Source organism: Lygodium microphyllum, chromosome 25 (genome assembly GCF_053477565.2).
Source record: "Lygodium microphyllum isolate KBCC chromosome 25, Lygodium_microphyllum_v1.1.10, whole genome shotgun sequence".
Classification (NCBI taxonomy): domain Eukaryota; kingdom Viridiplantae; phylum Streptophyta; class Polypodiopsida; order Schizaeales; family Lygodiaceae; genus Lygodium; species Lygodium microphyllum.
In genome coordinates, this window is record NC_141159.1 from 83,850,518 (window position 1) to 83,922,606 (window position 72,089).

The window sequence follows — 72,089 nt, forward strand, 5'->3', positions numbered from 1 at the left end:
GGGCTTAAGAAGCCCCCCCCTTAGAAGCTTCTTTAGAGAAGCTTCTAGGAGCTTCTGACTGCGACGTGCAACGTGGAGGGAGTCGTGTGGCAGCGGACTGGGCGACTGGCGGCAGCGTGGCGGCAGCGTGGATGGCGTCAGCAAGGCGGCCTGGCGGACTGGCGAATCTGGGCGGCGGCCTAGTCTCCTCCATCTCCTTCTTCACGGCCTCTCCTCCCTCTCCTCTCACAGCCTCCTCCTTATCGCAGCACGGCTTCCCTTCTCTCTAGTACGGCTTCCCTTCTGTCCACGGGCCTTTTCTTCATCACGGCCCTCCTTCTCACGCCCCGACAGCACCCACCTTCAGCCCACGGCCGTCTCCTCACTCATAGTACCTCCCTCTCCAACCCCCCAAGAGGGGGTTCTTATAGGACAAGGAGGGGAGAGGGACTGCCCACGTGGTCGGATGCATGTCCTTCTCCCTTCACCTCCTCATGCTCCACTAGCCCATCCCTTTCCCCCCCCCCCCAGCCACACATCGGCTGGGGGAATAAAAAAAAATTTGCAATAATCTTACCTTTATCCTCTTGACCTCTTCCCAAGAGGCTGTTTTCCCACGGTTATGCGGTTTGAATCCCCCGGCCCTATTCTCGTAAGGTAGAGTGTCTCTATTTCCCGCGTGTGGCTATGGATCAACTGCTGGCACTAGTGATAATCCTTGCACGAAATTTACACGACGTGCGGCAAGTTAATATTTACCGTAAACGGTACGCGGAAATATTACATTCTCTCCCCCTTAGAAGAATTGAGATGTCCTCATCTCGAGGTAAACTGGGGATATTGAAGATTGAGAGAGCTTCCATCCATCCAGGTAGCATCCTCCTTAGGATGATCTTTCCACTGGACGAGGCATTCTCTCAAGGTTCTGGATCTCAGTTGTCTCACCCTAGCATCCAAAATCTTGTCCGGCCTTAGTTCAAGGATTCCTTGACTAGGCATTACAATTTGTTGGTCATCAAGTACATGATTAGGACTAGGTACATACTTCATCATTCAATAGACTGTTATGGAATACTTTATGAACCTTTAGGTTTTCAGGGAGTTGCAGTCTATAAACATTAGGTCTTAAACACTTGAGGATTCTGTTATGGTCCACAATACCTTGGACTTAGCTTCCTGCAATCTCCTAAGGATAGAGAACTCATCTCTGGGCATACGTGAATGAAGACCATGTCTCCTTCCTCAATTATTCTATCTTGACACTTCAAATCCATGTATTATTCTTCGCATCTTTGATGTCCCATGAAAGTGAAATTATGAGCTTCGCACAATATCTTCCATTTAAATAACGGGCTTGCTCGTATACATACCCTCATCCTATAGCAGACAAGTCCATTACTGATAGAGAATTCACAATACTTAGCCTCTAGCTTATGTTCCTGGTCTTTGATAGAAATTTTTCCTTGGCTTCCTTTGATAGGCTAGATCATGGCATCCTTCTTCTCTAGCTATTGATAGATTTTTGCAAGGTTAGTGAATTAAGGAATGCCTGGCGATTGAGTGCATCAACACTACATTCTCCTTTCCAGGTCGGTACTTTGATCTTAAAAATCATATTTCTCCAATACTTCCATCCATTTACGTTGCCTCATGTTGAGCTCGTTCTGGGAAAAATCCATTTGAGCCTCGTATGATCGGTTACTAGAGTAGACTTGTTACCCAACAGATAGTGTCTCCAAAACTTTAGAGTATGGATGACAGCTAATAACTCCAGATCATGAGTAGCGTAATTATTTTCATGACTCTTCAATTTCCTTGAGGAATATGCTACTGGATGATTTTCCTACATGAGCACATATCTTTAAGGCAAGCATGCTAGTATCAGTTACTACCCCTACTCCTTACTGTGGTCTAGAAGTTTTAGGATCGGTGCTGATACCAAACTTTGCTTCAACCTATCGAAGCTAGTTTATTCGTCAGTTGACCAAGCAATGAGCGTTTGCTTCCTCAATAATTCTGTCAAAGGTGCTGCAATCAAAGCATAGTTTTCTTGATGAAGACCCCATACCATCCTGTCAAACCAAGAAAACTACGTATCTCTTTGACAGATACTGGTATTGGCCATTCAAGCATATCTCTGACTTTGGCTGGATCCACTGAAATTCCTCCTAGATATTTAATCTGACGCTTGAAGAATGCACACTTCTTCATTTTTGCATACAACTTATGGAACCTCATTGTCTCCAACACAATTCGTAGTTGGGCCTCATGATCTTCTTCCTGTTTAGAATAGACTAAAATGTCGTCGAAGAAGACAAGCACGAAGTCATCAAGATATGGCCTAAAAATATCCTGCATTAATCTATTGAAAGTGGCAGGTGCATTTGTAAGTCCAAATGACATAACCAAGAATTCAAAGTGCCCATATCTTGTATTGAAGGCCGTTTTTGGAATATTCTCATCCTTGATCCTGATTTGATAGTAGCCTGACCTGAGATCAATTTTGGAGAAGATCTTTGCACCTTGAAGGCGATCGAGAAGCTCATCTATTCTAGGAATAGGGTACTTGTTCTTGTCTGTTGATTAAAAAGTTTTATTCCATTCATATCAACATAGCCCTTTCGTGGTACAATTATTTCTTGGGCCGATGGAACAAGTTAATACATTAATTCGAGGAGAATAAGATATTATTGCATTCAGCTACAGGAACTGAGTAGTAGTACGGATTGGGGTCATTGATCTTCAGGAATCGATAGTTCATTGGAAGATTAGGGTATCTCTTCCTTCGATATCCATTCTTCTCACGACGCCCCAAAACCTTGATTCAGTCGGCAGGGATTCTTTGAATCACTTCCCCGTACACATACTTATTCTGGTTAACCCTTCGACCTCCGACCTGTAGGGTCGCGTTTGCGTGAGCCTCAATAAAGACGAACAGCTTTACGATCTTCAAATCCTCCATCCACTTGATTCTCTTCAAGTTAATTTGAAGGTACGCAGGTTGATAGGCAGTTATGTAATAGACCCCTATAACACCCATCCATCTCCATTCCACGTACACAGGTGATGGATTGTAAATGCGGTCTAGGATGTTCATCATTTCAATTCTCTGCCTATAATGCGGAGAGTGCATTGCAGTCATAAACATGATCCGGAACACCAAAAACTTGTTCCACGCCTCGTAATTCTGCAAGACAGCATTCAAAGTAAGGAAATGTTTGGGACACAACATTTGCTTTACTTCTTCTTATTAAAATTTTCTAAAAACAAATCCTTTGTTGGTTTGCTCTGATACCAACTGTAACGTGTCCACTAGAACCTTTCCGGACACGTCTTAGCAGTCCATCGGGAAGGATGTCTAGAAAGCTCCGCCCGGCACTCCCATGGAATGTTACGGGTTTTGCAATCTAGGTCTTCCCGAGTCTGCCACGTAGCGGAAGTATCCTGGCCATTCCCACTTAGGATCGACCTGAATTTGGGTTTCCCTGTTTGGTCATTAACTATCAACAACTAGCGTCGGACCTGAGCGAACTACTTTACGCAGAAGCGCCTGGACCGAAGCGGATTCGCGCGGCACTTGGTTCAAGGAGAATGGGAAACGAGAGGGATGCAAAGCTCGACCTCTCTGCCACAAGGCATAGTCCCATTCCGTTCCCCTAAAACAGCGTAAATCGGTTAATAGTTAATTCTAAGTCATCGTTCTTGTTACTTGTTTCGATGATGACGATCATCCTCTGTTCGTCGAAGACTTTGAGAAAAGTTCCCGGCTAACCGGGACCACCCATCCGTAGGACGGACCCATGGTCCATTCTCCGCACTTTCCTCGGTTTGTTTTAGTTATGTAATTACCTACCACATTAGTTTGACATATACAAACAGCTTCCTTGATTAACCCTGTTAAGCACTAGTTCCTTCACGTAATCTTATCACAGGACATAATGAAGACAATGCCAAACAACTCCTTTATTATCATTATATCCTTTTATCTTTGAAATACAAGGAGTTCCCGCCCGTAGGCGCATTCATAATCCACCCGAAGGCTATCCAGTAATCCTTCAGTGATTACTATTCCAAGTTTCCGCCCGTAGACTAGTATGCGGGCCTCGAGATCCAATCCCGAGTCACGTTAGTCTCTTGTGCAGGACCCGGAAGGCGAGGGATTTACAGCCAGAGCCCCCCCTGGCACCCAAGCGTCCTCCTGCTCCAAGCAGAACTCAACGGAGAGACCTCTCACGGCGGGTTCGGTCCACGTTCCCGGCGCGGTTCACAACCCCCTTGGCTAGGGTTAGGCAGGCAGTCGGGGGTAACTGAAGCTGCCTCTCCCTTCGGGCTTCAACCTGAAGTATTTAGATATGTTTTCCTCCTTTAGTTCATTGAGCAAACAATGCAAACAGTGCTTTCTAACTTTTACAAACACAATCAAATTTCAATGGCCGTTTGGCTGGCAAACTGTCAAGGAGTAACTCCTTTTTCCTCCGAATGCAACCCGCATTCGATTCGGAATCAATTGCAACTTGGCAAGATTCCTATCATTCTTAGGGTCAGGGTCATACCCTTCCAATACATTAGGTTTGTTGTGGCAGGATCCAGCGACCATGTCGCTTTAGTTTATAGTCTGGTCATTTGCTTCAAGGCAAATACTTAACTTTCCTTTTCCTTGGCAATTTTTCCCCAAGAAAAGTGAGTAACAGGATGATTAGCCATCCTCTTGTAAGTTAAATTCTTTCAATAACTTGCCAACCTCATTTCGAGAGACGATAAAGCTCTCTTGTGGACAAATCTCAAGTCTATACAATGTTGCAGCTTTTTGCTCATGTTTTGCATCTATTCCATGGGATCATTCTACCCATTGCTTAGCGTTCCTCGATCACGGAGTTTACCTCCATCGAGTAACAGGGTTTTATTGGGTATCTTCCAAATCAATCCTAATTAGGTTGGCCCATGGTTCTAGACTCCCTTGTGGTTTATGTGATGTAGACAACACAATATATTTGTCTTACGACAAGGATGAACCTTTCCCAAAGGTAATAAACTAGATCAATAGTTACAACTACACCAATACATGCGATCCACTGTTCTACGCATCACATGGTTCACAATAACCCTATCCTTTCTTGGCAAAGTAAAGATGCCTGATAATCTGGACACTAACTTTCCTAGGTCCCACTAAGACTTACCCCAAATAATCATGCCACTTGCAAGTCTTAGATCATGTTTGTGCCCTTCTATTCCTCTTCGAATAACATCTTATGGTGTTAACTTCCCTCATGAATCATTACACGGAAGATCTATCTAAAAATGGGACATGCCAATAATCTTTCCATGCCTAGTATAAAGGTGTACCTTAATAAGTTCAACCTTGTAATGATGCAACAGTTGTCCTCGGCTCGTCACTTTAGAATGCACAAAAGAAAACTTATTAATAAGGTCTGCAAATGCATAGACACCTTATGCTCTTTCATTAACTCCATGATCAATTCCCATATCTTAAGCTATTTCTAATAATGTTCATATAGCCAATTCATTTTCCAATTGCATTTACTTGACTAGTTGCATTTGACATGCATGAGTGCCTCCTAGTCCATGAAGTTATCGTGAATAATTCAATACTTTTGTGTGGAATCCAAATAGATCAAACCTGGACTTGCGGACTCCGGAAAATATCCACGTATGCTCGGGTTGAGCCTTCCGCGGTCGCACCTTGTGATCTTCCTAGAGACCATCGCGAATTCGATCTCCAGCTAGCCTTTGTGGACTTCAACTTTTTGCCTTGGCTTGCAATCTTATGACCTTGGCTCGCCTCCTTTGTATGCGCAACTCTCTTTGTTATATGGCTTCCTTGACCGAAGTTCCGATTTGCGGAATTTGCCTTGGCGGCCCTTAGGGTTCTTATGAGATCCCTTGCACAGGAGAGCTTTAATCCACCTTGAAATTCCGGATTTTAGGAAGGATTTTGTGGGTCTTATGATGATGTCCGCGGAAAAAGGGCTCTTGCGAATGGGCCTTGCAAGAGTGGGCTTTAGAATTCTTCTTCTTCAAAAAATCCAAGGACCCGCCTTGTAAGTGATTAGTGGGAAGGCCTTTATGGGCTTCCTCTCCGAAACCCGAGGATTAAAGATATTGGGGAAAGGCTTTTAAGGACCCCTCTTCTTCTCTACAAGATCTTGGGCAAGAGGCTTATGGAAAAATCGGTGAGAGGGTTCGTCGCCTCCTCTTCCTTCAAGTTCCGGGGTGTGTGTGGATAGACCGATGGGCAATGTAGTGGGAAGGACTTTTGTCACCTCCTATTCTTCAAATCCCGGAATAAATGGGCTTATGAAAGCTTCCCGTGACGCCTCTTTCCCTTCAAAGTCCCCGGGGTAAAAATAATGGGCTTAACGAGGCCTCCCCGTGTCACCTCCTACTCTTCTGAATTCCCGGGGTGTGGAAAGACTCATGGGGGAAAAAGTAGTGGGAAGGGGGCTTAAGAAGCCCCCCCCTTAGAAGCTTCTTTAGAGAAGCTTCTAGGAGCTTCTGACTGCGACGTGCAACGTGGAGGGAGTCGTGTGGCAGCGGACTGGGCGACTGGCGGCAGCGTGGCGGCAGCGTGGATGGCGTCAGCAAGGCGGCCTGGCGGACTGGCGAATCTGGGCGGCGGCCTAGTCTCCTCCAGCTCCTTCTTCACGGCCTCTCCTCCCTCTCCTCTCACAGCCTCCTCCTTATCGCAGCACGGCTTCCCTTCTCTCTAGTACGGCTTCCCTTCTGTCCACGGGCCTTTTCTTCATCACGGCCCTCCTTCTCACGCCCCGACAGCACCCACCTTCAGCCCACGGCCGTCTCCTCACTCATAGTACCTCCCTCTCCAACCCCCCAAGAGGGGGTTCTTATAGGACAAGGAGGGGAGAGGGACTGCCCACGTGGTCGGATGCATGTCCTTCTCCCTTCACCTCCTCATGCTCCACTAGCCCATCCCTTTCCCCCCCCCCAGCCACACATCGGCTGGGGGAATAAAAAAAAATTTGCAATAATCTTACCTTTATCCTCTTGACCTCTTCCCAAGAGGCTGTTTTCCCGCGGTTATGCGGTTTGAATCCCCCGGCCCTATTCTCGTAAGGTAGAGTGTCTCTATTTCCCGCGTGTGGCTATGGATCAACTGCTGGCACTAGTGATAATCCTTGCACGAAATTTACACGACGTGCGGCAAGTTAATATTTACCGTAAACGGTACGCGGAAATATTACAGCATGGAGGGAAGGATGGCTAAGATCTAGGCCTTGAAAAAGCCAACATAGCCAGGGTTGGATAAGGGGGGATTGACTAGGGCTTTTGCGCATAGAGAGAGGACCAACCATGTTGAGTACAAGGACGATTGCTAGAGATACATAGGCTCCTCCTTGCATACATCCTACTCCCACATGCACCCACTCTTATTCCCATGTGCACACCCTTACTTTCCCGCACTCCCTACTCCCACACACTCCCTACTTCCACACTAACACACACACACCCTTAGTCTCATATAAATTTAGCTTACTCCCACACACCTGACTCCTACATGCATACTCCTAATCCCACACTTACTCACTCACTTACTCCCCTAACACCACTACCTCCATATACACTAGTTCACCCCCACAACTTACACCCACTCTAATTCACTCCCACACACTACCCACATGCTCTACTCTAGTTCCCTCTTGCACTTGTCCACTCCCACACACTCCAGTTCACTCCAATAGTCCAGTCACTCTCACAAACTACCCACATGCTCTACTCTAGTTCTCTCTTGCACTTCTTCACTCTCATACACACTCTCATTCACTCCCACTAGTCCAATCACACACACTCACCACTTACACACACACAGACCCATTCATCCACACACTCGACTTATTCCATACATATACTCCTACACACACATAGAATCACACATAGGTTTACTTCTACATGCACTTTCACTCTCACATATGTACTTCCATGCACATTCCACAATTATGTGAAAGGTGAGAAGGATCAAAGCTTGCTTGGAAGAGCTATGGCGCGAGAGCAAGAGCAAGAAAGAGAGAAAGGCCAAATGGGAACTCCAATAGTCACAATGTGTGATCGGGCCTTCCTTTGTCCAAATTGTCACTAAGACAATAAAGAATAAAGTGATGGTGACCAGCGCCCGTTACCTATAGTATGCAATGGTGAGTACTGCCAGTGTAGTAATACATGGGTAGCTAGGCAGAGGCGCCTTTACCCCCAACAATCTCCCACTTAAAGGTGAATCTATCCCAATGAGGAGTGAAAACAAAAAATAAAAAAAGACAGTACAATGTACACATGTACAACAAGATGAGGAAAATTTTCATCTCATCCAACACCCATCAATCTCCTGAGGAAGGCAAAGTGCTCAATAGTGAGGCTTTTCATGAGTAGATCTGTACGATTTTTGTTAGTGGAGATCTTGACAAGGTCAACAAACCTATCCTCCACAACCCCACATATGAAGTGATACCTCACCTCAATGTGTTTTGTCTTCGCATGGAAGACTGACTAGCTAAATAGCACTCATAGAATCCGAATGCAGTGAGGTATAGCATCAATCTGAATGTACTCCCTCTAGGAGAGGTAGAGTAGTACCTGATGCATGTCGTGCTTAATGTGCATACCAAGAATGTGAGAGGCCTATCCCAAATCCTTCATCTCAAAGCTCTTCAATGGAGATTCAAGAGTATCCAGCTCATCATGAGCTTTTCCTACTATTAGCATATCATCCACATAAAGTACCAAAATAAGCAATGATCCATCATGTGCTTTCTTTGTGTAAAGACACAGATCCATAGCACTCGTGTTGTAGCCTTGTGATTGCATAAAGGCATCAAACTTATGATACCTGTAGAGACAAGCTCAAGCTCAATCGCCAAGACCCACGGACCGCTTATTGTTTCAAGCATTCCAAGCCGAGCACTAATGGCTACCTCTCACATAGCTTGCGCACTATCCATCTCTACGAGTGTAGCGAGCTTACCTCCATGCTCGATCGAGTTGCCTCCTCTTAGCACTCCGGTAGCTCCACAATCTAAGTGCAAGCTTCAAGAAAGCTCCATCCTCAAGCTCCACACTCCAAGCTCCATTACTATGAGCAAGATAAGAGAAGAGAAGAGAAGAGAAGAAGAGAGGAGAAGATGAAGAGCTTCTCCACCGCGGTCCCTCACCCTCACACACTCACTCCCTCACACTCTCACACTCCCTCTCTCAAGCACCAGCTCAAGCAAGCAAGAACAAGAAGAAGAAAAAGAAAAAGAAGAGAGCTATTTTTGGCTACACACAAGAATGAGCTTCTCATTCACTTTTCAACTTCATATACAAACCCTAAATCCATTTTGGGCAGTCATCCCCTTATCCCCTTTTTTACATGGCCGGCCATAGCCTATGCCATTTTTCCCATTGTCCTCCTATCTTCCTAGCTTCCTTCCTATCGCCAATCTACCTTTACAATTTGCACAGCTCTCTAAAAATAGATCATGATGCGCCTTGCGCTCCTTTATAAAAGTATTGACTTGCACTTTTTCTTGTGCGCCTTTCTCCTTGATTTAGGACTTTTTTTCACTTCTTGTATTTTCATATTTTTCTTGGCACGCCTTCGTCTTCCGTTTCACTTTTGCCTTGGCCTTGTCTTTCGCTTTATATTTTCCACCACCTTGTTTGTCTGAGGGTTAACAATACCACTCCCTAGGTGTCTGCTTCAAGCCATAAAGACTTTTCTTCAACTTGCACACTAGGTGCTCCCTCCCAGGTTCTGCAAAGCCCTTAGATTGCTCCATGTAAATCTCATCATGAAAATCCCTTTGCAAGAATGCAGTCTTGACATCCATTTGATACATGTCCAAGTCAAGCTATGCAACTAAGGCCAAAACCAAGTGTAGGGTAGTCATCTTGACCACAAGAGAAAAGACTTCATCAAAGTCAACTCCATGCTCCTATTTAAAACCCTTAGCAACAAGTCTTTCCTTATAAGCTGGCTTGGGGTGTCCAGGGGTACTTTTCAACTTCTTATACACCCATTTGTATGGCAGAGTCTTCTTGCTAGCAGGTAAGGAAACCAAATCCGAATTCATATTCTTATGCAAGGAGTCTATCTCAGACTGCATAGCCCTCTCCTAGGAGTAAATGTCACCCCTGCACATAGCCTCATCATAGGTGAGAGGCTCTCTTGCATCTGTAACCAATACATAATGCATCAAGGACTCAAATCTATCAAGTGGACGTCTATCTCTAATAGACCATCTCATGGTAGGCTCTTCTACCTATCCAACACCCTGGCCATGTGTACCAACTGCTGCTATATGTTGCTGACCATCTAGTTGTGCAGGTTGTACTAGAGCATGGGACTCCTCCTAGATTATAACCCTGTGTATCTCTACCACCTTCTCAGGCTTCCTATGCATCTTGTCTTCATGGAAGACTACATCATGGTTGCGAATGACTTTCCATGCATGTGGATCCCAGAGATGGTAACCCATCTCGCTTGCAGCTCCATAGCCAAGGAAAATGCATTTGACACTCTTAGGATCCATCTTACTATGCTTATCTTTGGGTACATGGCAGAATGCCTCATATCCAAAGACACATAGATGCGCATAAGACAGAGGTTTCCAATCCATACCTCCTTTACAACCTGGAAATCCAAACCATTCGAAGGTGATCTATTTATGATATGCATAGCTATACTGACTGCCTCAACCCAAAATCTCTGTGGTAGGCTTGCATGGCTTAGCATACTACGTACACACTCCTAGATGGTTCTATTTATTTTCTCAGCCAAACCATTCTGGGGTGGAGTATAGGGGTGCTCAACTGATGCTTAATACCCCTATCATCATATAGTTTCTTAAAGACACGTGACACATACTCTCCCCCATTTTCAATCCAAAGGGTCTGGTTCTCAACCAATGCAAGCCATCTCTAAAGCACAACCAAGACATCTAACTTAAGCTTAATGGCATAAGCCCAAACTTTATGCAAAAAAACATCAATAAATGTCACAAAATACTTTGCACCACCCATAGACTGACAAGGCATGGGCCCAATAGACATCCGAATGTACCAATGCCAAGGGCTCACCCATGCGTGTCCTACCAGACTTCTTATGTGTATTCCTAGTCTGTCTGCCATAAAGACAATGCTTGTATGAATCAAAACATGAATAGTTAAGGGGTGGTAAGTACTACGAAACCAAAAAGCATTTTCATTCCCTTCAGACATATGGCCTAAACGGGCATTCCAAAGAGATACATATGGGATGGAACCCACTTACAAAATATGGTCAACAAAGGACCAATCAGCTACAAGAGGATAGAGGCTGCCAGCCTTGGCACCTCTAGCAAGCACAAGTCTACCACATGTGATCTTCCACCCAGAATCCCCAAAAGAGACATGAAACCTATCATCATTAAGCTGACATGTAGACATAAGACTACATGTAAGCACAGGTACATGGCGTACATCCTATAATAGAAAAGTAATGTCAATAGAAAACTGCAGCCGTACATCCCTAATGCCAACAATAGCAAGTGACATGTCATCACCCAAGCAAACTAAACCAGAGATAGTGTGGTAGGAATGGAACCACTCATGGCATGGTGTAACATGAAATGAAGCACCAGAATCCAAAAGCCAGCACTGCGCATACATAGAGTGAACCTCGGTCAATGGCATAGCATCACAAGTATGTACTCCCCATCGGAGTCATCAGTCTACATGACGTTTATCTCCTCGATTTTCACATTGGATTTTACAAGCATAATGCTGTGATTAGAGGACTTTTCATGTACTTTGTCTCTTCCCTTCTCTTTGCACTTCTCATTGTACAACTCGTGACACAATGGGCATATATGACCCTTCTTGCTGCAATGATGGCATGTCACATTAGCATTTCTCCCAGAGACTTGCTACATGACTTACCACGCGACTTAGACCTAGACTTCTGTGAGTCTCTGCCACGTCCATACCCACAATCATTCTTTCTAGTACCATCTCTACCTCTAACAGTCAAAGCATGCGACACACAAGAGGCATCCAAGTTCTTGCGGTTGATCTCTTCCTATAGAAGAGCACTCTCTACATCATGCAAACTCAAAATAGTAGTAGGAGCACATAAGGTAGTGCGGAATACATCCCATGATTCACTCAAAGTCCCAAGAAAAAACAATGGAGTAACCTCATCATTGAAAGTAATGCTTTGTGAAGTCAAGTTCTTGAGGATAGCATGGAATTGGCTCAAATGAGTAGGCATCATTATATTCTCCTTCATGCGCAAATCCATAAGTTGCTTCAACTAATACATCTGACTTGCTAGACTTTTCTTTTCATAGAGGTTCTTGATCTTATCCCAAAGCTGCCAAGCACTCTGTGCTTCCTCAACCACATTGTAATACATCTGTTCAGTGAGAGACAAGATGAGGGTGGACTTGCATAACTCATCAAGATCCATCCATCAATCATGGTTTCAGGCTTGTCTCCATACAACCTTAGTGGTTTTATCTGCAATTTCTGCACCAATACCTACCAAAATTGGCTCTTCTAATAGGCATAATTCATACCATCAAGCTTAGTGATGTTGAAGATAGCAGTATCAGTGGAAGAAGATGCCATATTGCAAGCTAAAACAGTGCAAACAGTTCAAAACTGCATGTTGTTTTCTACTGTAAACAACCAAAATACCACCAAAAACCAAGGCAAAATGACCATGGAACTGATAGCTAATGATGTTTCCCACCAAGTACCATCAAAAGTATATAAAATTAGGATGATTTAGCATGACAATTCCACTTCAATCCATGCATAACTGCTTGCTGTAATAAATTACAGCCAAGTACAATGAGAGCAAACTGTAGGCAAAATGAATGCATCAAGTCAACCATTGAGTGTCAAAGCATAATCATCATCAAGCGGGCATAAATTAGCATGTGACAGTCATACGAGCATTGAGCAAATACCCAAGCATGTCAAATGAATCTGTCAGTAAGCCAGCACACCCCCTGTGTAATAGGGCAAAGTGTACACAACAATGGTAAGACTTGACATAAATAAGTGTATGCTCAGGAAGTGCAAAGCCCAAATCATCCCAAGTACATCTGTGAGGACCACGACATATCAACCATGCAACATCAAGGTGAAGATCCCAAAGCGTATCAAGACACTCCCACTGGCACAAAATCCATAAATGTCAAGCAAGAAAGCTCAAACAAAGCATGTAAGAGTGAACCAATGACAAGTATCTAAGATCAATCATCAGTGAGACATCCGAGCATATAGGCTTCGTAGCATCCATAGACATCAAGTACATCCAAATTGTAACTCTGACAAGCCAAGAAATAGCCAAAGTAAGCTTCAGGAAATCAAAGCTCAAAAGCCAAAGCAAGGCTCAGTAGCATCCAACTCCAGACAATGTAACGGGCATGTAGCAGTGGCATAGGCCAAGCATGTCAAGACTAGTCAGACATAAGCGAAGTACATGTCATAAGTACATCAAAGATGGAGATCCAAATGCTATGAAAATTAAGCTCAAGCTCAACCAATGATCCAAAGCAATATCAAGCTCAAAGTCGATCCATGATGATCACATCTCCAAAGCATGTCCTAATTCCAAGAGGCATAGGCAAACATGAAGTAATAGGCTTCAGCCCATTGTTGTACAACAATGATTCACTGTTCAAAACTAAGATTTTTCAGTCAAAAAATCAATCCAAGATCATGGCAATACATATGCCTTGCATCCACCAACAATCTATCATCAATAGGTACCAAACCGCTTAACTAGGAAGCACTAAAACAAGCATAAGCATCAACTACTAGTGTAGCACTGACATTTAATGTCAATAAGCTGCTATAAACTGGTTCAAAACATGTCAAGAATCAATGCCCAGGGGTCCCGCACTAATTAGAGGTATGACATGGTCATCAGCAAGTTGAAGAGGAGACGTCCAAGAGGGGCTACAAGAAACCGGCTCAAATTCGCACTAATTTGCTAATGTCTTCTACTACTCCTGTTGAGGCTATACCAAGTGGAAGAGGGTTCAACCTTGAGCCAACAAAGGCCTAGTGTAATCCCAAGATAGCTACAAAGGCTTCAAGCAGGATATGGTGGGAACAAGCTTCAATGGTGGGAGCTATGGCTATCGGTGATCTTGCAAACCCTGTTGTACCTGTGAACATCAATGAAACCCTAAAGCAAGTGAATGAATACCTTTGTTGGAATGCCCTGAGGATGCCCAAGGGGGCCCAGAAGGTGCTCAAGAAGCTGGGGGAGTGATGAGAGCTCGAGAGAGTCAGCTATAGCTGCCCCTTTCACCTCACAGTAGTTCATGCCCTTACTTATTCACACTCGTACATTCACTAGCTAGCTCACACACCTTTCTCATGCCCTCTTGTGCACACTCACCTTCCACTTGTGCACTACACTCCCTCATGCATGCTCATACTTCACCTACTAGCGCACACACTTGTCATAATACACCCATTCACTACATTCAACACAGTATTCTTTGTGTTCGTGACCGCTATCACACTCAATAGTCACAAACATCACATAGATACAACACATAGACACATTAGCCACATACACTAGGTTAGTCGCACATCGTATAGATTAGAATACACTTAGGTTAGTTGCTCACCCTTAGGTTAGTAATTCATGAAAAGTGACTAAGAGTAGTCACTTTCTTATGTTAGTCATGTTGGTTATAAAGGCGTATCCGCCTAGCCGCCCGTGTATTACTACACTGACAATACCCGCCACTGCACACTACAAGTGGCGGGCGCCCATCACAGTCACTTATTCTTTATTCTTTTAGTGACAATTTGAATAAAGGAAGGCCCGGCCACACATTGTGGTTGTTGGAGTTCCCACTTTGAGTTTCACTCTCACTCTTGCTCTTGCTCTCCATCCGCCATAGCTCTCACCGCCAAGCTTCTTCCTCCTGGGTTCCACTTCCCTTTCAACTGGTATTAGAGCAAAGGCATTGGAGCTTGCCCGGCATTCTCTTCAGCCCAGATTTGAAGAGCTTCAACCCGAGCTTCAATGGCAGCCATGGCACCTTCATTTGCAAGTATGTTTTGATCTCTCGTCTCCTCCCCGAGCTTCCACTCCTTCATTGGCTTCTTCCAGGGCTGCATTGGAGCCCCCTCGACATTGCCAAGTCTCCCCGAGCACTGTTGAAGACCCCCCAGCCCCCAAGAACAGCCAGCACAAATTGCGACACATTTTTAGGGGGTTGGGCTGACCTGCTCCTAGCATTTCCCTGCTCTTCCTCGGCTTCTCGGCACTCTTGGCAACCTTCCCCGATCATTGTTGGACTCCCCGGCATTAGTGATTGGCTCCCGATGATCGATTCGAGTGCTTTCCCCTTTATCCCTTGCTGTATACACAGTCACAGGACTGTCAAAATAGGGCAGCACTTGACATTTACTGTTTGATGCTTCTTGGCATTGCCCGTTTGATGCCTATTGATGCCCGGTGATGCCCGAATGTTATGGGATGTTATGTCTATGATTTGGGACTGATTTGGAGCATATTTGAGCACCATTTAAGCTTCATTTAATAGTAAATTACTTGATGTAATACAGTGGGCTGAAGCCCATTTACTTGGTGTATGCATTGGTTCTTGGATACGGGGTGCTTATTGGAGGTTTGAATGATCATACCGACATATTTGGAGATTATCAAATGCTTCTTTTTGGTTCGGCAATGCTTTTGATCTTGGATTAGGCTCCGACTTGGTCATCCTTCACTAGCATTTGGCTTTAGTTGGCATGCTTTAGAGCGGTCTATGTCTATTGTCACTGCTTGGCATTTAGGCTTCTTGCATTTATGCTTTGGTCAAATATGGATGCCACTTGGTTTGCCCATGCTTGACAGTTACTTGGAGCTTCGTCTTCAGATGCATTTAAGCATTTTGGATCTACTGGGTATTACATTTGGTTGTCAGTTACATGCTCTTTGAATTCTTTCAAGCTTATGCTTTACGGGTTTGAGATAGCTTGGGATTTATACTCCGAATGTATCCTTCTGGGATTTGGCATGTCTGATGCTATGTACCCCATGTATTAGAGCGTTGCTTGCTCTATTTTCATCTGAATTTACTTCTAATGGGAGCCGCTTGGTATATTCTAATTTACACAGAGTCTTACTTACACTTGAGCTTGAGCTTGTGGGACAGTTACATGCATTTGCTCTCTTGAGAGCTTTATGTCTGCAGTTAGTCTATAGTGGGCTGATTTGATACGCCTACTGGGGCATGCACCTATCTCCATCATAGGTTTGTCAGTTTTGTATGCATCTTGAATGGTTATGCATTGAGCTTCTTGCTCTATCAGTTGTGCTTGTGCTTGGTCTCTTCTCTTACCCCGAGACCCATTACATGCATGACTTCTAGACCTATGAGATGTCTCGTGCCTGACAGGTGATTGGTTTGACAATTCTTGGTACCTTCTTGCCCCTTGACACTCACTGTTGGATGTATCTTGCTACCTGGCAATTGCAGTGACATATGTATCAGTGATTGCTTCATTTTGGGACAGTTTTACATATTGCTGTCATTTATTATAGCAAGTTGAAATCTGCAGATTTTGAGCACTTTTATAAGGGTAATGCTTACTATTTGATGTTATCTTGGTCATATTTGGTGGATAGGTACTTCTCTTGGTGTGATATCCACTCTTTCAGCCAGTTTTAGCAATGGTTTTAGTGCATTTTTTGCTAATTATAGCAACCTGTAATTTTGCTTTTTTGCTTTGATTTGGGACAGTATGGCTAGTCATCTGAAAGACACATCTCTCTTTAACATTGCCAAGTTGGATGGTACCAACTATGGGTATTGGAAGTCCCAAATATGGCATGTTTCAATGAAGAAGTTGCAAATTAAACCCTTGCGTTTCAAGGGTGTTAAACCTGAGGATGTGGATGATGATGTTTGGCTGGAAGTCTACCATTATTTTGTCACTCTCAGAAGAGGTCCATTATAATGTTGTTGAAGATGAGAATCGGAGTGTATGGAATTTATGGGAGAAGATTCAGGAGATCTATGCGCAGTAGAGTCCTATGTCACAAATGTATTGGCTGAAGCAGTTAATGGACCTTTGCATGAAGGAGGGGACCTCCCTACCATCTCATTTCAGTCAGTTTCATACTATTATGAAGATTCTATTATCACAGGGTATTGATTTCAAAGACAACTTGCACCCGTTGTTTCTGCTTGACACCTTGCCTAAATCATGGGATGTCTTCCATACTGCCATATGCACAAACAAGCTTGATCGGCTAAAAATCAAAGATGTTGAGAGTGCTTTATTGACTGAGGAAATCAACAAGAGAAACAATGATGCTTCCCACTCTTCACATGTATTGACCGTTAAAGGTGACAGACATGGCATGCATGATAATGATCATAAAACTAGGGACTCTCAAAAGTCCAAGTCCAAGTCATGTGGTCGTAGTAAGTCCCGTGGACAGAAGTCTGATCTTACCTGTCATTATTGTGGGAAAGCAAGACATATTAGGCCGCAGTGCCATAAAATGTGCGATGATAAGTGCAAGGAAAAGGGAAAAGAGAAAGTGCAAGAAAAGTCTTCTGAGTGCAACATTGTACCTGCAAAGTCTAGTGTGAAGATAGAAGAGGTTAATGTCATGCAGGCCACTGATTTCGATGAAGATTACAACATACTTGCAGCTTATTCATGTGATGCCTTACAGGCTTCTGCGATACATTCTATGGATGCACAGTGTTGGCTTTTGGATTCGGGTGCGTCATTTCATGTGACACCCTATAGAAATTGGTTTCATACCTACTGTACCATCTCTGGTTCTGTGCATCTTGGTGATGACAAGTCTCTTGACATTGTGGGCATTGGAGATGTTAGGCTGTAGTTTCCTTTTGGCCGTTCTTTTGTTTTGCATGATGTATGTCATTGACATGCATTGACTCGCAGCCTTATATCAGTTGGACAGCCTGATGATGTAGGGTATTTTGTGCCTTTTGGAGACTCTGCATGGAAGATTACTCGTGGTAAGCTTTTTCTTGAAAGAGGTGCCAAGTATGGCAGCCTCTATCCCTTACTTGTATTTGGAGCTACATTGGATCATGTTTTGGCTGTGGGTTCTATTCCCCATGTATCCCTTTGGCATGCTCGTTTGGGGCATATGTCCCTTAAAGGTATGAAAATGCTTCGTGCTTTGCAGTATCTTCTGCCTTTTGACTCTTCGCATTTTGATTCTTGTGATCATTGTTTGTATGGCATGCAGACTAGAAATACGCATAAAAAGTCTGGTAAGAAACACATGGGTGAGTCCTTGGCTCTTGTGCACTCAGATGTATGTAGACCCATGCCCTGTCAGTCACTCAGTGGAGCAAAGTACTTTGTTACTTTCATAGATGATTACTCACATAAGGTTTGGGCTTATCCCATAAAGAGAAAATCCGATGTCTTAAACACATTTTAGCATTGGCTTGCATTGGCAAAGAAGTCTAGGAAAATGCTAAAATATCTAAGGTCAAATAATGGGAGTGAGTATATATCGCATGCTTTTGAGTAGTTTTGTGATGAGCGGGGTATTAAGCGTCAATTGACCCAACCCTTACACCCCTCCTCAGAATGGTATGGTTGAATGCATGAATAGGACCATTCAGGAAAGGGTCCGTAGCATGCTTAGCCAGGCTGGCTTACCGTAGCACTTTTGGGCTGAGGTAGTTACTACTGCAATGCATCTCATTAACATGTCGCCTAGCAGTGGCATTGGCTTTCAAGTTGCAAAGGAGGTATGGGCAGGCAAGCCCCCCTCTTATGATCATTTGCGTGTCTTTGGATGTGAGGCATTCTACCATGTGCCCAAGGATAAACACAATAAGCTCGATCCTAAAAGTGTAAAATGCATTTTCATTGGCTATGGAGATACAGGAGAGATGGGTTACCATCTATGGGATCCGCATGCGCGAAAAGTGATCCGAAGTCATGATGTCATCTTTCATGAGGACAAAATGCATATGTAGTCTAAGAAAGTGGTTGAGGTACGTAGAGTTATCTTTCGAGAGGAGCCACCTGCTCCCGTTCAGCCTGCTCCACTGCCACCTAGATAGCGCACAGCATCACCTGATGCTCATGGCCCAGATGTTAGACATGCTGATGTTAGATAGGATGTCAGTCAGGCAGTAGAGCCTAGGTTGAGGCGCTCTACTAGAGATAGACGACCTCCTGACCGTTTTGCACCCTCTATGGATTATGTACTAGTTATAGATGCAGGAGAGCCTCTCACTTATGATGAGGCTATGCATAGGGGTGATTGTCACTCTTGAGAGAGGGCTATGTAGTCTGAGCTTGACTCATTGCATAAGAATCAGACTTGGGATTTGGTTTCCTTACCTCAGGGTAAGAAGGCTTTGCCATGCAAGTGGGTGTACAAGCTGAAAAGTACCTCTGGACACCCCAAGCTAGCATACAAGGCTCGATTGGTTGCTAAGGTTTTAAGCAAGAGCATGGTGTTGACTTTGATGAAGTCTTTTCTCATGTGGTCAAGATGACCATCCTATCTTAGTCTTGGCCTTGGTTGCACAACTTGAACTGGACTTGTACTAGATGGATGTCAAGACGGCTTTTTTACATGGGGACTTGCATGCTGAGATTTACATAGAGCAACCTAAGGGCTTTGCAAACCCTGGCAAGGAACACCTAGTGTACAAGCTAAAGAAGAGTCTATATGGCTTGAAGCAGGCACCTAGAGAATGGTACCATAAGTTTGATGCATTCATGAAGTCACAGGGCTACAGCCGTAGTGCTATGGATCCATGCTTGTACACGAAGAAAGCCCGTGATGGTTCTTTACTGATTTTGGTACTCTATATGGATGACATATTTTTAGCAGGGATAGTTCATGAGGAGCTAGATGCTCTTAAGGCTCACCTCAAGAAGAATTTTGAGATGAAAGATCTGGGACATGCCTCTTATATACTTGGTATGTGCATTACGTGTGATTGATCTCAGAGACTACTCTATCTGTTAGAGAGGGAGTACATTCATAAAGTCCTTGAGCGCTTTCGCATGCAGGATGTTAAGCTTATTGGTTGTCCATTACCTTCTCATGTGAAGGTTTCACAAGCTGATTTTCTATAGACTGATGAGCAGAGGGCCGAGATGGCCAAGATTCCCTATGCATCAGCTGTGGACAGTCTTATGTATGCCATGATAGCCACCCATCCAGATATAGCTTTTGCAGATGGGGTTGTGGCACGCTATATGGCTATACCTGGCAAGAAACTTTGGGATGCCATGAAGGGTATCATGAGATACATGAAGGGTACATCAGATATGTATATTTTCTATGGCAGCTAGGATATAGAAGTCGTGGGGTACACTGACTCTGATTATGCAGGACATACAGATAGTAGAAAGTCTACTTTTGGCTATGTGTTCACTTATGTTGGAGGGGCTATCTCTTGGATGTCCAGGGCACAGAGGCTTTCTACTATAGAGGCCGAGTATATTGCAGCCACAGAGGCTTGCAAGGAGGCTATCTAGTTAGGCCGTTTGATTGCAGAACTTGGTATAATAGATGCTATGCCTACATTGCATTTAGATTCTACGAGTGCCATTCAATTGGCCAAGAATCCAGTCTTCCATGCGAAGACGAAATATATTGAGGTGAGGTATCACTTCATTCGCGAGGTCATTGAGGATAGGTCTGTTGACCTTGTCAAGATTCCGACTGAGCAGAATCCTGCAGACTTGTTCAGAAGAGTTTCACTACAGAGCGCTTTGCCTTCCTTAGGAGATTGATGGGCATTAGATGAGATGACGTCTTTTTCCTCATCCTGTTATACATGTGTACATGTTGTACTATCTTTTCTTTTTTCTCTCACTAGGGCAGATTCGCCTTTAAGTGGGAGGTTGTTGGGGGTAAAGGCGTATCCGCCTAGCCGCCCGTGTATTACTACACTGACAATACCCACCACTACACACTGCAGGTGGCGGGTGCCCATCACAATCACTTATTCTTTATTCTTTTAGTGATGGTTTAAATAAAAGAAGGCCCGACTACACATTGTGGTTATTGGAGTTCCCACTTTGAGTTTCACTCTCACTCTTGCTCTTGCTCTCCATCCGCCATAGCTCTCACCGCCAAGCTTCTTCCTCTTGGGTTCCACTTCCCTTTCAAGTCACACACTGAGGCTAGTTACACAAGTACTCTAGTTAGTCACACTTGTTAGGGGTAAAGGCACATGTGCCTATACCATTCGTGTATTCACTACACGGATAGTATCTGCACACCTTTACACTACAGGTGGTAGGTGCCCATCATTGTCACTTTATTCTTTATTTTTTTAGTGACTAATGAATAAGGAAAGGCATGTCACACATTGTGATTGTTAGAGTTCCCACATCTTGAGTCTCTCTCTCTCTCTTGTTCTCTTGCTCCATCCACCATAGCTTGCACCTCCCTTACTTCCGCTTGCGTGTGCTCCCACTCTAGGAGCATACACAACTTGTGACAACTCACACTATTGCAGCAAACTTGAATGCTAGTATGGATGAAGCAAATGGCCACTATAGAGCACTCACATATAGTCAATGCAACCTCTTTAATCCCTAAAGAAAGCTCTTGTAAGCTAGAAGAGAGCTGAAGGTCAATGCATACCTCGAGGAGTTGAAACAATAGCTATCATGAATCTTGAGATGTAGGTCTTCATAGTCTCAATCAAAACTGAAGAAGAAGCTTCTCGAACCAATGATCTAATACCAATTGAAGATCGGCTCATTTTCACTTGTTCTTCCTCTTGGACACTTGGGCAACCTCTAGCACACTCCATGGCATTGGACACATTGAGTTTTGGGATCTCCAAAGCCTTCATTACGAGCAACACATACTACTCTACTTGTGCTGAATACTTAGCCTTTTGTACTTCATTTCCAACAACTCATTTGCTTACTCCCTGATTTCTATGGCACTTGGATAATCATTGGACATTGCCCTAGTACTTATAGCTTTGGTTTAAGCACACATTTAAGGTTCTAAGCTTCATCCATTGATTGTAAACACAAGGCAACATGCTATAATACAAGCAAGGACAACCATATCTCTTGTTATTGGTGCTCACTAATGGTACTATATACATGTATTGATGTTGAATCATCTAGGGATGTATTGAGAGGTTGATTTGAGCTTGCATTGGCTTAGTTTTAGCAAGGCTCTCACTTTTGTAATACAATAACCAACAAGAATTTTTCATTGCCAAGCTTATGTCTATTGTATTTGGGAGAGTTTTGAGTATGCCATAAACATGTATTGATGTATGACATTAATGTTATACACCTGGATATGCCTATGGAATGCTTTGAGCTTCACGTTTGACTTTGGTTACATTCTTGGGGAGCTTTAGCCAAGCTTAAAGATTTTATTAGGTTTTATGCTCCTACCTTATGCTTCATGTATCTTAGATACTCGAATTGTTAGATATGATCAATGCCCCACCCTCATTAGGTGCTACCAATGATCCATGGTGCTCAAAGTTGTAAGGCCCCCATTATGAGGAGAAGCCAAATGTGAGCCCGGACATTGGTTGAGTCCTGACTTGTATATCAGATGAGGTCTATGTGACCGGATGGCAAAAAGGTGACTGTTGTGGGTCTAATCTTTGGGTTAGATAGAGTGGTTAAGCTGGTAGCAACTCGAGGCACATTGCATTGAGTTGCGTGGTAAGGGAGTTAAAAGGGGCCCCTATTGTGGGGTCCGGGGGCCGCGGAAGCGGCCCCTGACTGGGGGGTCCCAGGGGGGCCAGCGGCCCCCCTGGCGGGGGTCCGGGGGCAGCACCCCCGGCCCGATGGTAAAGGGAATACTCCCTGGCCGACTAGTGGAGGCTCATATGGTAGGTCGGTCAGCAGGCCGACCTAACGACCTTCGCGGGCTATAAAAGCTAAACCCCTTCTCAGCCATCATACACTCATCTTTCACCCAGTCAGAGTTGTTGTTCCAGCTAGCCTTAAGCTCTTCACCTATCTTCTGTCTAGATCGCCATCTAAGCTTCATTTAGTGGAAGCGCACGGGTGGACAGAGCCATCTTTGTATCAGTTGTTTGGAGTTAAAGAATTTTACTGATTCTCCTCTTATCTGTTGTGTACTCTCTATCTCTTTCTCAGATTCTGTTCGCTGCGCCGTGTAATATTTTACATGGTATCAGAGCCCAGGGGGCTCTAGAGATCGGAGAGCGTGCAAGAGGCAAAGGCTTCAACAGCAAAGAGAAACGATGTCGACTCCGGGAAGCAGTTCTGGCGCATCACGAAGCGGTGCAGGAGGTGGTGCTGCTGTACCGGCTATTCAGACACTGAGGATTCGTCCACCAACCTTCAGCGAAGGCAAGTTAGATGGTACAAACTACACCTTGTGGAAGTTCAAAATTACAACTATCCTTGATTCTTATGAGCTTCTGGATACTGTGCTGGGGACTGACGCAGAACCACAGCCTACCCCCGACCCATCAAATCCTAGTGTGATGATTCCTCCGAATGCAGATCTTCTACGAGCTTGGAAACGAAGGAATGCAGATGCATTGTGTGCCTTAGTTACAAGCTGTTCTGACAGTGTTTTGACTCTGATTCAGCATACAACCAAAGCATCAGAGGCTTGGAATGTACTAAGGAGTCAGTATGAAACACGAAACCAAACAAGGATTCAAAACTTGGAGAATCAACTAGCAGCGGAGAAGTTTGCTGAAGGAGAGACGGTTGAAGCATTCATCACTCGGATTAAGAATCTGCGCGACCAGATGGCTGGCGCTGGGATACAAAAGACTAGCGAAGAGCTAGCTCGGAGGTGTCTTCGGATTTGTCCACAAAAGTTTGATGGACTAGTAACTGCCCTTAATACTCAGGTGAGACCTCAAGCTTTGACTTTTGAGGAGTTTTGTGCATTATTAATGGAGGAGGAGTTGAGGCTGAAAGCCCGAGAAGGAAGCAACAATGGAGATGCTGCATTCTCTGCAAATGCAAAAGGCAAAGGTGTTTCCTCCACCAAAAATGATGGTGACAAAAAGAAGAAGGGCGGCAAGAAGAAGTTTCAAGGAGAGTGCTTCTACTGTAAGAAGAAAGGACATGCAATTGCAGATTGTCGTGTCAAGAAGACAGATGAAAAGAATGGTACCCTTAAAAGTAAAGGGAAAGAGACAGCCAATACGGCTGAAGCAGAGTTGGAATTATTCATGGCGACCATTGAGGAAGTGTGCTCCTCGGCGCAAGAAGAATCTACCACTGACTCTTGGGTGTTGGATAGTGGGGCCTCCCGTCACATGACCAACAAGAAAGGTCTATACAGTTCTATGCAGCCTCTACAAGAATCCATCACTGTGACGGTTGGAAATGATGCTAAATGCCCTGCTGCGGGCACAGGTACTATTTCTTTTGTTGCTGCAAATGGTGAAGTCAAAAAGCTTTCAAATGTGTTGTATGTTCCCGAAATCAGGAGAAATCTCTTATCAGTTGTTGCTGCCATAACTGATCTTGGTCATGAAGTGAGGTTCAAGAAGACAGGTGCAGAAATTATTGATAGTGCTGGCACAATTGTTGGCAAAGGAGAAAGAAGGAACAACCTGTATGAGCTAAGTGCTCTTACAGCCACCGCTGGAGTGGGCACAAGTAAGCTTTGGCATGAAAGGTTTGGACACATCGGATTTGCAGTATTGAAGGAGATGCAAAAGCAAGGTATGGTTGCTCACCTACCTACAATAACTGAATTGAAGGAACCATGTGAAGCTTGTATGATGGGCAAGCAACAGAGAAAGGCATTTCCACAAGAAAGCAAGAATAGAGCACATGCTCCTCTAGAGTTGGTGCATGCTGACTTGTGTGGTAAGATGCCTACACAGGCCTTGGGGGGATCTTTTTATTTTATGTTGATTGTCGACGACTACAGTAGGAAGATGTGGGTGTACTTCCTTCGTGATAAGGCTCAAGCTTTTGGTAAGTTTAAAGAATGGCTAATACTTGTTGAGAATGAAACAGGGAAAAGTGTGAAGAAATTTAGAACAGATGGTGGTGGTGAGTTCAACTCAAAGGAGTTTGAAGGCTTTTGCAAGAGCAAAGGGGTCAAGCGTCAATTGACGACGCCTCACACACCTCAGCAGAATGGTGTTGTGGAACGCAGGAATCGTACCATTGTGGAGATGGCAAGATGCATGCTAAAGGGCAAGGGATTGCCTAACCATTTTTGGGCTGAAGCTGTTAATACTGCAGTCTACATTCTAAATCGGAGCTACACAAAGGCTCTCAAGGGAAAAACACCTCATGAGGCTTACACTGGTAAGAAACCATCTGTTTCACATTTCAGAATTTTTGGATGTGAATGTTATGCACATGTTCCAGATGAGAAGAGAAACAAGTTACAACCAAAAAGCAGAAAATGTATCTTCTTGGGTTATAGTGATGAGCAGAAGGCTTACAAGTTATATGACCAAGAGGCAAAGAAGATCATCGCGAGCCGTGATGTGGTGTTCAAGGAGGAGCCGCATACAATGGAGGAGGAGAAGGCAAGTTCTTCCACTTTATCATCAAGCGAAGAAGTAGTCCACTTTGAACCTGTCCGGAGAGCTATCCCTATCCTTAAGGAGGAGAAAGCATCATCTTCAGATGATGAGGAAAAAGTTCACCAACCTGACATCACACCACCGGAAAAGCCATTGCCGCGCTGGGTGAAGTAGCTCTATGACCACAATAATTCTATGCCTGCATCTGTTGAGGAGAAGGCAGACGGACCAAGGAGGTCTCAGAGAATAGAGGAGCAAAGGAGGGCTTCTGCTCACATAGTCAATATGGCCTTGATGGTTGAGATTATGAGAGAAGTAAAGGAGCCAACTGACTTAGAAGAAGCACTTGCAGATCCATCATGGAAGGCTGCTATGCAGGCAGAGTATGACAGCATAATGAAGAATGACACTTGGGAGCTAGTGGATCGACCAGCAAAGCGGAAGGTTATTGGCACCAAGTGGATCTGGAAGGTAAAGTACAAGGCTGATGGTACCTTAGAAAAGTACAAAGCTAGACTGGTTGCCCAAGGATTTTCACAAGTTGAAGGGTTTGATTTTCAAGAGTCATTTGCCCCAACTGCCAGAATGACCACTATTCACACGGTACTTGCAGTGGCTGCCCATAAGAAGTGGCCAGTGTACCAAATGGATGTTAAGTCAGCGTTCTTAAATGGTGACCTCAAGGAGGAGGTGTACGTGGCTCAGCCACCAGGGTTTGAGGCCCCCCATTCTGAGAACAAAGTGTGTAAACTGAAGAAGGCATTGTATGGGCTGAAACAAGCCCCCAGAGCATGGTACCAGCGGATAGATAGGTTCTTTTTAAACCTAAACTTCAAAAGATGTGCCTCAGATGCTAACTTGTATGTTTACAGGGATGGTAAAAAGTCTGTAGTGATTGTCCTATATGTGGACGACCTTCTTATTACAGGTGACTATGAAGATATGATCAACCAAACTCGAAAGACTTTGAGTTCTGAGTTTGAAATGACAGACTTGGGCTTGCTGCACTATTGTTTGGGGATTGAAGTCTGGCAAGAGCCAGGAAAGATCTTCATCTCTCAGAAGAAGTATGCATGGGAGATCTTGAAGGCATTTGGCATGACCGAGTGCAAGGAGATAGCTACACCTATGGAGGTGAATGCAAAGTTATCCGTCGAGGATACATCAGCATTAGCAGACATTGGGAGGTATAGAAGGTTGGTCGGCAGTCTGATCTACTTGTGTAACACCAGACCAGATATCAGTTTTGCTGTTGGTGTTTTGAGCAGGTTCTCAAACAAACCTCATGAGAGTCATTGGAAGGCTGGGATGCGGGTGCTCAGATACTTGAAGAAAACTCTTGACTATGGTATCACATACAGTTTTGGAACTTCTCTTGTGGGGAACTGTGACTCAGATTGGGCAGGAGACATTGATTCCAGGAAGTCAGTTTCTGGTTATTGTTTCTCTTTGGGTTCATGAATTTTCTCTTGGATTAGTAAGAAGCAACCAACAGTGGCATTGTCTTCTACCGAAGCAGAGTACAAGGCAGCTTGTTTTGCTGCATGTGAGGCCGTATGGTTGAGAAGGATTCTATGGCATATGGGAGTGCAGGATGAAGAACCAACTGTGCTGAGATGTGACAATCAGAGTTGCATCGCCATTGCCAAAAATCCAGTGTTTCATGCACGCACCAAACATATAGAGATCCAGTATCACTATGTGTGTGATTTGATGGAGGATGGGATAGTGGAATTGGTCTACTGTCCAACAGAGGAGAATGGAGCAGATATCTTCACAAAGCACTTACGAAGGATCTGCTTCAAGTTCATCTTCAGAGACTCGGCATTGGGCCGAGGAGATAGTTCACCTATGGGTGGACATTGAGGGGGGGTGTTAGATATGATCAATGCCCCACCCTCATTAGGTGCTACCAATGATCCATGGTGCTCAAAGTTGTAAGACCCCCATTATGAGGAGAAGCCAAATGTGAGCCCGGACATTGGTTGAGTCCTGACTTGTATATCAGATGAGGTCTATGTGACCGGATGGCAAAAAGGTGACTGTTGTGGGTCTAATCTTTGGGTTAGATAGAGTGGTTAAGCTGGTAGCAACTCGAGGCACATTGCATTGAGTTGCGTGGTAAGGGAGTTAAAAGGGGCCCCTATTGTGGGGTCCGGGGGCCGTGGAAGCGGCCCCTGGCTGGGGGGTCCCAGGGGGGCCAGCGGCCCCCCTGGCGGGGGTCCGGGGGCAGCACCCCCGGCCCGATGGTAAAGGGAATATTCCCTGGCCGACTAGTGGAGGCTCATATGGTAGGTCGGTCAGCAGGCCGACCTGACGACCTTCGCGGGCTATAAAAGCTAAACCCCTTCGCAGCCATCATACACTCATCTTTCACCCAGTCAGAGTTGTTGTTCCAGCTAGCCTTAAGCTCTTCACCTATCTTCTGTCTAGATCGCCATCTAAGCTTCATTTAGTGGAAGCGCACGGGTGGACAGAACCATCTTTGTATCAGTTGTTTGGAGTTAAAGAATTTTACTGATTCTCCTCTTATCTGTTGTGTACTCTCTATCTCTTTCTCAGATTCTGTTCGCTGCGCCGTGTAATATTTTACATGAATGTCATGTATATGATCTATTGAGCTTGTCTTGCTCAGTGGCATTTAGTTTTGTTCTAGTAGAAGTTACTTATTACTTGGATATTTGCATTGAGCTTTGACTTCATCATGCAATTGAGTTGGAGCTTTTTTTATTGAGATAGTGGGACTCATTGAGTTGTGTACATGCTCTTAATGCTTATCGGATGCAATTACTCTTCAATAACACTAATTTACTTCATGCTTTGGACCCGATGCCTATTTCTCTCAACATGATGTCAATGATATGTACCACCGCTTGGCTATGTATTAAGCTTCATTACCCTTGCTCTATCGATTGTGCATTTGACAATTCTCTTTCATTCTACCTTTAACCTACTATATGCATGATGTCTATACCTATTGGATGTATGGTTTATTGAGACATTGAGTTTATGAAAAACTTCAATACCGATTATATGCATATTCACCGTTAGTTGCTTATCCATATCTCAATTGTTCTTTCTTAAATATTCTTAACAATGCGAGCTTGGATTTTCCTCATCAATTGCCTCCATTTTATCTTTGGATTCATTGTTACATTTATTACAACAATTGCAAGTTTATGTATTATTTATGAGTAGATGCTTTAATTTGACAATTAGTGAATAGTGTTTTCTTCCATTTAAACTTTATCTTACTTGTGATTTGAAACTAATTTACAATCATTTATAACTTTTTTTCTTCTTGTACTATTATGCTTTCCTTTATTGGCATGATGATCAATGGATCAAATGACAGTGCTATTTCAACATTAATAAATTGAATAATACTAATTACAACTACTATACAACATTAATAAATATAAGAAGCTTCGATGCAAAAACTACAAATTAAGCCATTGAGACATAAGGATATAAAGCTTGAATGCTTTGATTCGAAGATTTAGACTGAATTAAATGAGTTATATAAATTCATAATCATTTTGTTACTCTCTAAGAAAGTATTCTACAATGCTCTCTTAAGGACAAATTACATGGCAATTAAAAAGAAGATTTATTATATCTATGATAAGCAAAGCCTTGCCTCTTAAATATATTGGTTGAAGCAACTCATGGACTTTCATATAAATAAAAGGACTTCCATATTCGCCCACTCAAATAAATGTCATTCTATTTTCAACCACTTATCTTCACAAAAGATTGACTTTAAAGAAAAATTTTCACCATTGTTCTTACTAGTTACATTGCTTGAATCATGAGACACATCCCATATTGCTATATGTACAAATATACCTGTTGATAGGTTGAAATTACAAGATATGGAGAATACATTATTGAATGAAAAAGTTAATTTAAAAAATATTTATGCTCCATAGCTCTCATACTTAGACAATCGAAAACAATAATGCTAAGGGCGATAATGATCGCCGTTAGAGAGTCTCAAAAGTCTCATCGTTAGTTATATAAAGTCTTACAATAAGTTCCATAACCATAAGTCCACATTGACTTATCATTATTGTGAAAATATGAGTCATATTCGATCAGAATGCCATAAAATACATGACAAGTGTTTTTTAAAAAAGATAAAGTATTTTTTAAAAATAATAGTAGCATTGTTTTCAATAAATCCAACATCAAAATTGAAAAAATTAATAATATAATGTAAACTAACTTGAATGATGATTACATACTTCCATATGTTAGTTAATTGGTTGACTAAAGCCTCATCTACTTATGCTCAATGCTGGCTAATTGATTCAAGGGCTTCATTTCATTTTACTCCTCATCGAGAGTGGTTCCACTCCTAGCACAATATGAATTGAATAATGACTTGGTGTTGGATATTATAAGTATTGAAGATGTGTGGCTGCACTTTGCTTCAAGCAACATATTTACTTTGCATGAGGTACACCATGTTTTGACTTTGACCAAAAGCCTACTCTTTGCTAGACAATTGGATAATGCATGTTACTTTGTATCTTCTGGTGATTACTCATGGGAATCTTCATATAAGCATATTTACAACTACACAACATTTACAATAATTCCTACAATAGTACATAGTAAAAGCACTTCCATGTGAGATTACACTTTACTAGGTGTCAACTAAGTACCTATTGCAAAAACTGATTAGCTGTGATTTATTGCAGCTACAAATCAACAAAAACCTTTCATACTAGCTCTAACTGCCTATTTCCAAGCATTTACTGTGGCTAAAATAATAGTACCATTCCAACAATACATTTAGCATCTCAGTAAATAATTCAGTGTTCTGTGTGACCTCGTAGTTGAAGGTGCATAAACTGCAATTCCAATAACAGTAGGCATATTGTCACCCCATGAATTCATAACCTGCTCGATACAAACAACCATCATGCATGCTTGTAGAAGAGTTTGTTCCTTCAAACTTACAAGATTTGCTTGCATTCCCTGCACATGCATCATAAAGATCCATACGCTACAATATTGGCCAACTTGTTGCATGGGATGAGATGATTTCCATATCAAGCACTAAAGGCTGACACTGGAAGACTAGCAATCATTTTCACAGAGGCCAAATGTAATCCGGGATCAACAAGAACATTCATGAACATTTCCATAATAATTCTGAACATGGCAATTTGCACAAAAATACTACATCTTCACTTGAAATAATAACTCATGGAAACTACACTACAATTTCTATTGCCACAGCAATCCTGTTGTTGGAGACAGAAGTCATCAGGCATAGCTAGATAAAGTACTGATAGTCTACTTGCCTTACCCAAAAGTATTGGCTTGGATGACGGTCTAATGGAGTGATCCTCCAATGGAAGAAAAGAGTTGCTGGGTGTAGGAAGCAAGGGACTACAGTGTTTTCCTACTAAAGAACCATGGTAAGCTATACAGATCATACTTCTTGATAAGAATCTTAAGTGCTCAATACATAACAATTTCTCAATGCCAAAGAATGACAGAGCTCTTGACAATCAGTAACTACAACCACAGGCAGAAGGAGAGACTTGTAGAATGGTCTTCAGAAGTACTGCTTAAGTTTGTGGCTCAGAAAAGATGCATTCGTCCTGAGCTTACCTTTTCGCTACTTGCATGGTCACACACTGCTATAATCTTCATAAAAGCACCAACCTTCATAATTTCATGAACAAGAAAAAGAACAGCTTTGTCAAAGACTTGCACCATTGTTCTAATCCCAAGCTGCAAAGTTGAATTCCATCTATGTATAAAAAAGGTGATGCCAGACATATATGTTATCCCTAGTTGAAATCAGCTTTACTCTCTCCTGCGCTTGTTTTAAAGAAAAAACAAAGGACCAGACAGACATCTCCAGGCTAAGCACAACCTGGAAATCAAATTGCTTCTGACTGTGAAACCCCAATCTGCTGCTGCACGAGCACTTGCCTGTATATTTAAAACATGAAACTCTGAAAGGCTGCTAGTCCAATTCTTCTTGATGTGCCTCTGGTATTACTCGACCTCCACCATCATCTGAACCCACTGGCCTTGATGTCTCACCTGCTGTCTCTGCACCCTCTGCAGCTGGTCCACTCGAGACAGTCTCTGTACTAGTGGCATGGCTTGAACTTCCTGCTTGGGCATTTTGAGGAGACTGAGAAACTGCAGGATTTCTAAACCATGGCAGGGTGATTGAAAAGCGGCGGCTGGCAGCAGCAGGGGCATTTGGAGGAGTAGCCCCACCGGGAGGAGGGGTTTGAGGCATCTGCTGCCTGTTAGGATCAGCCTGCTCTTCATTTCCAGCAGCTCCCTGTCCAACATTAAGTTGTCCAGGTGTGCCCAAAAAAGTAAAGCCACCTGGTCTTCCATTCCTGCTAGGTGGAATTTGGCCTTGTGCTCGAGCTTGATCATACTCTGGAACATCAGTAGGCATCTCATATCTACATAGAGGACAAGAATTATGCTGCTCTAGCCAAGGTAGAATACAGTCTGAATGATACAAGTGAGAGCAGGGCATCTGTCTGGCTTCAGTGCCCAATTCAAAAGCATCTTTGCAAACGGCACACAGAGATGCATCTGTGCCTAGGTGTTCCTCAGATATACAAATGGTGGGCATTGCTTCAACAGCAGATTTGGAAGCTGGAGGTGCACCGTATCGATTTGGATCATTCTCAGCTAGCTGCTGAAGAAGTTGCTCAAAACCTGGCCCCCAAAAGTAGTCTCCGACATTGCCTGGCAGGCGACGAGGCCCCTCACCAGTTCCATTGTCAAAGAAGATCTCGATGTTGCCACCACCGAGGAAATTCTGCATCTGACCCTGAAACACAAGCATTGGGTGAGGTGCTCCCCCGATGATGTTGACACCAACCCCAGGTCGCCCACCACCCTGTTGCTGCTGTCCATCAGGTCCCGACTGCTGCTGAGCCTGTTGAAACTGGGCAGTTTGAATGTGTTGAAATAAGGAAGAGATCGTATCCATCATCTGCGAGACACCCGGGTTGTTCGTGGGGTTACCTCTGCCTGCAGACCGTTGGGCCAAGCTGCGGAAGAAGGCGGCAGGGCCCCCCTCAGCAGGGACACCACCACTAGCGATGCCGGGGCCAGCATCAACGAAGTTCCAGGGCCCGAAGGGCAAATGGGGCAGGGGAAGGGGGTCAGGGACAACGTTACCCACCTCCTCCAGGAAGCCTTCGCTGCAATTAGGGCAGAGGAGGTCCTCGCCGGAGCCAGCAGGTCTCACGTTCCGTTCACAGCGATGGCAATAATAGATTGGGCCACCAGAAGATGCCATCATGGATGCAACCCGGTAACCAAAACAAACACAAAAACAGACGACCTGAGGGGTGTACCTGTATCGATGCAGGGCAAAGCTTCTGTGGTGATGATGATGATGATGATAATGATGATGATGCTTGCAGGAGCAGGCAAATTGGAGCACCTGCCTGTCTTCTCGAGAAGAGAGAACTCTGAGGCTGACCTAAGAATTCCCACTGGCAGTGGAAGATGAAGTCTCAAAAGACTCCGTGTCTGACCATACAGCCTTCCCCTTCTAGTCAGTCAAGACCGCAAAATTATTTTCGATAGCCCCTTGTTTCCTCCGGAAAGCATCTCGTCCCACCTGGGCAAACTTGTATTTTGTGGCTCCTTAATCTTCTTCTTATCTATTAACAAAGCCATTTTCAAACCTCATACTAATGTTGAATGGCAAAAAAATCGATAGACGCCAACCCTAAAAATACAATACCATTATTGTTAAAAAGGTCGAAGAAGAAAATAGCAAATAACTATAAGTTGGCACATCATTACTATTGGTAGTGAAAATGTTGGATGTCACTACTATTGACATAGCTACTTTTAGGAGTCATGGGTGGTTGATCTTCCTATCTATTAGAGAAACTATTGCCTAACCTAATACCAACCTTACATGGCAAAAGAAGGATGGTGGCAAACCTTCATCTAAAGCTAGTAGATAGCAAAGCACGTTAAAAGGACCAACACATGGTAACATTATATTTTTTTTAAACACAAATATACATTGGCACACAGCTACAATTGGCATTGAAAAAGTTCACACATACTTATTTTGGGGAGTCATGGGGTGATTAATCAACCTAGTAGAAGGAAAGAGGTGCTTTAGAATTGGGTGCATTTGGATTATCCCCAAATAGAAATGTTTCTCATTGCACCCATCATTACGTAAGCTAGAGCTCAAGATGGGTACTCCCAAGTTGATAGATGATGTACATAAATCTTAATTGCCATTGCACATAAGCCTGCTTGTCCCACTTGTGGATCACCCACTATTGTGAGCAAGGAGGCTTTGCGTGACTCTTAGCTAGAGTAACACCACCAAACTATCAATAATCACAAGGGTTGCTCCCCATGCTTTCACCCCCTTGAATGAAAACACGTCACACCTCAATGGAACATTATTGTTTATATAGATTGGCAACAATAAACAAGAGAGAAGCTTGTACATTGGCAGCTTGATTTACATTGCATCTTCAATGTGGTTGCGAAGATAGAGCAACAATTAAATCCAAAGCTACAATTATTAGAAGGAGGTGCCCTTCAACCACCCCTCAATGTTTGATACTCTAGCACACCAAGCCCTCTACCTAACTAGTGGGTATGTGAGAAGCATCATGATGCCCTACAATCACTAACAAGGAGATGGACAAGCACATCTAACTAACCTTGAGCTTGGTCACCACAACATTGAAGTTTGTATCTCACATGTGGCTAGAATCCCTTATGTGTGACATTGGCCTAGCATGTGGCCAAATCCTTCACATGTGACATTGGCCAATTTGTAGAGGGCAATTGTACATGCAATGTGGTGGTGTGAGTGGTTGCAACTTGCCATTATACTTGCATTCCAATGGGATGAAAAGGGCCTCCAGCATCAAATTGGGCCGAGATGCTACTCATTGTAGCAATTTTTGAAGTTGTGGTGTTGAAGAGAAGGTTGTTATGGTGTTGAGGGTGTCATATGGGCTAGGAAAGGTGTGCAAATATACAAAGGCTTGACATCATGAAGGGCTCTGAGAGTTAACTTGATTTCTTAAGGTTCTAATTGCCACAATACCTAATGCAAGGTATGGGACATTAGGATTTGTTGTCTGAATAAGCAATAAATTGTATTGAAGTAAGAATGGATTATTTACATCAAGAGGGGCATATCCCATTCTCAAAAGGGTGCTTCGCATAGTCCATTTACATCAACAATATTCCCATGCAAGGGATCCAAAAGGGGGTGGGAACTCAAAAAATATGAGTTTACATCATTCTTGATAATAGTTAGCAAATTTTCATCCTTCATAAACTAGTATAGGATAACCAATAAAGGCGCCATTTTGGAGATTGAAACATGAGGTGATTTAGGCTAAGTCTCATCCCCCCGAGTGCTAGGAAAACTTCAAGTACTCCTCCATGGACCACTAGGGAAATCCTCCATTCATATAATATTTCATAACTACCACGATGGCGGAAACTTCAAATTCCTTCTAGCGGAGGGCTCCTTCTCGATCCGTGTTGCTGGCATAAATTGATGCTTTGACCGTGCCACCCAAGCTATTGAGGTGTTAAAGACCATAAGTACAAGGCCACTTTAGCTTCCTCTTTAGCTATAGCTTCCCCCCTATTTTAGCACCTAAGACAAGAAATCAATTTGTAGTTTTCACTTCCTTCCCATTAAATACAAGCTCATTACGAGTGAGCTCAATAGTCTAGAGGTATAAGCCTCTCAAACAAGTCCATAGAACATATTGGAGGCCATTAGCCTCTCCTCATAAAATCTCCTTCCAATATAGAAAAAAAAGGTGGAAAGCAAATATGATTGCAAGCAACCACTAAAGTTTTGGTTGATTGCTTGGGAAGTTGATAAAAAGATGGGGACGGTTTTACTTTCCTCTAGATCTCCCACATATCCCAATTCCAATAGCAATTCTCCTCACTTTCTCCTAAGTCCAAATAGCTTTGTGTAGTATTAGCCATAACCGGCATGATGTTTTTGATAGGATGATCGATGTCTACACTTGCTAGAATATGAATTCCCATTGGTCAACATTCCAATTGGTGTGCCATCTCCTATTTAGGTTGATGATGAGGGTGTGGTTTTCCTTGGGATCCTTTCTCATCCCTTTCCCTATAAATCTCCCCATAGCTTGATACCTTTCTTATTGAGTTTAGCAACATTAGAGAGATCCTCCTCCTTGACTAGTGGAATAGTTAGGCTTGGCCAAATTGAGTCTAAAGCTACCCACTATAGGGCTCTATTGAATGGTTTAACTATGATCAAGGTTTTGTATCTTTACCATGCCTTCTCTATCCTTTTAAACAAAGGAGAGGCATCTTTAGGGTTGAACTACTTCCTGGAATAGGATTACCAAGTGGGTGGGGAGGTTGCTTAAGATTGGGCAATTAATAACATTAAAAGATTTCGTAGTGTGTAGAAATAGTAGTTCTTAGTCCTCCTTTGGACTCTATAGACACCTAATGATCCACTTGCTCACTAGCTTATCACCAATACTATTAAGGTCTATGAAAGCCAATTCCCCTTGCTTCTTGGGCAAAGTGTATGTCTACCAGGAAACTTTGGGGACTTTGAATTTATTAGAGTTTGGTCCCTAAAGAAAGTTTTTGTATAGGGACTCAATCTACCCTAAGGCCCCCTTAGGTGGCCTCCAACAAGTTAGGAAGTACACATACATTGGGATAATGATGTGGTTTAGTATAACTAGGCAAGAGGTAAGCCCGTATTGAATTCCATTCCACATGTCTAGTTTCTTTTTTACTCTATCTAATACCCATTGCCATGGCTGTTAAAGAGTAATACCAAAACCCATGGGTATTCCTAGAAGTCAAAAAAATTTGCCTTTTGGATTTGGCTAGCAACATAGTCATTATCCATTCAAGGGGTTCTCTGAGAGCAGTATTTTGATAACTAGATACTTATGGTTGATTTGGGACCTAGTTGCTAGATAGAATATCTCTAGGCGCTCCTAAAGGGTTGCTAATGGAAATGGGGTCATTGTTTAGAGAAGCATTAGTGTCATCAACAAAAATATTTTAGATCGTGCTTTTTTTATTGGGCAGGTGTGTCTCCCCAATATTCCCTTTTTGCAATTGGTCCTCTACTAGACATCCAATTCTACCAACTACATTGCAAATAAGAGATATTGGGTTAATGGATAGCCCTACCTAATAGAGCATCCTAATAGGAACAAATCAATCAAGTCACCATTTACTGCAATCTAAGGGGAAGCATTACCAAAAAGCACTAATACAAATTTGATAAGAACTTCCTAACCCCATATCTAGAAGCGATTGGAGGTTGAATTCCCACTCCAATTTGTCTTATGCTTTATTGAAATCGATTTTTAGGAACACAAAGTCTTGATTTGTTTTTTATGTTTATTCTAGGCCCTCCCAAAGGCTAATAATGGCATCAAGTATTTCTCTTCCCTTAATAAATCCCTTTTACTCCCACCTTATCCATTTGTGAAGGTGGGCAATCAGTCTTCTTGCAATTTTTTTTTGAAGATCTTGTATGCAGAAGTTATGGACCTCCAATTACCTAACTTGAATTTTTCATCCTTTTATTAGTTTCATAACTCTGTCATTGATGATGGTAGGGAGGGTGCCAAAATGGACCACTTTGTTCCATATTGCAAGTAAAGGCAAAAGTAGCAAATCTTTGTATTGTTGGTAGAACTCATTCGGGAGACCATCTAATCCAAGGGATTTTCCTTTTGCCAAATAGTCAATTGTGTTTGCTAATTCTATGTCAGGTAGGTCTTAATCCAACAAAGTTGCCAACTTTGGTAGTACTACTATTTTTGGACATCTAGATACTTTAGCTTTTGGTGCAATTTGTTGCTCTAAGATCAAACTCAGCTTGCTAAAAATATCATATGCATAATCAAGGACAATCACTAGGTTTTCTTCTTGGGAGAGGGGTAGAGAATGATCTTTCTTTCAAAGAAAGGGATTTTTTTCCTTACTTTGTTTATGTTTGAGGAGTTGAAAGTTCTCTTTGGAGGACCTTTCCACTTCAGTTTACCATCATTCCCTAAAATACATATGCAAGCTTGTAGCCTCTATTATTTCCTTGTTCCTTATTTTGGCCTTTGCCTAGATCAATTATTCTTGGAGATCATTCTTTCCTTGATCTATCATATTGTCTAGTAGGGTCACTCCAATCTAGTTAGGATGTGCTTAGCCTTGCTAAGAAACACAAGATTCTCTAAGTATGGTGGCCTAGTCTCTAGCAAGACTAGTGAAATGAGATTCCTAGATCTACTTGATGCCTGGAGATACATAATCAAACTTAAAAAGGGAAGAGTCGACATGGAACTATCATGCCTTTGGAGTGGAATGTTTCCCTTGCGAGCGACAGGGTGGTGAGAATAGGTTTATGGTCAAAGAGGGCAATAGTGTTTAGAACCCTTGGCTTATGTAAGCTGCTAATAGCTTAGATGATATGCAACATCAATCCATCCTAGCATTTTGGAGGTAGGGGAGTTTCTAAAATTTTGATCCATGTAGTCTGCATGCATGCTAATATCCACTAGCACATGGAAGCCTTGGAGGTTGTCCTAAGCCTCTCTTTCATGGCCCTATAGAATGGTGTCCTTTCCTTCAAACTAGTCTTTCACCATTTCTACCATATTAAAATCACCCATCAAGTTGATAGGGCAATGTATCCTTTTAAGGTAGTTCCAAATTCTGGCACGATTAATGTATCCTTTGAAGGGAATTTTGAATTCTACCACTATTAATGATAGAGCATCCTGTTAAGGCAGTTCCAAATTCTAGCATGATTAATTATATACCCTAGGGTATACGTTGACACTATTGCTATCTGTTGAGATGACAAGCTCAACACATGCGGACATTAATGATGGACCGCCTGGTTAGATGGTCCACATGTCTACACTTAGCACGTCGGTGGTCATTATGACTCTCAAATGGCCACTGACTCATTACTTATTATATTCAGGTTGTTACACCTATTTACAGTTGGCATAGTTATAGCGCCAGTCGACTAGCGTAGTCGGTTATGCATTGTTTGACTTAGTAGGCCACTTTCCTTTATGTTGTATCTTATCTATACTTTTTGTACATTGTAAGGTGTGTGGAAGAAGAAGAAGAAACCAGGAAGAAAACGTTTTGGCCTCCATTTCTCTTCTTGTCTCTTGAGTGAGCTTCTCCTTATGCATTCTGTGTGTGTTCAGTGCAACATCTTGAGCAAGTCCCGCCACCACGCGATTCTTGACATGGTATCAGAGCCGCGCCACTGAGAGAGGCTGATTTCGAAGGCTGAAGTGATGGAGAAGAAGCAAGGTTCGAGCAAGCAAGCCACGGGTAAGAAGCTCTCCCATCCTTCCACTCTCTCTCTTGGATAGTGCCTGTGGAGGCACTGGAAGTAGGGTTGAGCAAAAAATCTCAGATTGCTGTGAGATTTGGTGTGCGAGCAAAGCATTGTATATTCTGCAGATAATCCCTGGAGGACTTTTCCACAGTTATTTTGGGCATCTGAGGCCGTTTCAGGCCCCGTTTTAGAGCCGCAAGGTTGTGGACAACAGTTTCAGGGTACACTGTAACTTTGGCTGTATTGACCGAAAGTGGGTGCACAGGTTATAGATTTCAGATCTGTAAGTTCAAAGGTGTTTACCAGAGAATAAACACAACGTTTATCTGCAAACTGTTTGCAGATTACATGTATTGTTGAGCAGACAGTGAAAAAGGTTGTCTGGTGTATTGTTGTGCACTACAGGTCGAGGGTTGCAGAAGATTTGCTTGCTGTTGGGTATTAGTTTTGTGATAATGGCAGAGAACAGTGGAAACCCCATCATTGAGAAGCTCGACAAGAACAACTACCCTTCATGGAAGTTACGTATCATGAACTTCCTTATTGGAAAAGGCCTCTACGAGTTTGTTTCAGATGAAGAAAAGGAGTAGGAGGTGAGTGATCCTCCAACTGCAGAAGAGATAAAGGCACAGAAGGAATGGAATGCAAAAGACAAAAAGGTCATGTATTGGCTGTCTACAGTAATTGACAATAATATGCTGGGACATATTAGAAATGTAGAGAATTCATATGCAGCTTGGACCATACTTGAAAGTATGTTTTCCGTAAATACAAAGACACAAAAGATTCAACTCAAGCAAGAGTTGAATACATTGAAGAAAGGGAAGATGTCTATCAATGAGTATGCACTAAAGGTAAGGAGCATTGCAGATGCCTTGGCAGCGATTGATGCAATGCCCGATGATGATGATTTGGTATCGTCTACCTTGGGTGGACTTAACAATGAAAAGGCTTGGAAGTCTTTTGTAACTTTCGTATATGTCAGAAAGCCATTTCCAGATTTCAATGAGTTGGTCTCCCTTATGATCACTAAAGAGATCAACATGCAAAGTGAGACATCTGAAAAAAGTGGTAAACAGGTCCAAGATTTCTACTCCAATTCAAGAAGGGGACGTGGCAGGTTCTCTTCAAGAGGCCGTGGTAAAGGACGTGGTAGTGACAACCGGCAAAACAGATTGAATCAGCAATTTGGCGATATGCAGGTTTCAGGAGGTCGTGGTAACTTTAGAGGTAGGGGGAGCTTTAGAGGAAGAGGTGGATGGCAGAACAGAGGTTCTAGCAACTCTGGTATTGTGTGTCACTACTGTGGCAAAACAGGTCATATTGCAGCCCAATGTTATGCTAAGAAAGATGATATTCATAGTGGTAAGTTGCAGCAAGGAAACTATGCATCGTCTTCACGACAGAATGAAGACAAAAATGAACGTCTGTTTGTTATGCAACATATGTTGAATGCTGTTACAGGAAAGGGAACACATGATGATGTTTGGTATGTTGATTTAGGTGCATCCAATCATATGACCAGCCATGCAGAATGGTTTGGAGAGATGCAGGATTTGCAAAATACAGGTTATGTGCAGACGGGTGATGATTCATGCCACCCAATTTCACACATTGGAAAAGTTCCCTTGTCCTTGCATGATGGTAAGACAAAGAGTCTTTCAGATGTATTACATGTGCTATCTATTACAAAGAACTTGGTGTCATTCGGTCAGATGGTAGAGCAAGGGCTGCAAGTCAGATTTAATGCAAAGGGCTACTTTGTAGAAGACTTCAATGACAAGTGCAGGTTAGTTGCAAAGGGAAGTAGAGTTGGACGTATGTTTACTCTGGATGCTAGAATTCCTACTATGAATGCTGCTATGTATGCTAAAGTAAAAGGTATTGTTGCAAATATTGAAATTTGGCACAAACGCATTGGACATGCAAATGTACAAAGGCTGAAATTAATGCAGTCCAAAGGGTTGGTTACAGGTTTTCTTACATTTAGAGTTGCAGAATTTCATAAGGTATGCGAAGCATGTCAGTTTGGTAAGCAGGCAAGACAACCCTTTTCACATGATAGAGATGTAAGCAGAAATATCATTGATGTTGTGCATAGAGATATTTGGGGGCCTACACAAAATGTATCTCTTGGAGGTAGTTCATACTTTGTCACATTCATTGATGATTGTTCTAAAAAGCTGTGGGTATATTTTATGAAGGAAGAGAGTGAAGCATTTGAGTACTTTAGAACTTTCAAGGTTGTAGTTAAAAGCAAAACATGCTTGAAAGTAAAGTGCTTGAGGTTAGATGGAGGGGGAGAGTACCTCTCGAATGAGTTCAGTGATTTTCTGAGGTCTCATGGGATAAAGAGACAGTTCACATGCAGGTATACCCCACAGCAAAATGGGGTTGCAGAAAGGAAAAACAGGCATATTGCAGAAGTTGCACGTGCCTTGATGGCTAAAAAGAATATGCCTAAGCATTTTTGGTTTGAGGCTGTTCATACAGCTGTTTATATTATGAACAGAACTTCCACATCTGTAGTTCATGGGATGACTCCTGAAGAATGCTTTACTGGCAAGAAGCCTGATGTATCTCACTTGAAGGTATTTGGCTGTGTTGCATATGTTCATGTGCCAGATGAGCTACGGAAGAAGCTTGATCCAAAGGCAGAAAAATGTGTCTTTATTGGATACTCTTTAGAGCAAAAACAATATCGTTGTTATAACCCTATCACATGTAATTTCAGAGTGAGTAGGGATGTCATCTTTGATGAAATGAGCAGTTGGTATGCATCTAGTGGTGATGCATTGGATGATGATGATGATCATGACACTCATGTGCAGGCTGAAAAGCAAGAATCACGGACTCTTAGTGAACCAGAGACATCATCTGGTAGTCCTTGGTCTGGGAGACTAAGGAGTAGCTCTACATCTTCAGGTGCATCTAGTAGCACTACAGGTAAAGACAAAGGAAAGAATAAAGTATTAGATGGCATTGATGCAGTTCTTGATGGAGACTCCAGTGGCTTAGAGAGCTTGGATGATGAGCTTGGTATTCCTTCTGTCAGGACACCAGGTGTACAGAGAGCTCATAGCAATGTAAAGGCTCCATTGAGTGATCTGATGGTACGTAGATCTAACAGGGTCAGATACCCTATTAAAAGATTTGGTTTTGAAGGTTATGCAGCTCACCATTATGCTTATATGGTGAAACTAGTTGAAGATGTTGAGCCCACTTGTTTTGAGGATGCTGTTGGTCATACTCATTGGGATGCAACAATGGATGAGGAGATGGCTGCATTAGAGGCCAAAAAGACTTGGGATCTAGTATCATTGCCGAAGGGCAAGAAAGCTATTGGATGTAAGTGGGTTTATAAGATTAAGCACAATGCAGATGGTTCTATTAGTAGGTACAAAGCTAGGCTAGTTGCAAAAGGCTATGCCCAGACATATGGCATAGATTATGAAGAAACCTTCAGTCCAATTGCTAGGATGGCAACTGTCAGATGTGTGATTGCTTTGGCAGCAGCCAAAGGTTGGAGGTTGCAGCAAATGGATGTGAAGAATGCCTTCTTGCATGGTGATTTGCAAGAAGAAGTGTATATGGATCAGCCAGCAGGTTATGAAGATTTAGAGCATCCCACGTATGTGTGCAGGTTGAAGAAGGCACTCTATGGGCTCAAGCAAGCACCTAGAGCATGGTCTGACAAGATCAGAGAGTATCTTGTCAATATTGGCTTTTATGTTTCTGATGCTTTGATCACTCACTTTATGTGAGAAAGGGAGATGCAGGTTTGGTCATCATAGTCATCTATGTGGATGACTTGATTATTACAGGTGATAGTGATCGTGGGATTGCTGAACTCAAGGACTTTTTGAAAAAGAAGTTTGAGATGAAGGATTTAGGTGAGCTAAGGTACTTCCTTGGCATTGAGGTGATTAGATGTGATGATAGTATATGGTTGTCCCAAAGACAGTATGGCTTAGATATGTTGTCCAAGTATGGTATGACAGCATGCAAACCACTTTCAGTCACGTTGGAGCAGAATGTAAAGTTGAGTGCTGATGTTGGGGATGAGATAGAAGACCCTACTATGTTCAGGAGGATAGTGGGGAGTTTGATCTACATGACCATTACAAGGCCAGACTTGAGCTACGCTGTTGGTCTTGTGAGTCACTTTACGCAAGTACCTAGGAAGCCACATTTGGATGCAGTCAGACGCATATTGAGATATGTGAAGTCCACATTACATTATGGACTTTTCTATGAGGCAAGTACAGATGTACAGGTGTTTGGATACACAGATGCATATTGGGCTGGTAGTATGTCTGATAGAAGATCCACCAGCGGATATATGTTCTCTCTTGGTAGTGCAGCAATTACTTGGAGCGGCAAAAAGCAATCTACAGTTGCTTTGTCGAGTACAGAGGCTGAGTATAGAGGTGATGTTGTTGCAGCATGTGAGGTAGTATGGCTGCAAAAGTTATTGGTTGATTTAGATGTACAGGTGGAAGGTCCAGTTGTCATTTATTGTGACAACATGAGCAGTATACAGTTGGCTAGGAACCCTGTGTTCCATGCCAGGACAAAACATATTGAGGTACACTACCACTTTGTGAGAGAGAAGGTACTAGTAGGTGAGATTGACTTGGTGTATGTCAGCACACAGGATCAGATAGCTGACATCTTCATGAAGGCATTGGGTACAGAGAAGCTTCAAAAGTTTCGAAGCTTACTTGGAGTTGTAGAGATGCAGTTGAGCTTGAGGGGGAGTGTTGAGATGACAAGGTCAACACATGCGGACATTAATGATGGACCGCCTGGTTAGATGGGTCCACACGTCTACACTTAGCACGTCAGTGTCATTATGACTCTCACATGGCCCCATTGACTCATTACTTATTATATTCAGGTTGTTACACCTATTTACATTTGGCATAGTTATAGCGCCAGTCGACTAGCGTAGTCGGTTATGCATTGTTTGACTTAGTAGGCCACTTTCCTTTATGTTGTATCTTATCTATACTTTGTGTACATTGTAAAGTATGTGGAAGAAGAAGAAGAAACCAGCAAGAAAACGTTTTGGCCTCCATCTCTCTTCTTGTCTCTTGAGTGAGCTTGTCCTTGTGCATTCTGTGTGTGTTCGGCGCAGCATCTTAAGCAAGTCCTCCCACCACGCAATTCTTGACACTATCTCTTCCACATCATGTGTGACTGCAACAGCTACCTAGTGATTGCTTGGGGTCCTTTATTAATATTCAAATAAGATGGGTGACTTTTCTGTGCATCCCTAATGTTGCTTCTCCACTACCTCCATAATTATCTATGGCGTGACATTCAAACTTGTTAGAGATCATTTTTATGTTTACATGTAGGCTTCCCTATGCCCTCTCATTTTTGAAGGCACACAAAATTGGGTCTTAATGCCTTGTAATATAGCCAGTTACTAAATAACCTTTGGCCTATGAGGGTTTGTAAGCCCTTTACTCTTATGGGATAGAAATTTAAGTTTCTTCTACATTATTTTTAAATTAATTTTAAGTTATTTTTCTTACCTCTCATCACCTTGTTAGTGTTGGCTGGAGGACACTTAGTACCTACATGAACTTTTGATAGATGTGTCTTGTTGTGACCTGAAGAGCTAGTAGCAAGGGGTTTGAAATGGTCTTACTATTGATGTGCTAAAGCAACAAGAAATGATTCCTCTTCTACCTACAATTATTTTCCTATTAATCATCTTGTTGTTGGGGTCATCCAATGGTGGTTAAAATCATAATTTTTTATTTCTTTCTCAAAGGCTTCCTCATGCATTGAATATCCTAGAAGAACTACATACCATCAACAAACTCATCATCAAAATGATCAAATTCAATAAGATGTTAGAATGATGATATGTACTCATATGAACATGTACTTAGAGAAAATGTAGGAAGACAATATCTAGATATTTAGAAGAGCTAGATAAGATAGATTTAGAACAAGTGGCAGATACTATACTAAGAAGACCTATCATATCCACACCTTTACTGTATATACATGTATACTCTTAGCTAACTATTGCATTGTAAGTATGTAAGCAAGTGTGTATTACAAGTATGTGGTTCATTCTCCATCTCATTGTCTCATTATCTCTCTCTCTTTCTCTCACCATCATTTTCACTACATGGTATCAGAGTACACCAAGCTCCCAAGGGCCTAGGTTATTAGCTTCTAGCTTTTGTCTACTCAATTTATCCTTAGATTCATTTATTGCATGCAAACCAAATCATCTGCTCTATGTGTAAAGTAGTAGAATTTGAATCCACTCCAAGGTAAACTAACCTTGTCCACATGCACCTTATCTTCATTATCTTGATCTCATTTTATCCTGTCCACCTACTTTTTGTCTATTCCTATCATCTTCACCTACTCTTATCTTCTTTATTATCACCGTGGGAGCTTTCGCTTGACCACCAAGACCCACGAACTGCTTATTACTCAAGCATTTCAAGCCAAATACTAATGGTGGCTACCTCTCACATAACTGCATGTGCTCTCAAGCCTAGGAGTATAGTGAGCTTGCCTCAATGCCCATTCGAGTACCTCCTCTCTCAAGAATACTAGTAGCTCCATGATCCAAGATGCAAGCTTAAGTAAGCTCAATCCTTCACCTTCAAGCTCCATGATTCATAGTCAGGGGTGTGAGATAAGAGAAGAGAAAAGAAGAGAAGAAGAAGAGAGGAAAAGATAGAGAGCTTCTCCACCACAATCCCTCACCCTCACCCTCACCATCACACTCCCTCTCTCAAGCTCAAGTACAAGCAAGCAAGCAATAAGAAGACAAATAAGAAGAATAGCTACTTTTTCCACACACCAAGAATGAGCTTCTCTATTCACTTTTTGGCTTTTATACATGCCCTCATCCCTTTAGGCACTCATCCCCTTTTTTTTACATGATTAGTCGTTTTAGCCAAGGTCTTCTTTCCTTATTTCTTTCCTCTTTTCATGATTCTTTCACTCGTGCGCTTCTACATTTACAATTTTCACAAGAGGGAGAATGTCGCTCTTTTACAAAATGAATTACATTATGCCCCGTACTTTCTTTGTAGAATATTTGGTGCACTCCTTATTGTGCATTTCCTTTTGTATCAAGGCTTTTTCTACTTTTTTTCTTAGCTTGCCTTATTTCCCGCATTTCTCGCCTACTAGGGGCGTCTTCCATTTTCAACTTGGGCTTCCTTGGTTTTCTTTTTTGGGCTATATGGGTTGTAACATTATCCCCCTCCTAGCCGAGTGCAAGTCCCATGGCACTTGTGGGACTTGTTGATGAGGGCTCGGGTGATTGAAGGGTAGTCATGTGAGTCGATGATGAGGCTTTTGTGGGGATTGGACATGGAAGAGAAGCATGTCAAAATGGTTGAGGTTTTGGAGGCCGAAGGTATATTGAGTGGGTGATGGGGGTCTCTGAAGTCAGTGGCTAGGGGCAGGTTGTCAACTTCTCCTAAAAAAGAAAAGAGGGTGCACTCCCTGGGGGTGTGCCTACCTCATCATGCCATGCGTAGTGTCTGAAGTGTGACTTAGGGAGGCAGGTCTAATCATAGGAGTGAGCAGGAACTCCCCAGATGTGTCCTGCCCTTAAGGTGCCCTAAGTATGTGAAGTGGGGAGAGGGCTAGGGTGGTCTCTAGGTGCAGTGTTTGTGACACTTCCAGTGTACAGATGGTTGATTTCCTTATCAACTTCTAAGGTTTCTACTTCCTTTCTCCTTGTCCTCATACTTTTTCTTATCCTTTATTTTCTTTTGCCTTTTTTAAACTTCTTTTTTCTTTTTCTTTCTTTTTCTTTCTTTTTTTATTTTCTCCCTTTGTTTTGAATGGCCAAGTTAAATGAAGGAGCGTTGTTGGAGGGGTTTTAGTCACCAAAGGTTGTATCCACCATGGATCAGAGAGAAGGAAGTAGAGATAGGAGATGGAAGAGAAGGAAAAGAATAGACAAGAGGTAAACACAATAAAGACAAAGCATACTGAATCGAATCAATATGTATTGATAGGACCTGAAATCCCTTGTCTGGCACTACTCAGAAGCAATCTCCAAGCATTAGATCTCCTGGAGCTCCTTCATAGACCAAAAATGTGCATCAAAACAATAGCTTCTTCTTTTCTGCTCGGAACCCAATTTTGATGCCTCCATTGGCTTTAAGGGGCTAAAATACCAAGACACCTGACCAGAATTTTGCCAAATCACTCCTTCTTCATCTCCCACTTCAGAGTGTTGTTCACTGCTTGAAACCAGCAATCGCGCGTCACTCGATTTTGCCAATCCTTCTTTTTACTCCAAATGACTAAAAGCTACCTACTTTCTTTTACATATCATCCTATTCTAGAAGTTGTCTGTAGTTCTTGGATTTTTACAATAGATAGTATCTAAAATATCAAAAATTGGCTAAGCTTATCCAAAAAACTAATATTTTTTTTTTACCATTATGGACACTGACACTAATGGCATTGGCTCTTTAGATTAATAAGAAAGTTGGATGATGATGTACTCGAGAGTTTTTCACATTGTGTCCACGTAGTGGCACGACATCCACCCCCTCTGAATCTGCACATCCTCCGATATGTGCCAAAATCCTAATTGTCACCAGATTTTGAGTCCTCTTCATCCTCTGCAACATATCCTTTGCTTCTTCATCCTCTATATCTTTCTGGCTAGTCCCTGTATCATGGTCACTATTTTCTTCCAATTCTGGTAACTCATAGGCAATAGATTCCTGCCTCTTGAATAATTTGATTCTTTTCCCTGCTACTGGAAGTTGTATGGCTATCCCTTCCAGCTTATTTAATGCATAAGTAGCATTATCAAACACTTGTCTTACCACATAGGGTCCAAACCATCTTTTGGAAACTTTACGCATGGCACTATGCTGATTGTCTAAACTGCTATCATAAACCAATACCCAATCCCCATCTTATATGGTTCTTGGCCTCAATCTATGTCTTTTGTCAAACCGTTTCTTGTTCTGTATCCTTGCTGTCCTTAACTTTGCAATTGCTGCCTCTATGTCTTCGGACTTTCTTTCCAACTATCTAATGCATAAGGCCAACAACTCCTCTCAATTCAACTCCTCCTCCCAAGGTAGCACACTCCATGTGACTGTCATCTCTTCTATCGGCATGATAAGTTTTTGACCATACATCAATTCAACATGCATATATCCCGTAACGGCACTATGAGTTGTTCTGTCAGCCCACAAAGCATAAGGGAGCAATCGTGGTCACTCTTTTACCTTCTCTCCACATGCTTTTGCCAATGCCTTCATAATAGGTGGATGACCTCTTTCAAATTTTCCATTTCCTTCAGGGTTATAAGCTGAAGTTAAAGCAAGCTTTATCCCCAACCGTGCAAAGAAATCATGAGCTTCATCTACATCCAGCTCACCCCTATTTGCTGTAATTTTTCCCACATAGCCACACCGACAAAATATATCTTCTAAGAGAAAAGTACATACTACATTTGTTGTCTTAGTACGTAGAGCTCTCCCTTCTACTTGATTAAAGTGTCTTCACAAGCAAGTACAAGATATCTCATTTTCCAAAGACCTGTAGGCATCGTGACTAAATCCACCATCCACTTAAAATGAAGAGACAATGGATATGTGGGTTGCAATCCATCCCAATGTCTCAGAGATGAATACATTTGACATGTCGTACATGTTTCCACAAAGTGAGCAACATCCTTATACATACCCTGCCACCAATATCTTTCTTTGATCTTTGCAAAAGTACCACACCTCTATGGCCAATCCAAAAGCTTTCATGAAATTCTTGCATAATATTTATTTGTGAAGCTCTATCACCCAAAGCTCGTAATGACATACCCTGTTTCTTTTTAGCATGTTTTCATAAGTATCCATCTTTTAAGAAAAACCCATAGGCTTTACTCTTGATTTTCTTAAACTCCTCATCTAACCATTCGTCTCTCTTTGTTAATGTACTGAGGTATTGACCAATTTTCAACCATTCTCTTGCATATTTGTCTTCCAGAAACACTTCTATACAAGATACAAAACATCTAAAGTGTCCTCTCTTTGCTATCCAAGATTCTGTTAGTGCTGTAGCAACTCCTTACATTGCTGAATTCACTCTTACAACATCATTTTCAGCTGCAAGAAAGTCATCTTCTTCCTCTTCCTCCTCATCCATCATCCCATCTTCATTCTCATAGCATGCCCGAGATAACATATCTGCCCACCATTGGGTTATCTCTTCCTGCAATATGCTGAAATTCAAGGTTCAAAGATTTGATGTATGCAATCCATCGAAGCATAGCAATGCCTAGGATAGCACAACTAGAAATCATAACCAATACTAGCAAACAATCGGTCTCAATGACTACACGAGTACCCATAAAGCACTCCTTATCACATTTAAGTGCTGTCACCATTCCCCATAATTCTCTTTTTATATGTGGATACTTTCTTTGTTGTTGAGTCAATACTTTAGCACCAAAGCGAATTGCATATCTTTGCTCTTCCTCATCATCTTGCCCAATTTCCCATCCAATCCCTATTGGGCTTGTATCAATAGTAATAATGTTTAGAGTAAAGGCATCTTTGCCTAGCCGCTCGTGTATTACTACACTGACAGTACCCACCACCGCACACTGCAGGTGGCGGGTGCCCGTCACCATCACTTTATTCTTTATTCTTTTAGTGACAGTTTGAATAAAGGAAGGCCCGGTCACACATTGTGACTGTTGGAGTTCCCATTTGTGTCTCTCTCCCTTCTTGCTCTTGCTCTCCACCATAGCTCACTTCCAAGCAAGCTTTGATTCTTCTCACGTTTCAATTGGTATTAGAGCTTTGGATCAGAGCTTGATCATGGAGCTTGGCCCGGCATTCCTTCAGCCTGGATTGAAGACCTAGAGCTTGGGGCTTCAATGCCAGCCATGGCTTCTTCCCCTCGAGGTAAGATTTCATCTCCCGCCTCTCCCTGGCCCTCATAGGCTTCATTGGGCACCTTGTATTCCCCCATTTGCCCCCTTATCCTCAGCATAACCAGCAGGCCCCATAGTAGCAGTTCACGTTTTTTTGTGCATGTTTCAAAATCTGACTCAAAAATCAGTTGCCTGAGGGCAAAACACCTATTGGCTGCAAGTGGGTGTATAAGGTAAAATGCAAATCAGATGGATCATTGGAAAGATACAAGTCCAGGCTGGTTGCAAAAGGGTATGTGTAGCAGTATGGTCTTGATTATGAGGAGACTTTCAGCCCTGTAGCAAAGATGGCTACAGTTAGAACTGTGATTGCTTTGGCAGCAGCTAGAGGCCGGAAACTATGGCAGATGGACGTAAAGAATGCCTTTTTGAATGGAGAGTTATAGGAAGAAGTTTACATGGAACAGCATGAAGGCTATGTGCATCCAAAATTTCCAGCATATGTATGCCGGCTGAAAAATGCATTAAATGGGCTGAAACAGGCACCCAGAGCATGGAATGCTTGCATCAGCAGTTATTTGCAGCAACATGGTTTCCGATTGGGTAATGCTGATCATAGTTTGTTTGTGAAGAAGAGAGATCGTGGCTATGTATTCCTAGTTGTCTATGTTGATGACTTGATCATTACAAGAGATGATGAAAACGGGATTGCTGAAGTAAAGACATGTTTACAGGCTGAGTTTAAGGTCAAGGATCTAGGAGAGCTGAAATATTTTTGGGGACTGAGGTTGTCTCTACACCTCAAGGCATATGGATGCTACTACAGAAGCAGTATGCTCAGGACATGTTACAGAAATATGGTATGGCTGATTGCAAGCCTATGGATACGCCTTTAGAGCAAAATGTCAAGCTACAGATTGATGTTGGGATAGAGATTGAGAATGTTACCATGTACAGACAGATGGTAGGCAGCTTGATCTATCTCACAATCACTAGACCTAACTTGAGTTATGCTGTGGGACTGATCAGTCAGTTCATGCAGAAGCCTCGCAAACCACACTTGGATGCAGTCAAGAGAATTCTGAGATATGTAACGAGTACCACAGATCATGGGTTGTTTTATGCATATGGGAAACCCCTTGACTTGATGGGGTATACTAATGCTGACTGGGCTGGTTGCACTTATGACAGGAGGTCAACTAGCGGCTATGCATTTGGATTGGGTAGTAGCATGATCAGTTGGCAGAGTAAGAAAAAACCTAAAGTTGCACTGTCCAGTACGGAAGCAGAGTATCATGGTGCGGCCTTAGCGGCATGTGAAGCTATGTGGTTACAGAAGTTGCTGAATGACATGGGAATACACTTGGACAGCAAAGTAAGGATGTACTATGATAATTTAAGCAGTATCGTGTTAGCAAGTAATCCTATTTATCATGCAAGATCGAAACACATTGAGGTTCACTACCATTTCATCAGGGAAATGGTTTTAGCAAATCAGATTGACTTGGAGCATGTGAAGACTGAAGACCAAGTATCAGACATCTTTACCAAATCACTTGGTAAAGATAAGTTCATACACTTTAGACAGCTACTTGGAGTGATGCAGATGGTTTGAGTTTTTGGTTTGAGCTTGAGGGGGAGTGTTAGAAATCAAGCTCCACTCGTCAGTTTGTCTTGGTGTGTAACCGACATCTGTGATAGCTACTGTGTACAGCTGTCTCCATGTGACTACATTAAATAAGTCGGGTTAGTAGTTAGTCAGTGACTTGACTAGAGTTAGTCAGTCTAGTTTACTTTACATCGTATTGTGTGGTTGAGAGTTATTCTGCATAATGAAGAAAAGACATTGAGAGCCTGAAGGCTCACGGATATGGAGTTTTCCCTGTCTCTCTCTCTCATATTTGAACATTGGAGGTAGGGGAATTCATTGACAATGGTTGTTGGGCACCAAGAGGCTTCTTCCAAGGGTAGGCCTTGCCATTTGATGAGGTATTCTTTAATGGATTGAGACCGTAAGTGCTTATCTTGCTGCCCAATGATTGCCTTAAGGATATACTGAGTGATGTTGCCTTTATCTATGGGGGGGGAGTTCTTCCACATAGTCCATTGAGGAGCCCATGAAGGGTTTCAACTAGTTGACATGAAACACATTGTGGATTTTGGTGGTAGGGGGAAGTTCTAAGTGGTAGGCCAAGTCACCAACTCTCTTCAGAATTTGGTATGGGCCATAATAGCGGTGGGCCGGCTTGTTACTACTGCCCTCTTTGAGAGTTGAGAAGTAAGACTTAGGCACTTTCAAAAGGATCGATTCCCCTTCTTCGAATTCCAAATGCCTTCTTTTCTCATCAGCATAGAGTTTCATGTGTGTTTGGGCCTTTTGAAGGCTCATTTTACATTGGTGAAGTAAAGCTTCCATGCGATCCAACTCAACCTGACTCTGAGGATTGATCTTATCATTAAATAAGGCTATGGGGAGGGGAAACTTATACCCATATAAGGACTCAAAAGGGGAAACTCCAACACTAGAGTGTGTGGAGTTATTATATGCAAACTCAGCCAAGTGGAGCCACATATCCCAACTGTGTTGTACATCATGGCAAAAGTGCCTCAAATATGTTTCAAGCCATTTGTTCACTCTTTCAGTTTGTCCATTAGTCTGAGGGTGATATGTAGTGGATGGAGCAAGCTTGGCCCCCATGGAGGTGAAAACTATTTGCCATAAGTTTCTCATAAACTTTGCATCCCAATCATGTACTATGACTTGTGTTAAGAGAGGCAGTGTATTGGATCTTAGTGGCAATAAAGTGGGTAGCTTTGGTGAGGTGATCAAGTACCACATAGATATTGTTCCACCCTTTCTTGGTCATGGAAAGGCCAGTGATAAAGTCCATTGTGATGTGAGTCCATTTCCCTTCAGGGATAGGGAGAGGTTGCAAGAAGCCAGCGGGCCTGAGTGTACTGTCCTTGTTCTATTGGCATGAAACACATTTGGTCACAAAGTCCTTGACATCCCTCCATAATCCTTTCCAATGAAAGCTCTTGGCAATCCTGTCACATGTTTTCAAAACACCCAACTGACCATCAGTGGGGCAAGAATGCATCTCTTCCATGATCTTTTGCGTCAAGGGGAAAGTGTGGGCGATGACAATCTTGCCATGGGACCAAATAAGGCCATTCTTGAGATGATATTGGGACTTTTTTGCCATGATTCCATGCTGTAATTTTTGAAATATGTGGCTGAAGTGATCATCTAACAAGTAAGCCTCTTGAAGCTCTTCCACCCAATCATTGTGCAATTCTGAGATAGAGGACACTCTGCATGCCCACATTCAAGAGAGTGAATCAGCCACAATATTATATTTGCCCCTAGTGTGTGAAATATCAAAGTCATAGTTTTGTAAGGTTGCCACCTATTGCCTTTGCTTAGGAGTTAAAGTAGACCGAGTCAAGAAGTACTGGAGGACTCGATGGTTTCATTTTACTTGGAAGCGGTTGCCATACAAATAGTGGTGCCATTTCTTAATGGCATGGAGGATGGCCAAACATCTCTTAGTCATATACATTAATTTGCATCTCCTTCTCATCAAGCTTGTGGCTCTCAAATGCAATCACACCATGCTCTTGCAACGGTATTGCACCAATACCCCGGCCACTGGCATCACAATGAACGGTAAACCTCTTAGAGAAGCCAAGGTGGCAGATAAGGATAGGGGTGGAAGTAAGCACATCCTTTAACTGTTTGAAACTATGATCAACAGTGGCATCCCAAAAGAATGAATCCTTTTTTAAGTGATCAATCAAAGGTGTTGCAATGGTGGCATACTGCTTAATGAAGTGTCTATAGAATGAAGAGAGACCAAGGAAGCCATGCAAAGAAGTGGCGGTGGAAGGAGTGGACCAATCTCTCTAACACATTGCACCTTCTTTGGGTCAGCCTGTATGCCATTTTTGCTCACAATGTGTCCCAAGTACTCCATAGATGTCTGAATGAAGATGCATTTGCTCTCCTTGGCAAAGAGTTGATGCTCTCTCAATATGTCAAACACCCTTCTAACATGTGTCAAGTGCTCCTCAGATGACTTGCTATAAATGAGGATGTCATCAAAGAAAACAAGCACAAACTTGAATAGAAAGGGCTGTAGGATTTTGTTTATGAGGCTTCAAAAGGTGGCGGGGATGTTTTGAGGTCAACCCAAAAGGCATCAGTACTGAAGGCCATTTTGACCTCATCTCCTGTCCACATATGAATCTAATGGTAGCCAAAGCGCAAGCCAATCTTAGTGAAAAAGCATGCCCCTTTCAACTCATCCAACAAATCATCAATCCGTGGGATGGGGTAACGGTTCTTCACTGTAAATTTGTTCAAGTCTCTGTAGTCACTGCACATGTGAAAGGAGCCATCTTTCTCCTTAACTAAGAGGACAAGGGATGCATAGGGGGAAGAAATCAGTTCAATGAAACCCACCTCTAACAACTCCTTGATTTGCTTTGCAACCTCTTCATGCTCACACTTGGAGAGTCTGTAAGGGGGTTTGTTCACTGGTTTGAAACGGGGCTCTAGGTCAAGTGGGTGGTCCACTTGTCTCTTAGGAGGAAGGGATGTAGGCATCTGAAATAGGTCATTGTATTCTTCAAGTAAGGCCTACAAGGTTGAATCATTAGATACTATAGAGGGCTGATCGGAATTGTCCTTATTCTATTGCAAAACAAAGAATTATGAGCATTTCTTAAACTCCCTTTGAGTTGCTTTGTTGTAATGAGCTGAAAATCAACATGATCGTGAACTCCCTCTAGGTGGATAGGCTGTCCATGCATCATAAACTCCATGTAAAGGTGAGAGAAGTCTGTAGCAAATTTTCTAAATTGTTTCAATCAATTGCAGCCCAAGGCAACATCAATGGGGCCCATATCTAGGGCAATCAGATCAACTAGTGCCACATAATTTTCAGCCAAGCATGAGGGAACTGCGGAACATACATGTGTGCTGATTTCTTCTTCTCCATTTGCTACTTGGACCTTCAAGGGGTGGTGTAAAGCCATGGGGGTGCATTTCAACCGATCAATGGTTGATTTATTGACAAAACTATGAGTGCTCCCACTATCCACAAGGATTAAAAAATGCTTTCCATTGATATTGCCTTGAATGCGAAGGGTGCTAGGGCTGTGGGAATCCATCCAAGCATCCAAGGTGATTGAGCAAAGAGAAGTGGGAGGTGGGTGGGATGTCAAATCAAGTATCCATGATGGAGCACTGCACGGGTCAAAGAGAAACCCATCCTTGGGGTCAAAGAACTATTCGTGATCAACATCCACCATGGGCTCAGCTTGGTCAGTGGGAAGGCCATCCTCATCATTGTGTCAATCTTCCATGACATACATGTTATGAACTTTGACCTTAGGTGTCTTGTACATGCATTTGGAGGCATGACTAGCAGTGTACTTATCTCCATACTTAAAGCATAGGCCCTTTTCCTTTCATTCCTTCACAACATCTGGAGAAATGAACCATTGGCTGTTGGATCCGTGGGAAGGTGATGCATTGGATTGTTTATTTTCAGCATAGTCATTCTCAGCATTAGAGCCAAATGCTATCCCAAAAGTATCCATTTTTCTTTTAGCATGGAAGGCGGGGTAAGTGGGTACTTTGGGGCTATTATTAGGCATAGAAGTGCCTTAAAAACCACCTCTGTATGGGGCTGATCGTGAAGGAATGCGGGGCTATCCAACACCTTGCTAAAAATGTTCATTCTTCTTGTACTTTCTTGCATATCTCTCAGCTAATTCAATTGCATCAAATAGTGTGGTATGTTTTTGGGCCATGATATCTGCCGATAGGTTTGGTTCCAATCCATAGATATACTTGTGCAATTTAGCATCATCACTAATGCTCTCCACATACATGGTCAAGTTCATGAACTGATTTGTGTATTTACGTACAGTGAGGTTACGTTGGTCAAGAGTGTACCATCATCTTGCCAACTGCTCTTTTTCCACACGAGGCACAAAAACTTAGACCATATGCATTTTAAAATCTTCCCAGTCAATGAACTGTTGATTCTCTCGATTGATCTAGTGCCACCATGTGTGGGAAAATCTTTCCAAGTTGAGAGAAGCAAAAAGGATTTTTTGATCATCAGTGCGAGGGAAGATATTGAAGTAGGACTCCAACTTGGACGTCCATTCCTCTAAGTCAAATGGTGAGGGGGACTACCCATTTTACTTTGTGAGGATGATCTTATCATGCAATTCATTAGGGCCATGTTTCCCATGAAACCCTTGTTGTCCATACATCCTGTGGTGGCCATACATGCCTTGCTGTCCATACATCCCATGTGGTGTATTAAGCCCATGTTGTCCATGATTGCCAAGTTGGCCATTTGTACCATATTGTCCTTGATGGGGCTAATTCATATGGGGTGCATGGGGGCTTCTAGGGAGAGCAGGGGAAATTTGACCAAGGGTGGGAGAAGGCCTCAAATGGATGTTGGTGGACGGGGGAATTCAACAAGGGATCATCATACGCATGAGAGGATTCACCAATCTCGTAAGTAGAAGGGGAAATTCCCTTAGCACCAAGTATGCCCTGTGGACCATGCAACGGTTCTTGATGTGGAGGGCATCTAGACTCATGCCTAGAGTCACTGGCCTTCTCTTGGGATGAAGCGATCGCTAATTGAGCAACAAGAGTAGTGAGCTACTCCAAGGTCTGTTGAGTCTTTGAGTTTGAGAGAGTCATGTGCTTGATCACTTCATCAAACTTGGACATCATTTGGCGGTGGTTGATAACCATATCATTATGTCATTCCATATGACAAAGCTCATGCTGACAGAGGGTGTGATTGAGAAGGGTGTACGGGTCCGTTTTAGACATTTCCTCCCATATGTCACCCTGTAATCCTGTGTTGAGCTTGGTTCCTCATTCATGGAGGTCCAAGAGTCTCTATTCTCCCTCTGTAGTTCCTCTTGGGCCTTGCTTTTGCCTTTCTGGCCAGCCATCTAGATGCAGTCCACATGACCTGCTGTCAGTACAAGGGGTGCAACTCTTTGTAGGAAACTTTTATTGATAAGATTTTTGGCTCAGGTTGGAGGGGGAAAATTCCTCTTCAAGATGAGCTATCAACCTTTGTGATAGAAAATGATCAGAATTTTCAGTAATGGATTTACTGTGACTATCCTAGAGCAAGGCACCCTATCCACAGTGACCCTAGTGCACAAAAATGGGCATAACTTACAAACCATGGCTCCAATTGGGAAGGTTTTTGATTCAAACTAGAGGGGATGAAGCCTTCTTTGAAGTGAGCTATAGGATTCACTTCTAGATTCAAAACAAAAAATTCTGCAATAGAATCTTCTTAACTGTCCTGCAGGACTGTGATGACAAAAAACATTGCCTGGCTCTTATTGCAAAAGCCTTATATGGATGGAGCATAGGTAGAGAGGCTTGATTAGCAATATAAATAGCATCTTGAGCATAATGAGAATTATCCCAAGCATCATTGCATCCCCATCTTCTCTCTTTTCAATGCATAAGTGAATTCACTGCCATACATCTCCTTTGACTGCATGCACTTCAAGTGTCATATATGGGTACCATTAGCATTGTGGGGGTGTCCAAGGGGGATCATTGCATCAGGGAGAGTGGATATCATGGGAAGTAATTGCACCTACATACAAGTATCAGGCTCGGATCATCGGGAGGTGGGCAAAGTTCCCCCCGGGCCGCGTTGTGCACTCCTTTAGGGTCTTAAGTGGTAAGGGAGGGTCACCTTGCATGAGATGCATTGGAAAGGAGACATGGGCCTTTTCATGAGATGCAAGGAATGAATAGAGGTTGGGGTAGGGGTTACCTTGGTAGTCAATGAATCACTGGTTGCTACTTACCCAATTTACAATGGCTATCATTCATTTTTGGGCTTATCGAAGATCACAAGACAAAGTGGGGGTTAATGTCAGCCAACACAATGAACTTTAGGAAGAGATGTTATGCATGCACACAAAGAGAATTGAGCTATTAGACCTATGCAATCTTGAATCTCTCCAACAAGGATTAAGCTTAGCAAGTGGATAAATTGAGAGATTAATATCAGATTGGCATACCTCTTTAATGCTTGGGAAGACCATTGAAGCATAAATCATCATGATGCCCGATTGCTCCATCCATTAAGTCTAATTGGTTGGAACCATCAGTGGGAGAAGACTTCAGCATTCGAATGCTTCTACTAATGAGGATGGCTCCCGTGCCTATCTCTAAGCTTGAGCTTCAAAGAGGAAAAGCTTTAAGTGAAGCTTTCATGGCTGCCCACAAAGCTCCCATGCATGCTGAAATCCATGTCTTCATCCGGGTGAGAGGATTCATTCATGGGTTGAAGGGCTTGTGGGGGTTGAGCTTTGGGGGTTAGAGATGGCTTCAGTTTGGAGAATCCATGGCTGCCCCAAACTGTCGAGCTGATGTCCACCTTTGGAGGCTAAATCTCGAGAGCAAGAGTGCAAAGGGGGGTGAGGGAAATATGTTGAATCAGTGCCCTTGAGTGGCAAGGAGGGGTAGGACAATAGGAGGAGAAGGACATGAGGGCTGGGGAAGGTAGGGCAGCCAACGCATAATGCACTACAAATTGCGGGGGTTGTCCTGTAGGCCTTCTAGGCAACAACTCCCCCAATCCACCACTTGATCAGTAGCTTGTGAGATCAGGATCATATTCTGGGACTGGTTGATGTTGGGGAGCAACCTCAGGCCGGATCTTGGGGTTTTTTGGGCCGGCAGCCATGGCAGCTTGTAGGAGAAGAGAGAGGAGGGTTAGAGCAAAAAGTAACTAAGGTTTTGCCCTCTTCCAACTCCTAGGACTCTAAACTTGGTCTGGAACCCTTAAAATTTGCATGAAAATAAGTGACGACCTACTATTTTAATCATTTTACCTCCAGATATGTCTGAGTCTCCAACCATAGCTCCTGCTTGCTCCAAAAAGCTAAAGTTAACTACAATCCTTTTTGCTATACCTGTACATGTAAGCTGAGTAACTAGGGTTTTTGGGATTTGAAAAGGAAGAAATGGGAAATAAGAAAAGGACCAAATCCTGAAGCTTTGATACCACTTGTAATGAATGAAACTTAGGGGAGAGAGAAGAAGAGTTGAAGAGAGAGAAAGAGAGCAAGAAGAAGAGAAAAGAAGACTAGAAGAGGAGAGAGAAAGATAGAAAAGAGGAGAGGAGGAAGAAGAAAGCCATGGAAGCTAGAGATGAAGGTGAAGAGTATGATCTTGATAATAATTGGTTGCCCTAATCTAGGGCTCTTACACCTTATATACCCCGATCAGCATAACTGGGTGTCTAAAACCTAGTCGGGTGTGTATTCCGCTTGTTATAAGGGGGTATGGACATGAAATCCTCCCTCTAATACTCATTCAAGTGTCTTTGGATGTGAGTCATTTTGCCATGTACCCCAGGACAAGTGCAATAAGCTGGATCCTAAAAATGTAAGTCTCTGGGATCCGCAGGCGCAAAAAGTCATCCATAGCCATGATGTTGTGTTCCATGAGGACAAAATGCATAGGCTACCTTAGAAGGTAGTGGAGATACTCATGGTTAACTTTCAGAAGGACCTACTTGCTCCCGTACAGCCAGCTAAACAGCCTGCAGTAGTAGTTGGTACTCATGGCCAGGATATTAGACATGATGTTGCACAAGCAGCACAACCTGCAGCGAGGCATTCTACTAGAGATAGATGCCCTCCTGACCTCTTTGATACCTCTATGCACTATGTCTTATTTACAGATATAGGAGACCCTCTCACCTATGATGAGGTTATGTGCAGGGGTGACAACTACTCCTGGGAGAGGGCTATGTAGTTTGAGATAGACTCATTACATAAGAATCATACTTGGGATTTGGTTTCCTTGCCTAGTGGTGGCAAGAAGGCTCTCCTATGCAAGTGGATGTACAAGTTGAAAAGTACCCTTGGACATCCCAAGCTAGCATACAACGCTAGATTGGTAGCAAAGGGTTTTAAGTAGGAACATTGTATTGACTTTGATGAGGTCTTCTCTCCTGTGGTTAAGATGACCACCTTGCGCTTGGTTTTGACTTTGGTTGCACAGCTTGACTTGGACTTATATCAGATGGATGTCAAGATGGAATTCTTACATGGGGACTTGCATGATGATATTTACATGAAGCAACCTAAGTTGCAGAGCCTTGCAAGAAACACCTAGTCCACAGATTGAGGAAAAGTCTTTATGGCTTGAAGTAGGCACCTAGGGAATGGTATCATAAGTTCGATGCATTTATGTAGTCACTAGGCTACAGGCGTAATGCTATGGATCCGTGCTTGTACACGAAGAAAGCTAGTGATGGATCTTTATTGATTTTGGCACTCTATGTGGATGACATGCTTTTGGCAAGGAAAGATCATGATGAGCTAGATGCTCTTAAGATCAACTCAAAAAGAGCTTTGAGATGAAAGATCTGGGACATGCCTATCATATTCTTGGTATGCGCATTACGTATGATAGGCATCAAGGACTAAGAAAAGATCATGATGAGCTAGATGCTCTTAAGGCTTAGCTCAAGAAGAGCTTTGAGATAAAAGATCTAGGACATGCCTATCATATTCTTGGTATGTGCATTACGTGTGATAGGCATCAAGGACTACTCTATCTATCGCAGATTTTTATGGTCCACAAAAATCATAGTTGACATGACCTTGTTGGAGCAAACTATGGTAATCAACAATCATGTGGTTGTTGGCACCTTCAAGATACAAATATCCAACATGGATAACAATCATGGATCAAAAGAACTTACTGGTTATGCCTATCTGTGACCAATAAAGGACTTGATATGATGCTAGGAGGCTTATTTCACGGTGGATTCCATGCCACAGTGGATTCCGTAAACTTTGTTGACTGGGGCTCATACACAAAGTGGATTTTTTGTGTGAGAAGTTGATGGGGACGCCTATCCTTTTCGGGCGTTTCATTAATTTAGTGTGTACATGGGTGATTCCATAGCGGGTGATTCCGCAAAATACACATTAAATTAATAAACGTTTATGAGTTTAGAGTGCGCACTCATGATAAATTAAGGTTAGGATTGATTTCTAACCAGTTAATTTATTTATGTAGCTAAAGACTACTAGGTATTCACTTTTGTCGGTTTAATTGTATTATTTTACTAACGATTGTGAATGCTTCAGTTGATGTGTAGAGATAGCAGCAGTGGCGGAGGAAAGCATTGGAGGATAGCGTGTATTCGAGTTTTTCACTTATATTTTTATGGGCGCATACCTTAGGCATGGCGCCTATATTTTGTCGCGCCTATTTATTAAGGTGATGGATATTTATTTATTATTTTGTATGCGTATGGGCGTACGATTATGATATTTGTATTTGGACTATTTCTATTTTGTGCTAAAGCAAACTCAAAAGCCAAAAGCGTGCTATTTTGTAATTTGGGCTATTATTTGAGCTTGAAGATGATTAATACATAAAATACATGCTTTGTGGAGGGCTCACACAAGGCATGGGGGGAGATTGCACCCAATTGGTCTCTTGTTCATGTCGTGCATGCTTTCTACCTTGAGTTTTGTGCAAAAAGTAGAGTTCTTTTATTCTTGGGGACCTTCCGGCGTTCACTACGCGAGCATACATCATCCGATCTATGCACCAGTGGTATCAGAGCGAAGCTGAGATCGAGAGCTTCCAATTGCTATCCATCTTGTGCGAAGGCGGAGCTCCTGGAACAATCGAGCTCTACAGTCAATCTCATCGTGAACGGTCGATACGGGTGGATTCGTGGCGGTCAAGAACCTCTGTCTACAGCCTCTGATCGTGAAGGACCGGCCTGAGGAGGCGGAGGGCCACGTCAACATCTCCTTCTATCAAGTTGTTTTTCTCAGAGGCCACAGATAAGTTCCATATCTATTATAAAGCTTAAAAGCTTAAAAACTAAGCTTTTAAAAAGCTTACCATCATAATTCTTCAAATCGGCGGCAGGGCGGCAGTATCCCGTGATTTTCGCGTTGAAAAACGCCCCCCCCCCTAAAATTCGTCGTTTCCAGGTAGACTAAGCTTTAAGCTAAGTCACTCAAGTTTCAAGTTACACAAAGCTTCAAAGTTTATCAAGTTTCATAAGTTCTGCAACTCCACAAGTCAGTCAAGTCATCAGAAGTCACAACTGACTTATGCCAAAAACTCCCATAAGGACTGTTCCTGCGCAGAAGCACTGAACTGCAAAGTTGATCCCTGGAAGACTCTGTTCGCATAGCAGACTTGCTGAACCAGTTTCAACACAGGCAGAAGGTCATACACAGATTTTATAAAGATTTCAAATCCCGCAACCGCAAAAGTCGAAGACCGTGAAAGCCAAACAAAAATCTATAAGCCTTGTACACCTGACTTTGAGCTATGCTCATCCCGCTAATTGGATTTTGAGAGTGTGAGGTCTTTTGAATTTTTACAGGATGATGGAACAAAATATAGATGATTTAATGGTTGAAGGCGATCTTCTTGAACCTACGGTGGAACAAAAATTGGATTTAATTATGATGCAGTTGGACGAAGAACGAAGAGCCCGGCAAGCCTTACAAGTTCAATTGGTCAATTTACAACGATCGACTACCGACAAAGATGGACCACAACCCGAAGATCTTATCTGACGTACCATCGATGCGACTCTCGAAGCTCAATCCATCCGCAAAGAAACAAAGATAAGTAAAAGAAATTTCAAATTCTGTACTTTCAATGGCACTCGAGATGGAAAGATTGTTCTTGCATTCATCAGTCAGTTTGATGATTACTTTCATGAAGAGACATACGCTGAAAAAGATAAAATCAAGTGTGTCACTAATCATTTAGTAGATAGAGCATCTCTTTGGTGGACTGTGGTTTGTAAGAGCATAGATTGTCCCACTACTTGGGGGAGTTTCAAGAAGAAGTTTATGCAGAATTTCCTGCCTCCACAATTCCATGAAAAAGCCATAAAGCAATGGGACCTTCTTCATCAAAGAGATCGTGAGCCTATTTCTCAGTACACCGAATGCTTTTGGAATGCCTTACTCCAACTACGCATGCTTGAAGACGTACCCGAAGCGACTCACAAGTGCAAGTATATGTCTGGATTACTTAGGCATTACTACGCTGAAGTCGATATGTTCAAGCTTGCAACTCTTGAAGATGCAATTTCTTTAGCTCATGACACTGAAGACAAGCTTCGAGGAAGAGACAAGCATCCACAACAATTTCAAGCAAATGGTAACTATGGTTCAAAGCAATTCAATTCAAATTTTAGAAGATTCAATCAAAGTCGATTTCCTTCATCATCTTTCCGTAAGTCTTGGACAAAACCACCTGCTTTTCCATGAAATACCAATCAAAACCCTAAGCCATCCTCACAGCCAAATCCTAATATTCCTAGACTTCCTGCTATTGCAAACAATGTATCTAAAGCCAAACCTATAGTGTGTTACAAATGCCATCAACCTAGACATCTAGCAGCCAATTACCAATCGAAGAAGCCACCTGTCCATATCAACTATCTTGGAGCAATGAAAGATGAAGAACATGAGGAAATGCCTGACTATAGTGAAGATGAGGACGACATTACTACTCCTTCAGATACTTTACCAGGTATGCCAACTCCACATTCTTTATTGAAAGTGAAATGTTTAGTGCATGGAAAAAAAAGATTATTTTGCGTGATGATGGTAGTACACATGATTTTATTTTTGGAAAGTTAGTGAAAGAATTGAAATTACAAACTGTTCCTATGCATTATCGCATTAAAGCAGCATTCTTAGGCACAAGGTATAATGGAACACAAGAGGTGCATGATTTAGAAATTCAAATTGGTGAATACACTGAAAGAAGGAATTTTCTAGTTGTACCATTACAGTCTAGTGATATTGTCCTAGGTATGCCTTGGCGTCATCAGCATAATCTTGACATAGATTATTCCACGCATTCAATTAAAATTCATTTTCAAGGAAAACACATTACATTGTATGGTATGCACGCATCTAATGCTTTCCCACTGCTTACTCATACTCAAGCTAAACGTGCATTACACAAAAGTAGTAAATTTTATCTAAGTTGGGTGAATGAACTTCAAGCTAAAGAAAAACATATGCACCCTAGGCATAAAGAATTCCTTGCACAATTTAAAGATTGTTTTGCTGAAGATCTACCACCTGGACTACCTCCTTCACGTCCTGAAGACCACAAAATAGATTTAAGTCCTGGTACACAACCACCTTGTAAAGAACCATATAGGCATAACCAGATAGAGCATAAAGAAATTCAAAATCAAGTTGAGGAATTAGTAAACAGAGGATTAATTAGACCTAGTAGTTATCCATTTGGCGCACCTGTTCTGTTGGTAAAGAAGAAGAATAATACTTATCGTATGTGCATAGATTATCGTGCCCTAAATAAGATTACTGTAAAGAATAGATACCCAATACCTAGAGTCGATGATCTTATGGATAAACTACAAGATTCTGCCATATTTAGTAAAATAGATCTTAAATCTGGTTATCATCAGGTGAGATTAGATAAATCTGATATATTTAAGACTGCATTTAGAACACAATTTGGTCATTATGAATTTCTAGTGATGCCTTTTGGATTAACTAACGCACCTGCTACATTTAGTAGAATGATGAATCACATATTTTTGAAATATCAACATTGTGTTATAGTATTCTTTGATGATATCTTGGTATTCAGTAAAAATGAGAAAGAGCATTATGAACATCTGTCTTTGGTTGTTGTTGAAAGATAATCAATTGTATGCTAATCCGGAAAAGAGTGAGTTTTTTCAAACAGAAATTGAATATCTAGGTCATATTGTGTAATCAGAAGGTATTAAGGTTGACCCTAATAAGATAGAAGCAATATTAAACTAGCCTATACCCAAAAATGTGCATGAGTTACGTTCTTTTCTAGGTCTTGCTAGTTTTAACAAGAAATTTATGCGAAATTTTTCATTACTTGCTTTGCCTTTGACTAAATTTTTAAAGAAAGGTATTGTTTATCATTGGTCTGATAATCAACAAAAATCTTTTGATTTATTGAAACATGCATTAACCCATGCTCCTGTATTACAACTACCTAGTTCTAGTTATAAAATGAAACCATCCGAACTTAAATATTCCACATATGATAAAGAATTGTTAGTTGTTGTACAAGCTTTAAGACAATGGAAACATTAATTAATGGGTTCTGAGTTTATGATTAAGACTAACCAACAAAGTATTAGACATTTACTTAGTCAACCCCAAATATCTGATCGACATATCAAATCGGCAGCTTTTATTCAGAGTTTTCATCCCCTTATCCAATATCAACGAGGTAAAGAAAATGTAGTAGCTGATGCATTAAGTAGAAGACCGACTATTCATAATATCTATGTTATATCATTTGATTCTCTAACCCCTATGAAAGATACTTATCATTAGGACATTACTTTTCATGCTGATTGGAATAAATTAGTTGAAAATAACTGGATTCCTATTGATTCACTGTCTTATAATGATGGATTCATGTTTTATGAAAAGAGATTATGTGTTACAGTTCCATTTAGATCTTTTGTTTTGAATGAGATTCATTGTCCTCCATATCAAGGTCATAGAGGTATCATATCCACTTTACGTACATTGACTGAAGATTTTTATTAGCCACATATGGACACTGATGTATCTAACTTTGTTTTTGAATGTTTGGTTTGTCAAAGAGTTAAGAGACATCATGGTAAACAGTATGGATTACTTATGCCTTTATCTATTCCATCAAGACCATGGGAACAGATTTCTATGGACTTTAATACTGGTTTACCTAATACTAAAGCTAACCATGATATGATTTGGACTATTGTAGACAAGTTTAGTAAACAAGCATATTTCATTCCATGTAAGAAAACTTTAACACCATCTCAGGCAGCACAATTGTTTTTAAAAACTATTTTCACTAATCATGGATTACCAAAAGTTATTATTTCTGATTGTGATTCTAGATTTTGTAACAACTTTTGGATTACTTTGTTTGCTAACCTAGGAACAAAGATTGATTTCTCATCTGCATTTCATCCTGAAACTAATGGACAAACAGAAGCCACTAACATTACTATTTTAGAACTTTTACGTGCTTACACTATTTCTAAACCACAGACATGGGACACACATTTGCATTTACTGCAGTTTGCATATAACAATACACCACACACATCTACAAAGAAAGCACCGTTTGAAGTGATTTATGGTTATAGATTGTCTACACCTGTTGCATCTTTATCAAATAGAATTCAGAGTGCTGATGATATTGCTAACATGCATGCTACTATTTTTGATGAGGTTAAAGACATGATTGCCAAAGCCCAGCAATCATATACAAAACAAGCCAATAAGAAACGATAGGCCATGAATTTCAAAGTTGATGACTATGTTTGGTTGAGAATAGAAAAACGTAGATTACAAAGTGTAGATAAACACCCAGTTGTGAAATTAGTACCTAGATTCTATGGACCATTTAAGATCATTCACAAAATCAATGACAATGCATTCAAGTTAGAACTACCACCTCACTAGAAAATTCACAACACTTTTCACATTAGTTTATTACGACCCTTTAGAGGCCAATTACCTGTACACCCTATTTATGAAAACCTACCTTTGGTAGATGAAGAGATTGAAATACTTGAGCCTGAAGCTATCATAGATACTAACTTTATGACCACTAGAACTGGCCATAGATATTCTAGATATTTGGTCAAGTTTAAAAACCATCCTGTTGAAGAAGCCCAATGGATGCACGCTAGAGACTTAAATAATTTCCCCACTCTGTTAGCTCCACATTGAGCTAATAGCAATTGAGGACAATTGCTATCCCACCCCGGGGGTATGATGCCAGGAGGCATATTTCACGGTGGATTCCATGCCACGGTGGATTCCATAAACTTTGTTGACCGAGGCTCATACACAAAGTGGATTCTTTGTGTGAGAAGTTGATGGGGACGCCTATCCTTTTCGGGCGTTTCATTAATTTAGTGTGTACAGGGGTGATTCCATAGTGGGTGATTCCGCAAAATACATATTAAATTAATAAACGTTTATGAGTTTAGAGTACGCACTCGTGATAAATTAAGGTTAGGATTGATTTCTAACCAGTTGATTTATTTATGTAGCTAAAGACTGCTAGGTATTCACTTTTGTCGATTTAATTGTATTATTTTACTAACGATTGTGAATGCTTCAGTTGATGTGTAGAGATAGCAGCAGTGGCGGAGAAAAGCATTGGAGGATAGCATGTATTCGAGTTTTCACTTATATTTTGATGGGCGCATACCTTAGGCATGGTGTCTATATCTTGTCGCGCCTATTTATTAAGGTTTTGGATATTTATTTATTATTTTGTATGCGCATGGGCACAGATTATGATATTTGTATTTGGACATTGTATTGGGTATGCTTGACTCTTTGGGCGCCCGTCCATTACCTTTATTTCTATTTTGTGCTAAAGCAAACTCAAAAGCCAAAAGCGTACTATTTTGTAATTTGGGCTATTATTTGAGCTTGAAGATGATTAATACATAAAATACATGCTTTGTGGAGGGCTCACACAAGGCATGGGGGGAGATTGCACCCAATTGGTATCTTGTTCATGTCGTGCATGCTTTCTACCTTGAGTTTTGTGCAAAAAGTAGAGTTCTTTTGTTCTTGGGGACCTTCCGGCGTTCACTACACGGGTATACATCATCCGATTTGTGCACCATGATATATGTTTGCTTCATATCAATGATTCTTGAGAAGGGCTTGGGTAGCATAGAACTCACGAGTAGCAAGGAGAGTGGGTACATGAATTTGTTTGGTGTTGTCATCTTTCTTCTTTGCTTGGACCACCAAGTGAGCTGCAATAACTCCTCTTCTTGATTGCACCTTCAATCTGAAGCAATTGTGGGCTGGTTTGTGCCCATCAAGATCACAAGAAGTAGAGGGGATGATCATCCATAGGAGGTTGTCTTTTTCCAAGAGCAGCAATCATGATCAGTAGTGCAGAAGACACCTTCCCTGCATTGTGACCATTTGAGAACAATATAATAATAAAGCTAGGAATTAGTAAAACCCTTAGCCAATGAGGCTTTTAGCCAATCCAAACAAGAGCCTTTTAGCCACATTCAAGAAGGCAAGGTAGCAATAGATTGAAATGGTTAGGAGTCATGTGCCTAGTATCCACACTTTGTGTAAAAATTACTTTCCTCTCTTCCACTTCCCTTTTCTAGTCACTCACATATGAAAGTATGTAAGGAGATCAATGTAGCTTACATAAGTGTCTACGACTTGTGTAAAAGGATACTTCCCTCTTACATATGGAAGTATTTAAGAAGATCATTGTAGTAGCTTACACAAGTGCACATATGTAATGTATTATTGATTTTTTTCTTTCTTTTTCTTTCTTTTTCTTTCAAAGCATATCATGCATATGTTCCATCATGAGTGTTTTGGATTTTCAAGTGATTGTGTGGTCATCATGTCCATGACCACTACAAATGAATCAAAATGTTGCACTTCTCGAGCTCAATGTTAGGACATTGGACACCCTCTTATTTGTTCAAGATGCTCGATCTATAAAGTATGGCAGCTATCTCTCATCTAGCCTCTCACATGTTCCATAAACATATTGATTTGCTTGTAGTGAGCTTCCTAGGTACTCCAATTGAGCACAATGGTTGCACATGGCAAACTCCATGATCCAAGTAAGAGCCCCTGAGTCCTCAACTCTCTATGGCGTCCAAATTCATGAGAGAAGCATGTACTTGGCAAGAGAGAGTGTGTAGAGGAGATGAAGAGTTCCACTTGTTTAGTCCCTCTCTCTCTCTCTCTCTCTCTCTCTCTCTCTCTCTCTCTCTCTCTCTCTCTCTCTCTCTCTCTCTCTCTCTCTCTCTCTCTCTCGCTTAATGGAAATAAGAAAGCAAGTACACCAAGTTGGCATACACATGAATAGCCTATTCTATTATTTTTAATCCTTTGACTATATAAAGTTTAGGATTAGGGTTTTCCCATCCCATTAGGTATCCTTCCCTCTCTATGGACTTTTCTAGATGTCATGGCCTTGTTTCCATGCAAGTGCACTCTTGCAATAAAACCTAACTAGAGTACCTTGTTGTTCTAGATTATGAGTGAGCAGAACTTGACCAAGTAAATCTAGTGGCATTATATGAAGTTCGGACTGAAGCAAGATACAATCACTAGGGGAAACACCCTTATCTAGTGAGGACTATAACTTTAACTTCAAAAAATAGAAATCACCTCTAATAGTAATAAAAAATCCCTTTGCTACCTAAAACTTGATGCACCAAAGGGGATTTTCCAATCCACCTATGTTGCAAAAGGTTGAAGGAGGAGAGGAAAAAGACTGCTAAGAATTTAGACACTAAGCAAGAGAAAAAACCTCAAGATCTCCAAGGTCCAAAACATCAAGGACAAACTAGTGAACCAATAGAAGGAGCTACCAAAGTAATGGAAGTTGATATAACTAAAGTGAGAAAAAACCCTTGACTTGTCTTTATAATAAATGATTTTACTAAGAACAAGGAAACAAATATTGTTACTCTCTTAAGAAAATTTAAATATGTATTCACTTGGTCAATAGAAGAACTCAAAGGGATAGATCCTAGTGTTGTCACCATAATATTCCCATGGTGCCAGTGAAACAACACCCTTATATGGCGAATCCTATGCATGCATTTTTGTCAAAGAGGAAATAAGAAAACTCCTAAATGCAAGATTCACTTATGAAATCAAGCACATATATTGGGTTTTTCCTATCATCATCATGCAAAAGAAAATTTGAAAAATCAGAATGTGTATGAATTACAAAAAGGTTAATACAATAATGATAATTATTCATTGGCCTACATGGAGAATATTTTGGAAAGGGTTGCAAGAAAGGGGGCTTACAGTTTTCTTGATGGATTTTTGGGCTACAAGAAAGTGCAAGTGCAAGTACAAGATAAAATTTGCAACTGAATGGGGAGTTCCACATAAATATACATAATGATGCCCTTTGGTCTAGCCAACACTCCTACCACTAGATTGAACATCTAGAAAAGCTTCGAGCTATCTTTGAATATTGTAGGCAATAAGGTCTCTCCATAAACCCCTTGAAGTGGCAATTCTAGGTAAATCATGGTTGTATTCTAGGGTACGTAGTTTCAAAGAATGGCATCAAACTAACTTCTCAAAGTTCAAAGTTATTATAGATCTACCACCATTAATGAACTACAAAGGTGTTCAATGTTTTCTCAGCCACATAGGATATTATTGATGGTTCATTCCAAACTACACACTACTCACTTGATCCTTATACAAGTTATTGATTTTTTTCAAGTGGAAAGAGAAATGACAATGTGCCTACTACAAGGAATTAAAAAAGACACTGACATCAACACCAATTCTACAAGTCCCAGACTAGAATATAACCATTCTATGTGCAATATGTTGATGCCTTAAAGTTTCCAAAAGATCACTACTATACTAGCTTGGAGAGGACAATTTGGATTTTTCAACGAGCTTTTCTAGTAAAAAGCTCACATATATTGAATTGAACTAGTCCACCACTAAGAGAAGGATGGGCAATGGTATTTTGATGTACCTAGTGAAAAAACCATGTGCTACTGGATGCATAGCCCATTGGTCATACTATTTGTACTCAAATATGGTTTCTCAATTGTCATAAGGAAAGGAAAACAACAATATATAGCTAACCACTTGTCTTGAATACCTAATGAAGAACCTGCAAGAAATGGCATTGTGGACAATCTTTTGGATGCACATGTGTTCAAAATTTCTAGAGAGAAGGGCATTTATAAAGCAAACGTTACTCCCTATTGGGCCGATGACATTGTCAAATTTTAGAAAAAGTACATGACTGCCTAATAGAGAAGGCTTGGCTTTGTTGCCTCATAATCAAAACACAACCCTATCAACTAATTGTTGGGCAATTATATCAGCTAGGCCGAAAGGACTTATTGAGAAGGTGCATCTTGCTAGTGATAGTATGACAATCTTTTGAAAAGTAGAAAATCAACTTTTAACAGGCTTAGGGTCTTGCAGCTCAATATTTATAGGCTAGGTATCTTATTCTTACAACCGATTACCTATGAAAATGGATTGAGACTAGAGCCACTCAAAAGATTGATACTAGGATGACAGTGAACTTTTTATTGGAGTAGGTGATCTCATGTTCAGTTATCCCATGGAGATCATGAGTGATCAGGGTATGTCCATATTTATGATTATTCACATAAGGTATTCTCTCTGCTACTAGTCACAAGCAAATAGCCAAGAAAGAGTGATGAATAAAGTCTTGATCAATGTATTGAGACCAAGATAACCCCAACTACTCAATGTGACTCAAATAATAAACTTATAACACTGCACGTGACCAAAGCACATTCAAGCTAACATACAACACTGATGCCATTATACAGGTTCAAGTATTTGTCCCAAGCTTAAGAGTGATTATGCAAGAATGATGGAAAGGTTGAGAAGCTTGGACATCCCACTTTATTGAAGAAGCTTAAAAGTGATTATGCAAGAATGATGGAAAGGTTGAGAAGCTTGGACATCCCACTTTATTGAATTAGAATAATTATCTAAAACAAGGCTATTGGTGATGCATGCTCTTATTCAAAAAAGCTAGTTTTGATTTTATAAGCATGTCTAGTAAAGAGAACTAAAAAAGAGTGACCTAGTGTTGCTTTATTCTATTAAAGACCATAAATATAAGATGAAGTTTACAGGCTTGGGGTCTTTCTGTATATATGCTCAATTAGTAGCCAACAATGTTGAACTTGAAATACTTGATGGTGAAGGCATCGATTTCTTTCATGGTAGCTGAATCAAAAAGTATTATCCCCTAGCACATCCACTACATTAACCATTGATGATGTGGCCATTGATTGTCATATATGCCAAAAAAATCATTGACCTCAACCCCAAAGATGATGAATCGATACCAATCCCCTATCTTAGATTCAAACTCACAACAAAGAAAGTACACACAATCAATCCTTTGATTGATGAGGGAGGTGACTGTAATGTCATGATGTTTAATGATTGGACCAGACTTGGGCAACCTCCACTTATTGTAACTACTGCAAAAGTGAAACTATATGAAGGCACTCCTTATACATGGTTAGGAAAGTGCCAAGTGATGTTGACCCATCGAGATTGAAAGTCTACCTACCATCTTTAATGTGTTATCAAATACAAAAGGAGTGGGAAATGATGCACTGTTGGGATGACCATTTAAATG

General features: G+C 41.8%; 1 protein-coding gene across 1 annotated transcript; it reads right to left on the reverse strand.

Moving 5' to 3' along the window:
* Window positions 1-31,176: 31,176 nt before the first annotated feature.
* Window positions 31,177-33,121, reverse strand: LOC148014442 (E3 ubiquitin-protein ligase RING1-like). The gene has a single exon (XM_087666848.1). The coding sequence runs from the start codon at window positions 32,806-32,808 to the stop codon at window positions 31,495-31,497; it is 1,314 nt and encodes a 437-aa protein (XP_087522974.1). The 5' UTR covers window positions 32,809-33,121; the 3' UTR covers window positions 31,177-31,494.
* Between the last annotated feature and the right edge of the window lie 38,968 nt (window positions 33,122-72,089).

What these genes read in the sequence shown, in the direction of transcription:
- LOC148014442 (XM_087666848.1), bottom strand. Translation starts at nt 32,808, where the DNA reads ATGATGGCATCTTCTGGTGGCCCAATCTATTATTGCCATCGCTGTGAA.